General features: G+C 41.9%; 2 protein-coding genes and 1 long non-coding RNA gene across 6 annotated transcripts; 1 reads left to right on the top strand and 2 right to left on the bottom strand.

Moving 5' to 3' along the window:
* The first annotated feature begins 27167 nt into the window (after window positions 1-27167).
* On the top strand, window positions 27168-29257 carry LOC112253729. Its single transcript, XR_002954066.2, has 2 exons — window positions 27168-28280; window positions 28395-29257. It is a non-coding gene; the product is annotated as an uncharacterized LOC112253729 (long non-coding RNA).
* Window positions 29258-34987: 5730 nt separating this feature from the next.
* LOC112258062 (voltage-dependent anion-selective channel protein 2) lies at window positions 34988-57617 on the bottom strand. 2 transcript variants are annotated; one of them, XM_024432147.2, is made up of 9 exons: window positions 57432-57617; window positions 54579-54650; window positions 39128-39177; window positions 38865-39017; window positions 38733-38785; window positions 38277-38504; window positions 37862-38012; window positions 36055-36112; window positions 34988-35963 (listed from the first exon to the last, which is right to left on the bottom strand). In XM_024432147.2, exons 2-9 carry the CDS (start codon window positions 54643-54645, stop codon window positions 35872-35874), a joined length of 852 nt encoding a protein of 283 aa, XP_024287915.1. In that variant the 5' UTR covers window positions 54646-54650; window positions 57432-57617; the 3' UTR covers window positions 34988-35871. The 2 variants fall into 2 exon arrangements, with proteins under 2 accessions (XP_024287915.1, XP_024287925.1); XM_024432157.2 differs by lacking the exon at window positions 57432-57617 and adding an exon at window positions 57194-57395.
* Window positions 57618-60777: 3160 nt separating this feature from the next.
* samd8 (sterile alpha motif domain containing 8) lies at window positions 60778-70946 on the bottom strand. 3 transcript variants are annotated; one of them, XM_024432117.2, is made up of 6 exons: window positions 70762-70946; window positions 67493-68080; window positions 66064-66159; window positions 65578-65695; window positions 65039-65189; window positions 60778-63818 (listed from the first exon to the last, which is right to left on the bottom strand). In XM_024432117.2, the coding sequence occupies exons 2-6, from the start codon at window positions 68059-68061 to the stop codon at window positions 63511-63513; spliced, it is 1242 nt and encodes a 413-aa protein (XP_024287885.1). In that variant the 5' UTR covers window positions 68062-68080; window positions 70762-70946; the 3' UTR covers window positions 60778-63510. The 3 variants fall into 3 exon arrangements, with proteins under 3 accessions (XP_024287885.1, XP_024287893.1, XP_024287901.1); XM_024432125.2 differs by lacking the exon at window positions 70762-70946 and adding an exon at window positions 68670-68855; XM_024432133.2 differs by lacking the exon at window positions 70762-70946 and adding an exon at window positions 68697-68855.
* Between the last annotated feature and the right edge of the window lie 1143 nt (window positions 70947-72089).

The raw sequence follows: 72089 nt of genomic DNA, 5'->3' as shown, positions 1-72089 counted from the left end.
GCCTCCCCCTTTTTCCTCCAAACATAATGATGGTCATTATGGTCGAACAGTTCTATTTTTGTTTCATCAGACGAGAGGACATTTCTCCAAAAAGTATGATCTTTGTCCCCATGTGCAGTTGCAAACCGTAGTCTGGCTTTTTATGGCGATTTTGGAGCAGTGGCTTCTTCCTTGCTGAGCGACCTTTCAGGTTATGTCGAAATAGGACTCGTTTTACTGTGGCTATAGATACTTTGTACCTGTTTCCTCCAGCATCTTCACAAGGTCCTTTGCTGTTGTTCTGGGATTGATTTGCACTTTTCGCACCAAAGTACGTTCATCTCTAGGAGACAGAACACGTCTCCTTCCTGAGTGGTATGACGGCTGCGTGGTCCCATGGTGTTTATACTTGCGTACTATTGTTTGTACAGATGAACGCAGTACCTTCGGGCGTTTGGAAATTGCTCACAAGGATGAAACAGACTTGTGGAGGTCTACACATTTTTTTCTGAGGTCTTGGCTGATTTCTTTTGATTTTCCCATGATGTCAAGCAAAGAGCCATTGAGTTTGAAGGTAGGCCTTGAAATACATCCACAGGTACACCACCAATTGACTCAAATGATGTCAATTAGCCTATCAGAAGCTTCTAAAGCCATGACATCATTTTCTGGAATTTTCCAAGCTGTTTAAAGGCACAGTCAACTTTAATCTGTCTGTAAACAATTGTTGGAAAAATTACTTGTGTCATGCACAAAGTAGATGTCCTAACCGACTTGCCAAAACTATAGTTTGTTAACAAGTAATTTGTGGAGTGTTTGAAAAACAAGTTTTAATGACTCCAACCTAAGTGTATGTAAATGTCCGTCTTCAACTGCATCTAATCCTTGACTAAACAGAACTCGAAACACCAAAATAGTGTTTTCAACCTAATCCAGTACGGCTCTTGATTAAGTGGTGTTACAACACATCATGTCATGTTTCATCTTAAGGTTTTGTCTCTTTCATGTTGGTGGCAGCTCAGTTGCCACTAGTTTTGGTGTTACAAAGTGTAACTTTTCAGTTTTGTTGGCCTATAAGTTAAAAGTGTAGGCCTACCGCACTGTAAAAAAAAAATGTTTTAAAATGTAAGGCAACCAATCTCCAGTAGGGTAGTGAGTAGTGAGTTTGCTCAAGTTTTGGGCATATAGCTGAACCAACATACAGTGTTGCCTTCCAAAGCCAGACATTCATTTGTAATCTTACTTATTAAGCTTTATCAATTTCAGCTCTCTTCGAGCAGTTTGTTGAGTAAACAAACTTTAACACACTAGCTAAAATTCTTGTCCATTTGAAGTCCAGTCAACTCACATAAAAATGCTATTTAAGCTATTTGTTAAGTTGGCTTTTTTAGTGTGTATGTATGAAAGTCCACATCAAATATTCTGATCTCAGGTATCAGCAAGTATCAGCAGGGATATTGTCCCATTATCCAAAATCGAAAGAGATATGACATCAACCAACCTCAAGAAACTAGTCAACAGATGTTTTATTTAATTTAATTAGGCAAGTCAGTTAAGAATCAATTATTCACAATGATGGCCTACTGGGGAACAGTGGGTTAACTGCCTTGTTCAGGGGCAGAACGACAGATTTTTACCTTGTGCAGCTTGTGATTCAACCCTGCAACCTTTCGGTTACTGGCTCAACGCTTTAACCACTAGGCTACCTACCGCCCCAGGTACATGTGACCACGTGAACATGAACAATAATCCTGTATGACACTGATGAATGTCCTAATGCACATATTGGATTTCTACACCCAAACACCTCCACTGATTTCTCCTGTGAGGCCTTTTATTAATCCTTAACCAGTAAATAGTATGGCGCACCCTCTCACTTTAGTATATGATTACTTATCTATTTATTTCCCCTAAGTATATGTCATAAGTTATGTACTTTCGGTTACCGGCTCAACGATATTATGGAGGGCATAAAAACACTCTATAACACAGTATTGTGTAATAATAGCGTCTAGTATTGCCACTTAAGGGTAAGTCTAAGTAAGCTTGATGTATGCCATTGTAAACTCAATATTCTGAATGTCCATTAGCTGTAACTGAACATGAGATAGAGGGCCTGTCATGCCAAATAATGTCCCCCCCATTGGTCGAAATTCTGACTGGCTTACGTAATGAACCAAACCCTCAAGTATCAGGCACAAAACAATACATAGTAATCTACTGTTGTAATGGTATATCATTGTCATTCATTTGATCTTCAGAAGTTTGCGAGAGGCGTCTCTTTTCAGCAAAAGTATGTTACGACTCAAATATTTATCTTTGACAGCCTCCCTATAGAATCCATTACAGTACAACCTCTCAAACTTATTGAAACTTAGAACTTGGCAACCAGGCAAGGCAGTGCCCGAGGATAGGTATACTGTAAGCAATCTGATAGTTGAAGCTAAAATGGACACCAAGTATATAGTAGTTTAGTGTCCCAGTATCATCGCAGCTTTGTTCTGGTACGTACAGGATTGAAGTAGGTCTAAGAACACAGGGATTACCACAGTTCACATACATGGAGATCTACTGTTGTAATGGTATATCATAGTCATTCATTTGATCTTCAGAAGTTTGCGCGAGGCGTCTCTTTCAGCAAAAATATGTTCTATTACGACTCAAATATTTACACCTCAATGTGAGCAAGACAAAGGAGCTGATCGTGGACTACAGGAAAAGGTGGGCCGAACAGGCCCCCCACCTTCGTACACTGCTGCTACTCGCTGTTTGTTTGTTACCTATGCATAGTCACTTCACCACCACCAACATGTACAGATTACCTCAGCTGGCCTGTACCCCTGCACACCAACCCGGTACTCGGTGCCCCCTGTATAAGGTCTAGTTATTGTTATTCTTATTGTGTTACTTTTTATTATAACTTTTTATTTTAGCCTACTTGGTAAATATTTTCTTCTTCTTGAACTACACAGTTGGATAAGGGCTTATAAGTAAGCGTTTCACTGTAAAGTCTACACTTGTTGTATTCGGCGCATGTGGCAATAACGTTTGATTCACTTGTATATGGAAACACCTGTATATGGTAGGCTATAAGTGGTCTATGTAATATGAAAGTATACGTGTTTACTTTGCTATTATTTCAGACTGATCAAAGCCTAACAGTAAGGCCTGCCTGGGTGTCATACACCAGATAGCTTTGACGCACGCACACACACACACACACACACACACACACACACACACACACACACACACACACACACACACACACACACACACACACACACACACACACACACACACACACACACACACACACACACACACACACACACACACACACACACACACACACACACACACACACACACACACACACACACACACACACACACACACACACACACACCTCCCATTCACGCTGTGTCTTCTCCTCACATCTCACATGCACTCCCTCATCACAAGTCCACAACAGAGAAAGATGCCGAAGTTATCATCCATCAAACCAAGCCTTTTAAGGCTCATCAAAGGACAATGCACTGTCAAAGACAGAGCAGTGTATCAGACATGATATGACAGAAAGTACTCCAGATGAGGAGAATAAACTGCCTGCTGAAATGAAAGGGCTGCATGGTGTTTGGGTAATTTGAAAAAATGAGTCAATATTATCTGTCTTTATGATGAACGGGGGTCTGGGATATGAACACAGCAGGAGTTCCCTCCCTTGTTCCTGATCACAGTTTGATCCTTTGGCTTGAAGAATATGCTAAGCTTCTGATCCACCATGGATTTAAGAGTTGAATATTTAAATTGTTGACAAATGCCAGCAGTGTCCTTCAGTTCTGTGGTGCATGTTGGGGGAAAAAAGCAGCATTCCGAAATAATATATAATTAAATGACATCCAACTTTACTGTGTTCTAACTGAACATAGTGTAAGACAGGGAACGAGATCAAGAGAACCATCGTTGGCTACTGGCACTGAAGAATGCTGATCATTGTATAGTGCAGAATGCATGGGCGGAAGACTAGCACACTTAAACAAGCAAGCATGGTTTTGTGTATTTTTCTCCCATGACTTGTCTTTCTCAAATCAACCATCAAACATGACAGCTATTACGGTGCATTGCATGCACAGCTGGGTTGAGGAGTGTGCCCCATCGCGCAATGGGTTTTACAGACCATTATGTGGTGAAGAGAGCGAGAAACAGGATCCCTGTATGATTACACTGTATTCGGCGTGTCACTGATTTATTGTGACAGCAGAAACTCCCTGCAGAACCAAGTCATCAGGCGATGCTTTGACTAGCGCCAGACCTGGCTTCAAACAGCATTTGTTTTCTTTCAAACACTTTATCTGCATTTGATTGAGCTTGCCTGGTGCAATGGAAACAATGCAGTTGCCCCAAAACTACAAACCCCACCGATCTGGCACTCCAGGCAGGCAGACTCAATCAAATGCTTGATAGATAGAATGCTAGTTGAAAGAAAATGAAAACTATTTGAACCCAGGTCTGACTAGTGTTATAGTAGGTGCTATGATGCATAGTTTCAGTCCTGACCTTCAGAGCTATCCCTTTAAGACATTAATTCCAGTGAGAAAACATGAGGGCTAGCACGAGTGGAAAGCAGGCCATCCCATCTGTAATCATTATTGTAATAGTGGTCTCGTATTGCCATACCTCCAAAATCACGTCGTTGTCATGCCTCCCTTTGAAGTGAAGTGTTTAAACTTGTTTTAATTGTTAAACTATTACTCAAAATGAACTAGTGTCAATGTTGATTAATCATTTATCACAATCCTGCAATAAAGAGGGGAAGGGTTTCTGTCTCTAATGTATCTGTGCTTCTGTCTCTAACGTATCTGTGTTTCTGTGTTGTATTCTCAAATTAACATTTCATTTTTGTGTACAGTAGTTGTAATATCCCCAATCTGTTTTATTTGATTGTCACTCTCTCTCAGTATATTTTGCAGCTTATCATATAGCATGTATCTCCCAAGGGAATTCTCAACAGTTATTGTCACAGCTGTGTATATCCCCACTCAAGCAGATACCACGATGGCCCTCAAAGAACTTCCCTGGACTCTATGTAAACAAGAAACCCTATATCCTGAGGCTGCATCTATTGTAGCTGGGGATTTTAATAAGGCAAATTTGAGAACAAGGCTACCTAAATTCTATCAGCGCATTGATTGCAGCACTCACGCGGGCAATATACTGGACCACTGCTACTCTAACTTCCACGATGCATACAAGGCCCTCCCCCACTCTCTCTTCAGCAAATCCGACGTTGACTCCATTTTGCTCCTACCGTCCTATAGGCAGAAACTCACAGGATGTAGCCGTGATTAGAACCATTTGACGCTGGTCTGACCAATCAGAATCCATGCGTCAAGATTGTTTTGATCACGTGGACTGGGAAATGTTCCGGGCAGCCTCAGGGAATAATATAGATTTATACAGTGACTCGGTGAGTGAGTTTATAAGGAAGTGCATTGGAGATGTTGTACCCACTGTGACTATTAAAACCTATCCCAACCAGAAACCGTGGATAGATGGAGGCATTCGCTCTAAAATGAAAGTGCGATCCACCACATTTAACCATGGAAAGATAACTGGGAATATGGCCGAATATAAACAGTGTAGTTATTCTCTCCGCAAGGCAACTTGTTGGGGATAGGGGGCAGTATTTTCCCTTTGGATGAATTGCGTGCCCATAGTGAACTGCATCCTACTCTGTCCTAGATTGCTAATATATGCATATTATTATTACTATTGGATAGAAAACACTCTGAAGTTTCTAAAACTGTTTGAATTATGTCTGTGAGTATAGCAGAACTCATAGGGCAGGCAATCTTCCAAACAGGAAGTGAAATTCTGAATACATGTCTAATTTCAAGTCATCGCCTATCCACTTCCAAATAAGATATGGATCTGGTAGCACTTCCTACGCCTTCCACTAGATGTCCTCATTCAGTAGAACGTGGAATGGAGCTTCTGGTGTGAACTTTGACCGAAAAGGAGGGGAAATAGTCACTGTCCCGACAGAATGCCTTTTTCCTGTGGCGCATTTGTCTGTGGGTGTCACCATCGTTCCATTTGGCTGCAGATGAAAACGTATGCTCCGGTTGGAACGTTATTGGATATATATGAAAACAACATCCTGAAGATTGATTCTCTACTTAGTTTGACCAGTATATTCGACCTGGAATATATATTTTTGAAGTTTTCGTCCGAGTTCTCCTGGACCAGCGTCAGCTTTTGGGCACGTGAGCTAAAAGTGCTAGCAAATGCAGCTAATTGGACACTAGTATTGGACATTATGGAACAAAACAACGATTTATTGTGGAACTAGGACTCCTTGCACTGCATTCTGATGAAAGATCATCAAAGGTAAGGGAATATTTATGATGGAATTTCGTATTTCTGTTGACACCAACATGGCGGAGAAATATATTTACGTCTGAGCGCTGTCTCAGATTATTGCATGGTTGGCTTTTTCGTGACGTTTAAATAAAAATCTGACACAGCGGTTGCATTAAGAACCAGTGTATCTTTAATTATATGTAGAACATGTATCTTTAGTCAAAGTTTATGATGAGTATTTCTGTTATCTGGCGTAGCTTTCTATAATTCCTCCGGATATTTTGGAGGCATTTCTGAACATGGCGTCAATGTAAACCGAGATTTGTGGATATAAATATGCATATTATCGAACAAAACATAAATGTATTGTGTAACATGTCATATGAGTGTCATCTGATGAAGATTTTCAAAAGGTTAGTGATTCATTTTATCTCTAATCCTGCTTCTGTGACTCTATCTTTGGCTGGGAAAAATGCTGTGTTTTTTTGGTCTAACATAAATATAACATAAATATAAATATATGTTGTGTTTTCGCTGTAAAACATTTTAAAAATCGGACTTGATGGGTAGATGAACAAGATGTTTATCTTTCAATTGCTGTATTGGACTTGTTAATGTGTGAAAGTTAAATATTTCTAAAGAATATTTTTGAAATCCCTGCGCCACCTTTTCAACTGAATGGGGGGTTCCCCTAGGGGATCGCCTTGCCATAACAGGTTTTAAACAAGCAAAATGTCGGTATAGGGACAAAGTGGAGTCGCAATTCAAAGGCTCAGACACGAGATGTACAGTATGTGGCAGGGTCTACAGGCAATTACGGACTACAAAAAGAAAACCAGCCACGTCACAGACAGCGACGTCTTGCTTCCAGAAAACTTTGCCCGCTTGAGGATAATACAGTGCCACCGACGTGGCCCACTACCAAGACTGCGGGCCCTCCCTCTCCTTGTCTGTGGCGGACGTGAATAAGACATTTAAACGTGTTAACTCTCGCAAGGTTGCAGGCCCAGACACAACATCCCTAGCCGTATCCTCAGAGCATACGCAGACCAGCTGGCTGGTGTGTTTACGGACATATTCAATCGCTCCCTATCCCAGTCTGATGTTCCCACATGCTTCAAGATGGCCACCATTGTTCCTGTACCCAAGAAGGTAAAGATAACTGAACTAAATGACTATCACCCCGTAACACTCACTTCTGTCATCATTAAGTGCTTTGAGAGGCTAGTTAAGGATCATATGCCCTCTACCTTACCTGACACCCTAGCCCCACTTCAGTTTACATACCGTCCCAACAGGTCCACAGACGACGCAATCGCCATCACACTGCACATACCCTATCCCATCTGGACAAGAGGAATACCAATGTAAGAATGCTGTTCATTGACAACAGCTCAGCATTCAACACCACAGTACCCTCCAAGCTCATCATTAAGCTTGAGGTCCTGGGTCTCAACCCCGCACTGTGCAATTTGGTCCTGGACTTTCTGACGGGCCGGCCCCAGGTGGTGAAGGTAGGAAACAACATCTCCACTTTGCTGCCCCACAAGGGTGCATGCTCAGCCCCCTCCTGTACTCCCTGTTCACCCATGACTGCGTGGCCATGTACACCTCCAACTCAATCATCAAGTTTGCAGACAACACAACAGTAGTGGGCTTGATTACAAACAATAAGAAGACAGCCTACAGGGAGGAGGTGAGGGCACTCGGAGTGTGGTGTCAGGAAAACAACCTCTCACTCAATGTCAACAAAACAAAGGAGATGATAGTGGACTTCTGGGAACAGCAGAGGGAACACCTCCCTATCCACATCGACGGGACAGTAGTGGAGAAGGTGGAAAGTTCCTCAGCGTACAAATCACAGATAAACTGAAATGGTCGACCCACACAGACAGGTGGTGAAGAAGGCGCAACAGAGCCTCTTCGACCTCAGGAGGCTGAAGAAATTTGGCTTGTCACCTAAAACCCTAACAAATTTTACAGATGCACAATTGAGAGCATCACCTGGTATCACCACCTGGTATGGCAACAGCACCGCCCTCAACCGCAAGGCTCTCCAGAGGGTGGTGAGGTCTGCACAATGGATCACCAGGGGAAAACTACCTGCCCTCCAGGACACCTACAGCACCCGATGTCACAGGAAGGCCAAAAAGATCATCAAGGACAACAACCACCCGAGCCACTGCCTGTTCACCCCGCTACCATCCAGAAGTTGAGGTCAGTACAGGTGCATCAAAGCTGAGACCGAGAGGCCATCAGACTGTTAAATAGCAATCACTAACTCAGAGAGGCTGCTGCCTACATACAGACTCAAATCATTGGCCACTTTAATTAATGGATCACTAGTCACTTTAAATGTATATACTGTATCTTATACCATCTACTGCATCTTGCCTATGCCGCTCGGCCACCGCTCATCTATATATTTATATGTACATATTCTTAGTCCATCCCTTTAGATTTGTGTGTATTAAGTAGTTGTTGTGGAATTGTTAGATTACTTGTTAGATATTACTGCACTGTCAGAACAAGCATTTCGCAACACTCACATTATCATTTGCTAGCCACGTCTATGTGACCAATAGAATTTGATTTGATTTGAGGCCTAGCATGATTTGAGGCCTTAGGATGATGGCATTACATAAGGTCAGTCCACCTGACAACCTGCCAGCTCGAACCCATCCCCTCCTCCCTTCTCCAGACCATCTCTGTAGACCTTCTCCCATTCCTCACTTCCCTCATTAACTCATCCCTGACCACTGGCTGAATCCCCTCTGACTTCAAAATGGCCTGAGTTGCTCCTACAAGGTGATGTGTAGAGGATCTGTGTCTGCACTGCGAACTCTCACTACTAGTGTCCCCCAGGGCTCAGTTTTAGGCCCTTTCCTCTTCTCTTTATACACCAAGTCACTCGGCTCCGTCATACTAGCACTGACTTTGCTGATAGCTACTTTATTGAGGAAAAATGTACTTACTATGCCTGTGATATGTGGTTGTCCCATCTAGCTATCTTAAGATGAATGCACTAAGTGTAAGTCACTCTGGATAAGAGTGTCTGATAAAGGACTAAAATGTCAAAGTAACTACTGGCCTTATGGGCATCTGTCATCTGAAGCAGAGAATAGCTAAACTCACACATTGTTTACATGCTGAGCTTTATGTTCTCAATTTAAAATGATACCAGTAGAAAATGTATATGACGCAAACCATATACCAGATTTTGTACATGCCTTTTATGTGCTGACATATAAAATATTTTAGTGCAAATCCAACCCTTGTAATTTAGGTACAGTATGACAATAGATGATGCAATCTCTATTGCACTCCACACTGCCCTTTCACACCTGGAAAAAGGAACATCTACTGTGAGAATGCTATTCATTGACTACAGCTCAGCATTCAACACCATAAGTACCCTCAAAGCTCATCACTAAGCTAAGGACCCTGGGACTAAACACCTCCGTCTGCAACTGGATCCTGGCCTTCCTGACGGTCCGCCACCAGGTGGTAAGGGTAGGTAACAACACATCAGCCACACTGATCCTCAGCACAGGGGCCCCTCAGGGGTGCATGCTCAGCCCTCTCCTGTACTCCCTGTTCACTCATGACTGCACGGCCAGGCACGACTCCAACTCCATCATTAAGTTTGCTGATGACACTGCACCATCGAGACCACCAGCTGCACCATCGAGAGCATCCTGACGGGTTGCATCACTGTCTGGTATGGCAACTGCTCGGCCTCCGACCGCAAGGCACTACAGAGGGTAGTAAGTTCGGCCCGGGGCCAAGCTTCCTGCCATCCAGGACCTCTATACCAGACGGTGTAAGAGGAAGTCCCTAAAAATGGTCAGAGACTCCAGCCCCCCTAGTCATGGACTGTTCTCTCTGCTACCGCACGACAAGCGGTACCGGAGCACCAAGTCTAGGTCCAAGAGGCTCCTAAATAGCTTCTACTCCCAAGCCATAAGACTCCTGAACAGCTAATCAAATGGTTACCCCCCGGAACGCTGCTGCTACTCTCCTTTATTATCTATGCATAGTCACTTTAATAACTCTACCTACATGTACATATTACCTCAATTACCTCAACACAGTCTGTCCGTCTGCCCAGCGCCGCCTGAGCTGCCCGTCTGTCCAGAGCTGCTGGAGTCTCCCGTCTGTCCAGAGCTGCTGGAGTCTCCCGTCTGTCCAGAGCTGCTAGAGTCTCCCACCTGTCCAGCGCTGCCGGAGTCTCCCGCCTGTCCGGCGCTGCCAGAGCCTTCCTCCTTTTAACGGACCTCTGAGACTATCACAGTGCAGGTGCATTTATACGGAGACTTGATTACACACAGGTGGATTGTATTTATCATCATTAGTCATGTAGGTCAACATTGGATCATTCAGAGATCCTCACTGAACTTCTGGAGAGAGTTTGCTGCACTGAAAGTAAAGGGGCTGAATAATTTTGCACGCCCAATTTTTCAGTTTTTGATTTGTTAAAAAAGTTTGAAATATCCAATAAATGTCGTTCCACTTCATGATTGTGTCCCACTTGTTGTTGATTCTTCACAAAAAAATACAGTTTTATATCTTTATGTTTGAAGCCTGAAATGTGGCAAAAGGTTGCAAAGTTCAAGGGGGCCGAATACTTTCGCAAGGCACTGTATATACTAATCTAAAGCGGGAAGCCTGGCTAGTAACAAGATTATTGTAATAGCTACTAATCTTATGTGTTATGTTTTGTGTATTATAACACAGTATTTTTTCAGAAAACTGGAAGATAAACAACACAGTCCTATGTCAGTAAAGACTTTATGTCAATTCGAATGGGGATATCCCTATTCCTGTGTGTGTTTTCTAGTAGAGTACTGTGTCAGTAAAGACTGTCAATTCGAATGGGGATATCCCTATTCCTGTGTGTGTTTTCTAGTAGAGTACTGTGTCAAACAGGGATATTCCTCTCTGTGTGTTTTGGCTTCAGTTCAAGTCCTCCAGTAAACCCTATCACACACTTAATCAGTGAGCTGAGCTCTGAGTGTCAACATCATTTGTCATCAAAGAGTCTCAGCAGTCACTCTTAAAGTGATGCTCGGGAACATTAGTATAATTTCAGACAGTATAAAAATAAAATAAACTCATTCATATGATATGTTATGAATCCAATTTGTACAATATGTAACAAATTTGCTTTGCTTAAGATCCCACCATTTTCTGGTAGTTCTCCTAATTTCAGTGGATGTGACAAAATAAGCAAGTGTAGAAAATCATTGTACCATCTAAACCGCTCTGAAATATATTTTCCATTAACAAAAAAAAAAAGAAGTATTTTCAGCCGTTTGAAGCTGGTGTACAAAACTGAAAGTAAAAGAAGCAAAAACAAAACTTAAGAACGGGAAGCATATAAATAGTGCACATAGAACAAATCTAGTGCTTCTTAGACTTGCTTTCAATGAGAATGGCAGATCTATAACACACATTTCTATGTGAATTTGGTCTGGTCGTCCAAAACGTTACATATTGCAGGAGTGCTAGGATGCTGCTGATAGAACTGCCTTAAAACCTGTCAGAACATTCATGGCTGCAAAAAAATACATTTTGACCTTCCCTATCACTATCAGTGAGCTCAGGACTCAGTCAGGAGCCCTTTCAGATTGACTAGACAGGGGGGGGAAGCTAATCCACAAGGCCCTGCCGCTCTGACATTCCTTCCTGGTTCTCAGGACCCTTGTCAACATCCCAGAGGTGCAGATGCTCGGCTATCAGAGCCACTTTAGGAGGACTGGAGAGAAGGCATATGTCCCAGGGCACCCTTGTCCCTATTTAGTGCACTACTTTTGATCAGTGCCCCATAGGCCCCCCTCTGGTCAAAAGTAGTGCACTATACAGGGAATAGGGTGCCATTTGGGACTAGGACGCAGACAAAGCAGATAGTAGGATAGAGGGCTGAGGCTCTACAGCCTCTGCATATGATTTGTGATGTCAACTGTGTGTATTACAATGGAAAACATAGTCACCGCTTATCGTTTCATGTCCCACATGCTCATGATCTTATGCACCACTACCACAGCATCTTGGCTATTTTAGGGCGATGACGTCACGTGTAGAGGTTGTGGTGTTGTCAAATTAACCACAAATTCTTGTAGGAAACTACTGTTTTAATACAATATAAACTGTACCAATGCACATTGATTTAAATAATAATAATACAATATACAGTTCAAAATGTACATAATTAATTGTCCTACAAAGTTGTTCTTATATATATTTAATGCATGGTTGGATGTGATCCACAGTAGGAGAGGCAACTGAGATGTTGTGTAGAACTTACCATTTGCAGTGTTGACTGTATTATCTCTTGGACTCAGCGTTTTGGCAGCAGGGCATTATTCAGAATAAATGCATTATCAGGGAGTGGACACAAATGACTAAATAAAACCGTTAAGCAGGCAACCCAATGGTCGCCCAACAAGATTAATAGCAGGCATTCCTGCTTCAGGATTGGATTTATTTGAACTTTTATTTCTCCTTTAATGACTAGCTGTGAACACCACTGTTAATATATCGCCCATGCCTCCAGATTGCCAATGAAACCCAATGACTAATGAGAATTCAAAATGGCCATTATCTACATTAATGTCTTTTCATTTGGAAAGTCAATACTGTGTCTGAGTTGGTGTGTGAGAGAAATGTATTCTAAGGTCGAGCAATCTGGAGTAAAGCAGTAATCCGTTATCTACCATCCAATTAAAAGTGTTTTTTTAAAGTGCCCCTGCCGAACACATAATGAAAAGGTATTTTTGCTTCTATGTAAAAGTACAGTAGGGTATAACCATTACATTTGTATTAATGAATTTCCAGCACTGTTCGTGTTACTCTTTTAGATAAGTGCAAGGTTTTCCAATCGCATTTAACAGCTACTACGCCCACTTAACTTTCATCAGTATATTTATTATCACACCAACTAGATTTAAATTATTAAAAGCTTAATGATGTAGACTCTGAGAATGTGTTGTCCCCTATTTTCACCACAGAGTTATAAATGTTATACATTAGTGGGATAAATTAAGTAATACTTCACCCGGGTGCATTGCTGCCTTTAATGTGTTTCTCTCTGTAGGATGTATATTCTTCCTATACGGCTCCCAGAGGCAGAAGATACAGCTCATTTTAATGAAAGAGTCCAGCTTAGTAATGACTTCTACTGTGATTCATAATGAAATAGTCCAGCTTAGTAATGACTTCTCTTGTGATTTATATATTAGTAATGGAAATCGACTTCACATAAGCTAACAGGGGAGAAGGCATCTTTTGTAGTCCTTTAAATCCAAGCATTAGGAAAGACACATTGCCACATGCAGTTACATTAAAACCTGCTATTTTTCATTGATGTACAGAACAAAGTCTGATGGATTTCATTCTGGAAGCAAAAACAGTGTACACAGATAAAATATGGCCCACAATAACTCCTTTTTAGCATGTTGCGCAACTCATGCCTCATGCAATGCTCAGGCCATGGCTTAGGCATTGTTTTACCATCTCATTCAATCTTGAATATTGTTATTTTCATCTGTGATTTAGCATAGGGAACCATGAGATAGATGACACCCTTGAGAGGACTTGATTTTCATGTCTGCCAGTCCTCTTTTATACGTATCCACAATGGTCATAAATACACTTTAATATCTCCCAGAGAAATTATTAAAGAAACTGTTTACCCACATCCTGCATGCAACACCACGGCAAAATTGTTGATTAATGGCAAATGCAAAGCTTTGAAAAGACGCTCCTGAGAATTTCGCAATAATATAATCTGCTTTGTTATTCTACATCTGAAAATAATCTCTTCTTTCCTGTCTCTATTTGAACCTGGACATTGGGTTCTTCTGTTGAGACCACACATTGATGAGAGCTGGTTCAGAGAGCTGACCTAACAATACACTGTAATCTAGCCAGGATCACTGTGAAATTCACATTGCTACCACCACGTGAGATGAAGAAGCTAAGAACTACATGGAATGAAGTATGAACACTGTCCACATTTGTAAAATAGAGTAACAGAGTCATTCATAAAGTGAGAGCAAGGAGAGTTGTAGGGGAGAGTGGGGTAAATTGAGCCAAATAAAAATAAATGTATTGTGTTAGAGGTTTCATAATGCTTGTATTTAAAATAAAGTAGATCATTTTAAGATTGTTCTATACATCAGTTGGGGTCTCTATAAGCTTCCATATGAGGTCCTAAACCTAGTATTAAAGTACATCCTTGTAGCTGTGTGGGCTAATATAGTCAAAAGGTTTGCCTTGGGGTAAGTTGAGCCAATGGCAAGTTGAGCAAATTGAAGTGTTTTCTTCCCAGGCATAATGCAAGCCATTATCGCTTGGATATGAGGTAACAACAGGGCTGGCCTATGTTAAATGTGTTTTAAAAAGTACAAAGTTTGTGTTAGGTGTTAAGGCCGTGTTAAAATATGCTTAAAATTATAAAAAGACAAAAAGTGATTATGATTATGTTGAATTGTGTTTGGGAAATAATGATAGACGTGGTTTAAAAAAGTTATTGCTAATATATAATTCAGTACAGACATTCGTAGGTGATAAATGGTGCCAAGAGACCACTTGTTTTTGGACAACCTATGTTTTCAAAACTGTTGTTTACATTAATTGTGATTATGTCCAGGGATACACCACATCCTGAAATATATGTAGATATCTTTGTTAGAAAGGATACTATATTTCCTATACTATATTTTGACGGAGTGATGCTGAATGTAAAAAAAATAATAATCGCAATTTACCCCACTTTCCCCTATACAGTGATAGGTATTAATAACAACAACATACCACCTGCTTAAGCCACTCTAGGTACATTATACCATATATGTCTGCAAGATGGATACCCAAAATAAATCCCAAGTATAGGTCCCAAATGGAACTCTATTGCCTATATAGTGCAGTACTACATAGGGAATAGGGTGCCATTTGGGACATAGCCCATCAGAGTTAAACATAGAGCAAGAAGTGAGTGGTATGCGGCCTCTTCCTGTTTGGTTGTTGTGTGACAGGAGAGGGGGCACCAGTTAAGCTCCTAAACTGGCAAATCCCCTAAACTACCAGCCCGGCCCGCCATAACCTCTTCTTATAAGAGATGCAGTGTTGTGCTATGAAGGAGGACCATGTCGATACAGTAGTAGGCTACGCATAATTATTTTTACCATAGACTGGTATTTCATGAATGGCATTTGATAATAATAATTTAAATTCACACCTTCATCAAAGCCATTTTTTCAAAGTAGTGTGCAGTCAGTGCACCGACCACACACATTTTTCTTAGCGCCCGTTGTCAACGTGATCTGTGTCACTAGTTTACTCATTGTAATCATGTGAGTATTAATGATGAGTTGATATGGTTTCTGACAGAAGTTCCTGGATGTATATTTTTGTACACAGCATCAAATTTACAAGAGCTGTCGTCACAACAATCTAGCTAGTATATACTGACTATAGTATTTTCTTCTCAAAAGGGACAAAATGAACGTCTTCCAGGCAGCAATATTTCAATCAATATGAGTTGTTACTTTGGGGGGCCGTATGCTTTGTCAGTCAGCAACGAGACGATGGGTAGGTTGGCAGTGGCATGTCTTATTAACAGGACAATGTTGTGGGTGACATTTATCATATAGCTGTGGGGTCGTGATCTTCAAGCAAAATGCCACTGTGTCACACATACACATACGCATACGCACACACATACACATACGCATACGCACACATACACACACGCATACACATACACATACGCATACGCACACACATACACACACGCATACGCACACGCATACACACACATACACACAAGCATACACACACACGCATACGCACACACATACACGCGCACGCATATACGCACACGCATACGCACACGCATACACATACGCATGCGCAAGCACACACACCCATACTGATCTTCAAGCAAACGTCACAGAGTCATTAAATGTGATGTGGGGCTTCTGCTTTGTTCTCTCTCATGCATCAACACTAGTGATTTCACGCTGAAGTGAGTGACTAACTTACGCTAAGCCACACACATCTTTGCCTAAACTGGGACATGCTATGTGTAGAAAGGAATATTCCTGAGGGTGTAGGCAACAAAACAATGAGTGCTTTAACAAGCCGATTAGGGGCTCTATTCAATCCGTATCTCGGAAGTTCAGCGTTACAGAATGATTGAAATTTAAAGGAAATGTTCCCTCGATTGGCAGAGACTGCATCACAGTAAATGCCGAGTATGTCAGCACAATCAAAAATTACCTTTTCGGTGATACAGATTGAAGAGAACCATAGGCCTATTAGTTGGTACATTTAATGTAGATCTCACTGACTATTTTAGAGAGATATGTTTCAATAATGTTTTAGTTTTATCATGGGAGGTTAAATCCACAGGACAGACTGTTTCCTTTAGGAATATGATGAATCCAAGACAGCCATATCTACAGTGCATTTGGAAAGTATTCGGACCCCTTGTCTTTTTCCACATTTTGTTACGTTACAGCCTTATTTTAAAATGGATCAAATGTATTGTTTTACTCATCAAGCTACACACAATACCCCATAAGGACAAAGCGAAAACAGCTTTTTAGACTTGAGAAATTATACTTTAAAAAAAAATCCATTTTAGAATAAGTCTGTAATGTAACAAAATGTGGAAAAAGTTGAGGGGTCTGAATACTTTCTGAATGCGCTGTACTATCCAGCTATCTAAAGTAAGCCTACTGTAATGTTATTAGCATCCAGCATTTGTGGTAATGATGAGTGGTGACTTGGAAACAATAGCTGATACTAACGCCTTGACTTGAAATGTGCACATTCAGAATGTTTTAGCAAACATTTTTTTATTGGGTTTATTTGTTTAAGGCACTGCGTATTTGTGCACATACCATTTTGTGTCTACTCTGAATCAAAGAGCAAGCAGTGTACCAATTTCACTTCAGGTAAACTGAAAGCAAATGGGGTGCTCAATAAAAACATTGCTGCCTGTGGGCCTCTGTTAGAAAAATCAATAGCCAGAGGACAAAGAACCTATAGTCATCACTTAATTCTCTTATCGCTGTGATTTAGGGGACAAGGGGGATGTTAAATAACTGTAAATCCTTATCTTTGACTTTGTGGGTGGTTTATGGCAGTTTCAACAGCAGCTCAGAGACAAAAAGTCTATATCTGCAGCAGGATATACGATTTATAGCTTTATTACTCTTTGTCTAAAAGAGCAGAGAAACATATAATTGAAAGGAAGAGATAGTGGCTAGCTGGCGGCTCAGGGAGCTAGTGGGGGCTGGAGGGGGAGAGGGGGATTAAGTATAATCATTGCGAGAGGCATATCTCAGTGACAGGTTTATGGGCGTACGGAGCTAGCCCTCTATTTTTGGAACTGCCCCTCTTTATAAAAATCAAAATTTTTGATTAATCTGCAAACTGTCCAAATTGAGTTTTAGCATTTATTTGCTAGACACACACACACACACACACACACACACACACACACACACACACACACACACACACACACACACACACACACACACACACACACACACACACACACACACACACAAGCCTAGAGGTCACCAGGAGGACTAGGCAGGGGGAAACACATCCTCCCCAACAACCCTCCACTAGACTCTCCTCACACACCGTCTTCTCCCTCCTCATATTTTCACCCTCAGTGACACAAGGCTTATTGTTCCCACTGATGAGACCACAATGTAATGGGAATTAGGGGAGGTGTAATTCACAGAGAAATTGGGTGACACCGGATCAATAGATAGTCACAGCTTTCTCATGAACCCTGAGGGGCCATTAGTGGAGAGGACTCCTTTGTTTGTCTAATGGTGAAAGGCTTGGGCTGCATCCCAAATGGCTCCCTATTCCCTATATAGTGCACTACTTTTGACCAGAGCTCAGCACTTTGGTCAAAAGTAGTATACACTATATATGAAATAGGAACCAGAGAGGGAAAAATGAGCAAAGACAAATAAAGGTGATTGAGATTGTTAAAGCAGTCATTTCTGTTTTCCTAAAGATGCACGCTATTTCCTGTATAGTACACTACTTTTGGCTAGAAATGTGCACTATAAAGGGAATAGGGTACCATAAGGTATAAACCTTTGGGAAATGACATTTCTACATTAGAAGTCGAGCAGTTTCAGAAATCCAAGCCAATGCAAAATTCGGAATAATCATAAGATCTAATGTTGTGAATTACTCTGAAAATTACATTATAGAAACCATTTTTTGCTGCCACTGTGTATCCTTGTTAATCAAAGACCATACACGTTTCGTACAGGAAGTAGATTCCTCATGTGTTCAGTGGTCTATGGGAAAGGTCTTCGTCCCCATCATCAGAGCAGCCCTCTGGCTCTAGCTCTGCGCTGTAGCCTAGCCAGAGAATGGAAATGCATTAGCCCTAATCTTATACAGTGTTCAAGCTGATGACCCCTAGCATGTGACAAGTTCAATTCACAATTAAGTTCTTAAGGCAAATGCAAATTGCGGCCATCACTATGATGCAAGCTTCTCTGCCCCACCTCCCACCTAAATGCACAGATCATTATAGCATTTCTCCTACTCAGGGAGCAGCTCCAACTACAGCCCATGAAAACCATGTGCCAATGAAAACCAAAGATATTCATTTGTGTATTATGATGGCGGCACATGCATTTTCAGAATTAATCAATTCCACCCCATCGAGTTGTGATTTAATTATGAATTATGTAAATGGTATGCCATGCATCATTTATGGATTTTATTTGCTAAATGGGGGAATGGGGATGTAGGCGTATCACAATGATTTAAATGAACACTCTCCAAGTGTAGACAGCAGAAGTAAGAGAATACTTAGCGACCGATCAAAACTGCACTCAGGGCGCGTTGCTAATGGCAAAACACATTTCAGATTACAGATGAATAATTGACAAATAAGGCTTGAATGGCTTTTAAAGGGCTGGATTTACTTCATATTTATCTGGTCTTCTACCCGGTTAAACAGCACTATTACATTTACACATTTTGTAGAATAGATCATATGTATGGATTTGCCCCTGTAGAAAGAATGAACCAGTGATATACTATCAACCTCCTCAACACAAGGTTTTTTTTTCTCTCTCACTTCACTCTCTTGTCAAGATGATGCATTGCCTAGAACAAGGACTATATTTAGTTTCAAGAGGGCTGTCAAATCGAACTGTCAGACTGCACATTTTGATGAAGCCTTATCACTCGTTCATCCGTCAATCAAGGAGAAAGTGCTCCCAAAGTCAAATTCAAGAGTTGAGAGAAACAGAGTTGTCTGACAAGCTAACATTTCACAGTCAGGGCCAGGTGATAGAGAGGTATTTGAAGGGTATTGTTATTTTCTTAATGGGCCCTCAGGAACAGAACTGCATCTCAAATGGCACCCTATTCCATTGCAATACTTTGTACCAGGTCCCACTATGTAGGGAACAGGGTGCCATTTGGGACGTATCCAGGATGTTCAGGTAGCAGATGATAGGGTATAGCCTCTCTGGTATGAATTAGGAGTATTATCACACCACACGCATAGATGCAGAGAATTTCAACAAATAACACTTGATTTGCCACTGGAAAAAAAGGAAAATGAAATGTTCAACGTACAATTGTAAGGCAACCAGCTGCAATAGGATTGTGAGTTTGCTCAACATTTCGGCATAAAGCTGAACCAACATACATTCCCAAGTTGAATTGTATGTTCACTCAACTTTGACTTTTAGGTTGAGGGAACATACAATTCAACTTGAGATTTACATATTTCCCAGTGTGCCTTGCCTTTCGAGTGAATTGTAGTTACCACCTATGACTGTATTTTTTAGCGACAGAGACATGCTTGTTGTATTCAATGGATTTCAGTCCTGTAGCCTTCACCAAGTGAGTGACTAATTGAATATGTTATCTTTATAATTAGGATCTTTATACGTTACATACAGTGGGGAGAACAAGTATTTGATACACTGCCGATTTTGCAGGTTTTCCAACTTACAAAGCATGTAGAGGTCTGTAATTTTTATCATAGGTACACTTCAAATGTGAGAGACGGAATCTAAAACAAAAATCCAGAAAATCACATTGTATGATTTTTAAGTAATTAATTTGCATTTTATTGCATGACATAAGTATTTGATACATCAAAAAAACAGAACTTAATATTTGGTACAGAAAACTGTTTGCAATTACAGAGATCATACGTTTCCTGTAGTTCTTGACCAGGTTTGCACACACTGCAGCAGGGATTTTGGCTCATTCCTCCATACAGACCTTCTCCAGATCCTTCAGGTTTCGGGGCTGTCGCTAGGCAATACGGACTTTCAGCTCCCTCCAAAGATGTTCTATTGGGTTCAGGTCTGGAGACTGGCTAGGCCACTCCAGGACCTTGAGATGCTTCTTACGGAGCCACTCCTTAGTTGCCCTGGCTGTGTGTTTCGGGTCATTGTCATGCTGGAAGACCCAGCCACGACCCATCTTCAATGCTCTTACTGAGGGAAGGAGGTTGATGGCCAAGATCTCGCGATACATGGCCACATCCATCCTCCCCTCAATACGGTTTAGTCGTCCTGTCCCCATTGCAGAAAAGCATCCCCAAAGAATGATGTTTCCACCTCCATGCTTCACGGTTGGGATGGTGTTCTTGGGGTTGTACTCATCCTTCTTCTTCCTCCAAACACGGCAAGTGGAGTTTAGACCAAAAAGCTCTATTTTTGTCTCATCAGACCACATGACCTTCTCCCATTCCTCCTCTGGATCATCCAGATGGTCATTGGCAAACTTCAGATGGGCCTGGACATGCGCTGGCTTGAGCAGGGGGACCTTGCGTGCGCTGCAGGATTTTAATCCATGACGGCGTAGTGTGTTACTGATCCCAGCCTTGTGCAGGTCTACAATTTTATCCCTGATGTCCTTACACAGCTCCCTGGTCTTGGCCATTGTGGAGAGGTTGGAGTCTGTTTGATTGAGTGTGTGGACAGGTGTCTTTTATACAGGTAACGAGTTCAAACATGTGTAGTTAATACAGGTAATGAGTGGAGAACAGGGGGGCTTCTTAAAGAAAAACTAACAGGTCTGTGAGAGCCGGCATTCTTACTGGTTGGTAGGTGATCAAATACTTATGTCATGCAAATTAATAAAATGCTAATTAATTACTTAAAATCATACAATGTGATTTTCTGGATTTTTGTTTTAGATTCCGTCTCTCACAGTTGAAGTGTACCTATGATAAAAATGACATGCTTTATAAGTAGGAAAACCTGCAAAATCATCAGTGTATCAAATACTTGTTCTCCCCACTGTACATCATAAGGTCTTTCTTTGAGGGCTTAGTTACACCCTAACACAGTCGTCGGAAACTCCTGATTTACAGGCCACATGAAGCCTGCAAGTCACATTACGCTGGCTTGCAAAGTGATGTGTAATTCCTATAAGAATCCAGTCAGAGTGAGGATATCCAACAATTATACATTTTTATCACCCACAACATGCATTGAGAATGACTGCCGGAGTACGGAAGATTGTTTATTGAGACTACCTAAATCATCTAAACTGAAACAACCCTCTCACCAACAGATTGCATTAGTTTAAAAAAAGTATGTTATTTATATTTGTGTAGCATAAGATTAATCAACCAATCAATGCACATGCAAAAACACAGGTATTAAAACAAGCAATTCGGAAAATCAACCTGCAGTAGAGCATTCTGGGAAATATGATAATGATGAACGTGGTTTTGAGCAAACATGAATTAGTAATTTTACTCAACAAGCTTGTTCAAATTCAGCTCACTTTTTGCAGAGTTTGTTGAGTAAATAGATTAACACATTAGCTCAAATTCTTGTCCTGTTGAAGTCCACTCAACTCGCAGAATAATGCTGATTAAGCCAGTGGTGAAGTTGGCTTTTTCTACAGGTAATGACTTAGGCATGTCGCAGAATACAACATAGCTACAGTACATAGCCAGTCAGTATGGTCTTCCTGGATGTACTTGTAACTATCATAACATATCACAGTAAGTTCGCTGGAGATGCACCATTGAGGCCCTTTGCTCTGCTAGGAGATGAAATGACTAAATCCAAGTCAAGTAAGTCATAACAGCAGCAAGCAGAAGCTTAAGAGCTCACAGAAATAGAATGCCATTCATAAAGATATCCTTCACATCACAGAAAGTCCCCAGACATGTGAAGGAGTAATGCATCCCCTGTGGATGTTGTGTTATGGTGGGATATTGTCTTTAGCCACTTAAGAGTGTTCCCCCATGGCAGACTCCCTCAGATTCCTCCTCACCTCAGTGGGCTAGCTCTGGCTGTGAGCTCCCCTGTCTGCCCCCCTGGAGAAACTCTCTCTCTATCCTTCCCTGCTGTTCGGAGTCTTTCTGTGTTCCAAATAGCACCCTATTCCCTAATAATGCACTACAATACCATATGGGCCCTGGTCAAAATGGACCAGGTTTGGGCCAAGGTTAGTCTCTGCCTGTGGGGACTGCTCAACTCAACAGAATGGAACCAACAGACACTCACATTGTGTGACTTGTATTTTATATTGGTCTTTGGGAAAATACCCTGCTATTCACAATGCACGCCACTGAGGTCCCAAAATCGTATACTCTAGTATATTTACACTCTCTCTAAATTAACTGGTGCTCTTTTGCCACCTTTTGTGGTAACACCTGGTGGCTGCTTGCCCTATCCTTTCTCCTGAGGACGAGAAATAATAACATTGGTTAGTCACTGTGTTATCCTGAGTTTATTCTGCCCTGTGCTTGTCAAAACTGAGGCATATCATTAACTAAAGCCCCTAAAACGGATACATATCATCAACTATAGCAGTGAATAATGATTTTACACCTTGACTTCCTGATGGGCTGACCCCAAGTGATGATGATGGGCAACAACACCTCCGCCATGCTGATTCTCAACACTGGGGCCCCACAGGGGTGCGTGCTCAGCCTCCTCCTGTACTCCCTGTTTACCTATGACTGCATGGCCACGCGTCTCCAACTCAATCATCAAGTTCTCTGACAACACAACAGTGGTAAGCCTGATTATTAACAACAATGAGACAGCCTACAGAGTCCTGGCGGAGTGGTGCCAGGAAAATAACCTCTCCCTCAACGCTAACAAAATGAAGGAGCTGATCGTGAACTACAGGAGACAGTAGAGAGAGCACATCCCCATGCACATCGATGGGGCGCAGTGGAGAGTGTCAAAAGCTTCAAATTCCTTGGCATGCTGTGACATCTCTCCCACTCTCTATGTCTGCTGAGATCTCCTGTTTGGTAGTCTGCTTGTTGCAGGAGGCCAATTGGCAGCTGATGTGGCGCACCTGGGCAGGCTTGGCCTGCAGGCTATAAAGGGTGGCCACATCAGCCAACACTCGCTCGCTTCCCTGACTGGCAGGCTGGCTTCCACCACTTTTAGTTTTGTTGGTCTGTTTTCACCAGACAACACCCTCTCCACACAGCCACACACTGCATACACTACTGATTCTACAGACGTCCACAGCTTATGTTACATTTGTGTATTTATTATTATTATTTAGTTTAATACATTTATTTCTTTTTAAATTGAAGTAATGCGTGGTCTACCTTTGTTACGAACTATGAGCCAGGTCATAACACAGTGGGGGCTCATCCAATTGGATTGTTTTGGTAATATGGTAGTATGTTATTTGTACATTTGGCTAATTTGTTTGGTTGGATTTTGGTTTGGACTCCATTGTTTGTGCATGGTCAGGCTGGAGCACCGTGTAGGGGTAGTAATTGGGTTCCACTGTGTTGCCATTTTGTTTTGGTTGTCCTTCACATTATCAATGTACACTAGGTACCAACACTATTTGTGTAAGCATTTGTTTTTTGTTTGTCTAAATTGGTCATTTAGTTGAGTTTATCATGGGTAGTAATGTAGAGAAGTTGGAGTGCCCGAATGAAGAACTTCTGGAGTAGTGCACTAAAGAACAGATACCACAGATTGGTGAGCACTAAAATATCCAATTGGATCCTAAGCATTTTAAAGATCTTATGAAGGTTAGTGTAAAAGCGGAACTAGTTGAGGAATGATTCCTAACTGTTTGAAAGCCCAAGTTTGTTACTACAGTTCAGTCACCAGGTGTCGCTAGGTTCAAGTTTTGAGCAAGAAAGAAAATTGCACATCACTGACATACTGAAATGGTCTCTTCACACAGACAGTGTGGTGAAGAAGGCGCAAAACAGCACCTCTTCAACCTAAGGAGGCTGAACAAATTTGTCTTGGCCCCTAAGACCCACACAAACTTCTACAGATGTACCATTGAGAGCACCCTGTCGGGCTGTATCGTCTGCAACCGCAGAGATTTCAGAGCCGTTCTCCCCTCATAAGCCTCCACTGATGGACGTGACCCAGTCGTTCGTTCTAAATGTTCCTTTGACATACTGGCTGGCAATGTTCGTATTCCTTGCTTGCTAGCAAGCCATCTACGGCTAACTTACAGTCATGTCAAAAAGTGCAGCCAGAATAATAGCAAAGTAACTGCATTTGTTTAAACTGTTTTATAGTGACATTTATTTGGATACATCCTTAACAATGATTTAATGAGGCATGATTTCACCCGGTATGAAAATGTGCTCAATCGTCAGGACACTTGTTCAGAGGAGCTAGCCAACAACACAGCTAACACAATCACTTCAAACTGAAGCTGGAAAGACCGCAAACTACAGTAGCTGCACTTCGTTTCATTTGACCTTTTTTCAATTGACATTTCTTTGTATATATATCCATAAAAATGATGCCAGCTGATTCATGATTTCGACTGGCTGAGAAACGCTGCCTGTCTGTCTCCTCCCGACACCTGACTCGTTCATTGCTATGGGACAGCTGGAGATCGAATTTGAATATTGAAACAATGTTGGAAATGTCGGAGAGACAGACAGCAATGTTAATACAAATCTCCTCTGTTGAAAACTAAAGGTTAATCTAAAAGAAATGTGAGATAATGTCTAGATGCTTTTTATAGTGGAGATCAAGTTTATAAATGACCTGGCTGGACTGATGAGACAGTCAAGTGGAACAGAGTAAATAGGCGTTTTAACGTCATAGATTTAGCTGGTGGTAACTTGTGGAATAGACACCGGCTGGAAAGCGATTTTAGCCCATCAGCATTCAGGATTAGACCCACCCGTTGAATAATAACGTTTACTGTTTCACCAACTTTATATGTCGTATGCTAGTCATGGCTCCTCCTATGTAATTTATTATTGCATTTTTCTGGATTATGTGTGTATTGCTAGGTATTGCTGCACTGTTGGAGATAGATAAGCATTTCACTGCACCTGTGATAACATCTGCAAACCTGTGTACGCGACTAATAAACTTTGATTTGATTTGACATAGTCATAGATGTTTTAGACCTTTTCAGAGTGATAGGCATACTACTCATTTAGAAAAGACATTTCACAATGATCATCTGGTTGCCTGGCTGGCTATATACCTCCCTATCTGCTCTCTTCCCTCCTCTCTTATTCCCTCTCTCACCCTTTCATCCCTCTCTCCCTTGAAGTCAATTACACCACTTGTCTCTGACATTACGGCTAATAACGTGAGCTGCTCTTGACCTTATGCTCATGTGTCTCAGAGCAGCAGATGAAAGGGAGACGTCCCCTCGTGAATGGATTAACCTCTGATATGGGATGAGTCCCACATAGTACCCTATTCCCTACATACTGATTTACTTTTGGGCTCTGGTCAAAAGTAGTACATTAAATAGGGAATAGGATGTCATTTAGGACCCAGAAATGGTGTGTGTCTGGGAGTATTAGGCTCCTGCACCGAGCACTGTGATGGAGCCCCCATTCCCCACCCATCTCCGCACCTTCTTGCTATCACACGGCATGGTTGTGGTACTAAACAGGCCTTTGGAGAAGACTGCTTTTTCACTTTAGTTACAAATCAGAGATCAGCTCCCATGGGCCTTCTGACCAAGACACTAACACATATAGAACAGGGTCAAAATGCCATGGGGCAGAGCGTTGGTCTAAGTTACATTGTTGTCAGAGCTTGAATTGTTTAGGCTAGTGCAAATCATACTGCTTTTTAATATGATAAAATGAAATCAGTCGACATGTAAGAATATATTGTAGATACCATTATGAGCTGAAAGTTGGGGACCAATAGTAGGTCTATCCATCTCCAATATTACTGTATATTGAGCATTGCTATGACAATACTGCCCCTCTCTGCACAAAAGTATACATCACATGTTGGTCATCCCCACCTATGAATGATAATATTACATGCATTTTGAATGTTCCTAAAGGTATTTCAGACAGTCACAAACTGCCCAGATCTATGACAGTAGAATCAACTGGATGATTAGCGTACTATATCATTACCATCACAAAGTATCTAAAATGACATCAAAAATGTAAATAACATCAGTCCATGATTTCTGACACGGTACATACTTAATTTCAAAGCATGATTTCTCCATCAAATACACTGTAGCCTACTTACAGAAATGGCAATATAAAAGTAATCTAGAATTTCATGAATTTTAGGTATATCATTGCAAATATGCTATAGGCTAATGTTCTGAATCTGGCCTAGTAAAATATTCCCACAAACTATTTTCAGACACATTTTCTCATTAAGTTAAAAATAACACTGTTCAAACAGACTGTCCTGTTGGCCTCTGTGTGTGATGACTGACAACCAATGATCCACATCATGTAACTGTTCACCTGGGATCTTGTGTGAAAACTAACCACCAGTCCTGGGATTCATCATTACACACACCTGGCATCAATCATTCCGCGCACCTGTAAGTCAACATGATACTCACCTGGACTCCATCACCTTCCTGATTACCTCCCCTATATCTGCCACTCCCTTTGGTTCTTTCCTCAGTATTGCTCCTGTGTAGAAACTACTGTTATGTTGTCTCGGTTCATGGTTGTTGTTTTAGTAAATGTTTCACCTGCTTCTCTACTCTCAGAGTCTCGGTTACAGACTACTGACTCCAACAATGGAAGTAGCAAGAAAACAGAATATCTCCCAGAAGGTTGACCTTCTAAGTCAACACCATGACCAGCTGGCACAACTGGGGACGGCTATGGAAGAGGTTTTTCGCCATGTGCAAAGTCACGAACACACCCGGGAGGCGTTGTCTTCAACTAGCAGAGGATACTCTACAACCAGTCGACCCAGTGAGTCAGCCCATTCATCAACCTGCTCAGGTCAGCGATGCCCGTTTGTCCCTCCCAGATAAATATGATGGCACTCCATCTAAATGCCCTGGCTTCCTTCTTCAGTGCTCCTTCGACTTTACACACCAGATGGGAGCTCCCACGGTCCAAGGTTGCCACAGTTATTTCTCTGCTGACTGGGAGGGTGTTGGAATGGGCCACGGCCATCTGGGAGAGGAGCTAGAATCTTATGAGTGGTTCATGGCTCGGTTTAAATGTGTCTTCGATCTTCCCCCGGAGGGCAGAGAGGGGGGTGAGCACCTACTCCAATTATGGCAGGGGGACTAGACGGCTGCCGAGTACGCGCTCACCTTCCAGACGGTACCAACATCCAGCAGATGGAACTAGCCGGCACTTCGTACGCTATTTAGGTCTGCGCGAAATGGTCCAGATGGAACTGGCCTGTCGAGACAAGCTTTCCTTGGACACACTCATTGCGATGGCCATCCGTCTGGATAACCTACTTCAGGAGTGCAGGTACTCTCATTGCGTCTCTCCCTCCCTCAGTGAACACTCGATTAGAGCCTGAACCCATGGAGGTAGGGGTCACACGCCTCCCTATGGCGGAGTGATGGGGCTCTGTCTGTATTGTGGTCAAGGAGTGCTCCAGCGGTATCCGGCACTTCCTAATCTGGGATACACAAGAGTAGATGAACAATCACGTGATCTTCCACCTCCTGGGGCAGGAGTGAGTATTCCATCTTTATCACTCTTTGGTGTCCATCACACTAATTGACTGACCCTCATGTACTGTGTCCTTGCCTCTCAATATCTCATACCCGCTCTCTTTTCCCGGTTCAAGCCCTTGATAGTCAGCCACTAGGATCTAGAACCATCCCCTTCATTACCAGTTCACAAGATCATCCTCGAACTCAACGCCATAACCCCACCATCTCATGGTCGAGAATAAGCATCAGACTGGTCACCCGAATGCCGGACGACCTGCTTCCCCATCCCCTGTGGTTCCACGTCAATTGAGTCCTGTGGTTGCCCTTCAGCCCAACATCCCGGAAGTATACCAGGACCTGCGGGAGGTATTCTCCAAGACCTGCGCCACCGGTCTTTCTCCTCATCACCCCTTGGACTGTGCCATCGACCTGCTTGCCGGTTCCACAGACGCATCTACCCTCTGTTGGTGGCTGAGACCCAGGCTGTGGAGGATTACATTCAAGAGGCGTTCCATCAAGGTTTCATCCGCACGTCCACTTCTCCTGCATCGGCTGATTTGTTCTTCATGGCCAAGAAGGATGGCGGGTTACGTCCATGTATTGATTATTGACTGGAGTCCGGCCTATGCCGTCAGATCCCTACTGGACTCGTGCCGTTGTGGGGGTCGGCTCCAGTATCTGGTGGACTGGGAGGGGTATGGCCCAGAGGAGCGGTGTTGGGTTCCGGTGGACATTCTGGTGGGGGGGTGGTACTGTCAAATCTTCTCTCGCTCCTTCCCTCCGGCATTCGACATCTAACAGCCGGTCCTGGGATTCATCATTACGCACCTGCATATCCACATGATACCCACCTGGACTCCATCACCTTCCTGATTTCCTCACCTATATCGGTCACTCCCTTTGGTTCTTTCCTCAGTCAGTATTGTTCCTGTGTTTATGCGTAGACGTTACTGTGATGTTGTCTCGCTTCATGTTTGTTTTAAACGTTTCACCTGCTTCTCGACTCTCAGCGTCTCTGTTACGTTAGGATTTGTGTTGCTTCTGTAAGTGCAAGGGGCCATGTACAGTATGCTGTACAAACCAGAATAGTAGAGGATGGGGGAAATGTATAAATAGACTCAAAGTTTCAGAGACAAAAAAATGCAGATCGAAACTACTACGGTCTGATTTCACAAAATTTAACCAAGTGTAGGAATTGGAAGGGGATGTGAATGAGCACAAGCCACACTCTGCATTGCAGGTCTTCATGTAAAACTCATAATTACATGATAGGAAACGCCATTATCTAGGTTTCGTGAACCAAGTGTTAAATTGATTAGTCACAAATCAGACCTCTATCCCTCCTCCTGTCCTCAGAGATAATTTTATGCAGTGCACCACAGACATAGCACCGTGCAGATTCATCTTATGCGGTAAGTAGGTTATTCTGCATGACCTTTGGTGCTGTAAGTGCCAAATATATTTTTTGCAAATCTTCATTTCACTTATTTAATGCAGGGTTCCCCAATTATTATTTTTAACAGCTTGTCAGGGGACCCGGAACATAACTATAAATAGTACATGGCAAATTGACCACAAGAATCCCAAACAGTATGACCAAACCTTAATTACAATCACATACAGTAGGCCTATGCCTCTTAACCAATTACAGTCTGGAGTGGATGAATGCAACAACCATGTCTCTAACAAATAGTTATTGGTGGTACCTCTACAATTCACTTGAAAGGCACTCTGGTAAATATGCAAATAAGGCTTTACAATAAGCAGTGTTAATTTAACACTGAAAAGTGTGGACCTCCACACACAGGACCCACGGTCAGTGTTGATTTAACACATTTGCTATGCATTGTAACAAAAAATTTGAGAAGCCTTTGACGCATGCCCTCAAATAATGAGAAAGCATCAGGCCCCAAAGAAGGTCCTGATTTAGAGGTTTTCAAAACATTTGCTCAGATTTGCATTCCTGCACTACAAATGGTCCAGTCTGTCATAGCTGTCATATACAGTAGTAGTGCCACAAGAGGGCACCATTTACAATGTTTCACAAGTATGACTAGATATTTACACATACTCATAGCCCACATATAATCATATCAACTCTTCTCGTCTGGAAAAAAAAAAGAAATTAACATTTTGGCTTTGAGGACCATGGTCATGGCTGATTCCTGGAACTCAAGGGTTGACGCTGAGTAGTCACATCTCCTCGCTAACTTGGCCATGAAAGCTATAGAAATCGGTAAGCATAATTCATCACATAGTCTATCACATTAAAATCTCACTTGTTGCCTACCATTTAAATTTGTTTCCACCACCAATAACAGTGTAATGCTTTTCCATATACTGTAGGTTTGCACAAATAAACTGTCAAATCAAAGTGTGTCACATGCAGAATAAATGTAAATTATCAATATACAAAGTAGATGAATTAGCCCACAAATCAAGAACATTCAAATGCATATTCCCATGAAACTGATTGAGATCAAATGATTGGTATGCAGATGCAGTTTGGACGTTTCACTGGTAAAATGTGAAGAATTATCATTCACAATTGACAGTGATGATGGCCTATTATGAAATTAGGTATGCCTAAGGCTGTGTTTACACAGGCAAACCATTTTATTTTTTTACCAATCAGTGTTTTAACCATCAGATCAGCTCAAAAATGTCAGAGACCAATTAGTGTAAGAAAATAATCAGAAACGCAGCCTGTGTGGGCAGATGTAGGATTTGGAGGATGCATTTTATGCATATTCTAAAATTATATTCAATAGGTTATACATCTGTCAGCAAAACTTTGAAAATTATTATTACATTTTTATTTTATTTTAAATGATAATAATAACCCCCCCCAAAAAAAAAAGAAACCACCAAACCACTGCTACAATCAGACTGCACCTTGATTCAATGTGCAGTCTTATCATGGGTACAGCATTGTTGATAAAGATACCAAACACACAGCATCATCTATGGAATGAAAACATAGCTCAAATCACATTTCATTGGTCACTTGAGCCGAATATAACAGGTGTAGACTCCACAGTGAAATGCTTTCGTATGAGCCCAAACCTAACAGTGCAGAGTAAAATAATTAAAACAATAACACTAATATTTGCTAAAGGAAATTGTTACTATATACAAGGAGTACCAAGTGTGTCTGTGGCGTCATGTTGCATGTGTTTTGTGAGCATATGTAGTGGACATGTTTGAATATTATTATGGGGACCAGAAGTCTCAAGGGCAAATGCTATTTCTAGGGGGTTTAGGATTAAGGTTAGAATTATGATTTTGGGTTAAGGTAAGGGAAAAATTGGATTTTGAATGGGACGAAATTGTCCCCCCCCCCCCACCACCACCACAAGGTTAGCTGTATAAGACCCTCTGTGTGTGTGTATATATAGAGCCAGTGCAAAACCATTAAGATTGATAAATACATAATAAAGGGGGTCAATGTAAATGATCCAGGTAGCCATTTGATGAACTGTTCAGCAGTCTTATGGGTTGGGGGTAGAAGCTGGTTATCATTTGTGAACCTTTAGATTTACAAGACGCTGCCTATGTACTGCACTTTATAAAGTGATGAACTCAGACTTCTGATTGCTTTTCACAGTCCCTCAAAATCAATACAAGCTTTGAGAGACTGGCTGCGTGATAGATTGATGATGTGATGTAAAAAAAATCTCCTGATCTATCACAGAGAGCCTGGGCGTATTCCACATTGCAGCAGACAAAAAGACGAGTCGAGACCAACTGTTCTGCAAATCACCTTGCATCGTGAACAACTACTCAATATTACTTGTAGATCAGTCAGTCACAATTTACCCATGATACATCACGGTTTTTATGCTCTTAAGCACAGCCCTTGTCAAAGCATCCATTACCAACGGTCTCCCCTGATAACATAAGTTCTTCCCAAAACTATTTTAACACCTTCAAGAAAAACCCTTGTCAGCTGTTTACAGAATTGTTATCAGAAAAAGCAATGTGTAACCATGGACTTTATTATACAACTTCCTGACCAAGCAATGGTCCTATTTAATTATGTATATATACACTGCTCAAAAAAATAAAGGGAACACTTAAACAACACAATGTAACTCCAAGTCAATCACACTTCTGTGAAATCAAACGGTCCACTTAGGAAGCAACACTGATTGACAATAAGTTTCACATGCTGTTGTGCAAATGGAATAGACAACAGGTGGAAATTATAGGCAGGTGATGATCACAGACCACTTCTCAGTTCCTATGCTTCCTGGCTGATGTTTTGGTCACTTTTGAATGCTGGCGGTGCTTTCACTCTAGTGGTAGCATGAGACGGAGTCTACAACCCACACAAGTGGCTCAGGTAGTGCAGCTCATCCAGGATGGCACATCAATGCGAGCTGTGGCAAGGTTTGCTGTGTCTGTCAGCGTAGTGTCCAGAGAATGGAGGCGCTACCAGGAGACAGGCCAGTACATCAGGAGACGTGGAGGCGGCCAACAACCCAGCAGCAGGACCGCTACCTCCGCTTTTGTGCAAGGAGGAGCAGGAGGAGCACTGCCAGAGCCCTGCAAAATGACCTCCAGCAGGCCACAAATGTGCATGTGTCTGCTCAAATGGTCAGACACAGACTCCATGAGGGTGGTATGAGGGCCCGACGTCCACAGGTGGGGGTTGTGCTTACAGCCCAACACCATGCAGGACGTTTGGCATTTACCAGAGAACACCAAGATTGGCAAATTCGCCACTGGCGCCCTGTGCTCTTCACAGATGAAAGCAAGTTCACACTGAGCACATGTGACAGACGTGACAGAGTCTGGAGACGCCGTGGAGAACGTTCTGCTGCCTGCAACATCCTCCAGCATGACCGGTTTGGCAGTGGGTCAGTCATGGTGTGGGGTGGCATATCTTTGGGGGGCCTCCATGTGCTCGCCAGAGGTAGCCTGACTGCCATTAGGTACCGAGATGAGATCCTCAGACCCCTTGTGAGACCATATGCTGATGCGGTTGGCCCTGGGTTCCTCCTAATGCAAGACAATGCTAGACCTCGCGTGGCTGGAGTGTGTCAGCAGTTCCTGCAAGAGGAAGGCATTGATGCTATGGACTGGCCCGCCGTTCCTCAGAACTGAATCCAATTGAGCACATCTGGAACATCATGTCTCGCTCCATCCACCAACGCCACGTTGCACCACAGACTGTCCAGGAGTTGGCAGATGCTTTAGTCCAGGTCTGGGAGGAGATCCCTTAGGAGACCATCCGCCACCTCATCAGGAGCATGCCCAGGCGTTGTAGGGAGGTCATATAGGCACGTGGAGGCCACACACACTACTGAGCCTAATTTTGACTTGTTTTACGGGCATTACGTCAAAGTTGGATCAGCCTATAGTGTGGTTTTCCACTTTAATTTTGAGTGACTCCAAATCCAGACCTCCATGGGTTGATAAATTTGATTTCCATTGATAATGTGATTTTGTTGTCAGTACATTCAACTATGTAAATAAAAAAGTAATTAATAAGAATATTTCATTCAGATCTAGGATGTGTTATTTTAGTGTTCTTTATTTTTTTGAGCAGTGTATATATTTATTTTTTACAGAGTAGACCATAAAATAGATCTATGCATTCAGCAGGCATTGAAATTTCAATGTACACTAATAAGTTATAACAGAGATCCATTAATTCAGCATGGATACAGAAAAGACAATGAACAAATGTATTCACTCACACATTTCCCTCTCCTCCTCTGAGGACCTCACTACTATGAAAAATCCTTTCAGCTATTGCGGAAAGGAGGCATTTTTGCCATTGATAATGTGAGTATTTCAATATAGCTCAGTCACGTAGGATGTTGGCCATAATTCAACAAAGTATCTATTCAATTTTGGCATTCAGAACCAAATTAACATTAACTGTTCTGGTAGTCTTTGACTAATCTCAAATCACATGAAGGGCAGGCGTAAGCGACTAAGAAAAAAATTATTACAGTGCTCAGTGCTTTAGTTCTGTGGATTGGGAAGGTAGTGAACCCTGCAGCTGATGTGGACACACAGGCCATGTGGCAGATGGGCTAACACTGGCCTTCAAACTGTAACTATGTAGGAGACCGGCATTTAAACTGAAAAGTGTAAGACACTGGCCTATGCTGTAATAAACTGCAGTACCTTGGCTTGGATAAAATCCGTAGTGCTGAAGACCCGCGCTATTGGGCAATTGAAATTTAAAGGCAATGTTCCTGTGTTCAAGGAGACTGCATTCAAGGTAATGCACAGGTTGCACATGAGGGCCCAACCTTCACATTTCAAATCGCGCTATAACGCATTGTCTCGTGTCAGATGGCATCACTTCTCCGTGACGTGCTAATGTAAGACAATGGATATAACGCAGATCTTCCTCGCTATGGCTTGAATCTAGCCTTTAGTGAACTTTTTATGATGATAATCAGCTGGTACTTGCTATCTTTTTAGACAAGCACTGACTTTTCAATTGTCATTAATTCAATTAGTGTTATGCTGACTTGAATAACTGTCATGAAATGGTTTAAATGAAAGGACCAAAGTAACAAAGGTAATGTTTACAGTTCTACACATTTTGTACACAGGTGAGTCATACTTTCACTATATACTTGTTTGTTTCAAATGTTCATTATGGTTGAGCTGTACATTCAATTGTAAATCTAGTGACTTGTATATTTTCATTTTGTCCAACTGTATGAAGAGGTGCCATGATATATGAAGGAAGAAGAAAGGATTGACTTGTTTAAAGACTTTATTGTAAAGTTAGACACACGAGTGGACTTGGTTTCTGACCAATGTCCCAGTCATATCATTTATACACAGCTATGGGAAGGGGAGGTGGAGGATACACTCAATGGTTTCGCTTTTCAAATCCCATTTGGCATTGTCGTGCAAATTTACCATGTTCAACTAGGAAGCAGGTTAGTTAATCAAGATAGTACAAGTCTGCTAATGACCGCAGAGCGGGTAAGCAATAAGCATCGTTAACAAATCCTCAAGAATATTAGCTAAATAGATCAACGTTTAAGGTCTCTGGAAATTGATGATAAGCATAGTAGGAGCCGTCCCAACAATAGGCAAAGCATTGCTAACCGAATGCTACTATATGGGCAACTGAAACAGGGAAAGATGGGACATAAATATAGTTGGGGAAAAAAAGGTATAATATAAATTTGACTGTGTGCAAAACAGTTCAGGATTATCGTCATATGATATAATAACATTATTAGACATATTTAAATCAAAGCATACATCTTCATACAACCCCCCTCGGACTGTACAATCCAATGAGCCAAACCAATAAAGCAAAACACTTTAGGATGTATTTCACTAGTGGTACAGCACAGTATAGAAACAAACACATGACTTGATAAATAGCAGACCTAGTAGTACCAGCCTTCAAACCATATGAAAGGAAATAAGTGGCTGATAGTGTTGGGGATCCATCTAACTGACAGTACTGAGGGCTGTTGGGCAGGGGGTGTTGTTGCTTTAGAATAGATTAATCCCTTTGAGACATCACTTAATGGTGGTTGGGCTGGAAATACATAAGGCCAAATTATTCTGCGATTCCCTAAATTAAATTAAACAACTTCACTACACAGGATGGCTAGATACTTATGCTTCCAGCTCCAGTCCCAGTCCCAGTTTGTGGCCACCGGAGTTGATGCTTTTTCCATCAACCAGTGCAGACAGGACGAGTTTCATACCTGCAGAAAAATAAATAACAACTTGGCTACAACAGCCCACTTTGGAGATGGTTGGCAACGCTTTTGTAAAGTAGTGAGAGCCAGTTCTTACCTGGCCGCAGTGTCTGGGTATAGCCAACTCCCACCAAGCTGGCATTGTTAACTTTAGCCTGGAAAATATAGCAACAAAATACACAATTAAAAGGTTGTATCCTCCGGAACTTCGGCGACTACTATGTATTGTTTTTATCTCCCGCTTTGGGCTGGATGGGTCAATGTGTAGTTCATACATGCATAATCTATGAGCAGAATTACTGTCTTACCTCAATTAGCCATGAAATCCCTAGCTTAAAAGCAAAATAAATTCTGGAACCTGTGCTATATATATATATATATATATATATATAATATTTTCCCAGACCTGCCAACCCTGTCCAACTTTTTAGAGTAACAGACGCACGCAGCAAATAGGAGATTCAACCAAGTTTAGTCTCTATAGTAGAGAAATGCTTGTCACCTCTCAAAACAGGGCCAATCACTAGGCCAACTCACAAGCAAAATCATTTTAAAAACATAAAAACAAATGATGGCATCGACACAGACTGCAAACTGGTTAGGTGAAGCTTAAGTAGGCTACCGCAAAGAGAATCTGAACGCTGCTCGCTAGAAGAGTCCGCTGTTTCAGCCTATATAAAAAGGTGCCTATTCTATTTCTTTGCGGCACATACACCATTTCAGATTTTCGAAATTGATAAAATTTCCAATCTAGTGCAAAGGCATTTTAGAAGCATTGTCTCTATAGCTAATGCCGGACACTCATTCATTCTTCATCACGCAGTCTTCTAAACTCCCGACTCGATTTAATGCCAAGATGTTTTTAATGATTTATTATACTTTTGTAATGCTTTTTTTGGACATGGATCATAATTACAGTCTCAGGTTGAGTGATCCTCGTAATGTTACGTGGAAAGTACAACTAATGGGATGCAGAATTAAATGTATATCACACTCGCACAAATGCAACCAGTTATTTTTCGTATTTGCATTTAATTTCTTTCACTAGCAAACGCAAGTGAACTGCTGGCACTTTAGAGCCCACTGAATGTCCATCTTATGCTCGCTAACGTTAGCTTGAAACAATTAGTGTTTACTTTTCCACAACACACGGAGTCGAAAAGTGATTTGTCCATGTGTTTACGTACAGCTGGCAGTCGGCAAACTCAGCATCACAACAAACAGGAGGGCAGACAGGGGGTAGCCGGATGTCGAATAATAGCTATGTCGAATAATGATGTATTAAGTCTCCATGTCCGTTGACACAAATGCCGTACATGTCTGTGTGCTGCAGCTCGATTTCCCCCCCTCCCCCATCAGGCCCTATTAATTTCTGCATACCTTTAACTCGGATCTCGTACATGGACAGAGAATTGCGTAGTTGGTATGCAAAATGCGTGCACGTTGGCAGGTCTGTTTTCCTTACATTTTGCCTTGTGGGCCAGCCCTCTGGCAATTCTAGTTCAACCAGTAAGCTTCAGCCCCTCGCCATATGAGTGACAGCTAGCAAGAAGCACCCACAGCAGAGAGAGAGCAATGATGTGGTGCACATATGTGATGTAGTACACCATTTTCGGGGACCACTTTTGGCTTGTGAGCACTACTTTCAGAACTACTGATTAAAAACTATACAAAAGTACCGGATAATTCCTTTAAATACTGGAATACAAAGGGTGATATGATAATTATTGTCACGGTATAAAACTAAATTTAAAACAATTTTAAACTCTAGTTACTTCCTAAAATAGCCATTCGCATTTAACAAAATACTAACTCACAGAACCAGAGTTTCTGAATATTGAACACAGCTGTAAAGTCTGGCATACAAAACGTATAAACAAGACAAGCAAAAGAGCAGCACTCACAGATATGGAGGTACTGGAGTCCAGCTGGTACTTGGCAGCGATGCCAAAGCGGGTGCTGTTGCTGCCTGCTGTCCAGGCTAGGTTCACAGCAGTCTCCAGTTGGTCATTCACTTTCTGGTAGATGGACCCTCCAAACTCTGTTCCATCATTACTGGGATATATGAAATAAGCAGACATACATTATGTTATCCTTGTCTGATTAACTGCTCTTTTTGTTTGATAACTCAATTAAAAGATTAACTGAAATGCTCAAATCCACCTACAATTTATCAAAATCAATTGCTAAAACATTTCAGTTCACCTTTAAGCACAAAGGAGACTCCTCTTTCTAACCATGGTAGAAAAATTCACCCTTGTCACTTTAGTGCCGAGACATACAGTAAGTTCTCCAAAGTACAATCGATATGAAGCTTACACATTGGTGTGCAGCTGGAAATCTCCTGTCTTATAGCCAACAGCGAAGTTGCTCTGGGTCATTTTGGACTTGGCCGTGTCGAAGGTCATCTGATAGCCAGCCAGCCATCCCTCGTATCCGGCCACCGCTGCCCCATGGATGGCCGGGCCGGCAAAGTCAAAGTCTACGTCCACACCCAGGTTGACGTATTCACGCTTATAGGCAGTCTTCACCTTCCCACTCTTCTTGCTGTTAGAAAAAAAAAAGTATAGAGAGGGGGGTAAAAAGAGGATTAATAAACATCTGATATCTCGGTTGTTCTTGTTCAGTCTTCCCTGGTTATTTTCAATAAAGAAAGTCTGGTGGATTATGCAGCGCCGAACATGCACAATAAATGTTATCGATTTCAGGGTCTCAAAAGACTGGTGAGAAACATACATTTATGCTTGAAACTAAAAAAAAAGGCACAAACTTTACCCAGAATTTGGTGAGAATTGGGTGTCGAATGTAAGTTTCAGTCCTTTGGTGATCTATGGAAGAAGAAAAAAACTAAGCACAACCAAATAGAAAGCTCACAAATCACTTGAGTTAGACTGGTTTCTCCTCTACCTGGTCTTCAACAGTGATCTCAGTCCCCAGAGTATTGTCTGTGGTCCACTTCTCTGTAAAAGTCAGGCCGTATTCACCCCATTTGTACTTGGTCTCCAAGTTCCCGTTGACTTTGCTGGTGTCAGTGTTGGAGGAGCCAGAGGTTTTGAATTCCTAAAGGACAATTACAAGAGTTAGTTAGGAGTTGTAGGCTATCCTATCCTGTGTTATACAAGAGCATAATGCACAGTAATTCCCTGGCAGGATGGAATAGCCAAACTCACCACTCCACTTGAAGACTTGGTCTTGACATCAAGTTTCACCAATCCAAAACCTTATGAAGAACAAATCGTAACATTCAGACCACCACATGTTCCTTTGTATGGTAAGGTTCCTTTGCATTTCAATATTTGACATACGGACCACTACATGGAGAATACTGATCCATACGGTTCAACTGTGACATGGCTTGAACAAATTGAATGTCATCATGTTTCCTTCCTGTGAAATGCCCTGTCAGTGTGAAATATGTTCTGTGGATTGATGTAAACATTCCCTTTTAGGCTACTGGCAAGTCCTTCAAATGATTTTTTAGATATACCTTGTGTAGGGGTAACAAAACACAACCATGTTTTTCCACATCTCTAAAGGACTCCCATATATGAAATGGACGGTTGTGTAAAAATACTTTACTGCAAAAGTGGTTTAATTGATAGATATTGTGACACACCCACTTAACTCAAACAGTGCCTTGGAGGGGGAAGGGAGGGGGGCACATAAGCTCATGCAACCCAGTATTGCAAGCGCTGATATTGCGAAAATGTCGAAGACAAGTAGTAAAGTGTCTGCCTTTTATACAATTTGGGATATCTTAAAGCATTTTGGAAATATATACCTGTAAACACAAATATAATTGGCAGAAATATCAACTGTGAATATTAATAATGAATGTTAACTTCACTTCTTGGTAGCTGTTCAAAATAACTTTCAAAGTCAGATTTGCTCGCATTCAGTGCTGTATGGTCCTGCCTGACCCCCCCAAAAAAAAAATACTAGTTGTGTTAGAATACCCATACTAACATACTGTATACTACATTAAATATGAATTTTTTAAAAACTTTATCTAGGCAAGTGAGTTAAGAACAAATTCTTATTTACAATGACGGCCTAGGAACAGTGGGTTAACTGCCTTGTTCAGGGGCAGAACAACAGATTTACCTTGGCAGCTCAGGGACTCGATCTAGCAACCTTTCAGTTACTGCCCCCACGCTTTAACCACTAGGCTACCTGCCGCCCCATATATACTTAAAATGAGTACACACAACTATTTGTTTATTTTAGTATACTGTAAACGACCGGTATGCTTTCAGTTGAGTGTACTAGCGCTTCGCCTGTCTACTGGAAGTTGATGATGTTGCTGTGCAACCTCTTGCTAGCATAAATTACTAGCTAGACATTTTACGGCTTCGGGTGAGTTCTTAAATTCAGAACGTTGCCAGATTGTCCGTTTGTAAATTCAGAGCGTTACGCTCTCGGAGCGCACACTGGACGCTCTGGTCCAGGAATAGGGTTGATTCTGACCTTACAACGGCAGTCAAGTGCCCAAGCTAACGTTGGCTAGCTACTTCCAGACAAGTGAGAGAACCTCACTGACCATTTTACTCGCCCTAGCAGAGCTGGTTAGGCTGTATTCATGTTATCCAGAGCGTTGGTAACCAACTGTGCTGCTAGCACCTCTTTAATTACGTTTTTTTGCCGACGTTTACGGACACCGGCCATATTCAACGGGTGTTGAGCGTTCATAAATTAAATACATTTTTCTGTGCTCTGAGTCTGGTACACTCAGACGAGAGTACTCCGAAATCGTAGTAGATAGCCAGAGCAAATTTACGGAAGCACACAAATGTCCATTGAGAACTCAACTATAGCACTTAGCTAAGCGAAGAATGACAGGAATAATCAAGTCAAAAAACACTGGGTTGTTAGATAGCGTTAATATACTGGCAAGTTTGATGTATTATTAGCCAACTAACGTTAGGTAGCTACCTAACATTGTGATAATGTTGCTGCTGTAATGATATGCTATGTGGTTCATAAGGACAGCGTAGCTAACAAATTGTTCGCCAACATAACGTAACTTATTTGAAAAGTCATTACTTTATTACATTGCTCAACATTAGTTAAAGCAATGAATTTGTTTCCGCTCTCGTTGGACTTCGGCTGCATATTTTCCGCCACTTTCTTCAAATCTGAAAACGATGTGAAGCCACGCTAATTTTCTGAAGAATTCCATTACGGGCCCCAAAAGCACTGAAATAGTGTTCACTGCTTATATAACTCGTATTTTGGCGAAAGTAGTACAACATCCGGGAAATTCTGGCATACTAACTATATCCATATTATGACCTAAATTACTATATACTAAATTAACGTCACAAATAGTACCATTAGTATGAGTATTCAAACACAGCTACAGTTACACATTTCTTTAGCTTGTGGCTATTGTAATCTGCTCAAAGGAAAACACACGCTACCCTCAGAAAGTGTTTTCCATTAGCGCCAGCTGTCGGCTAATAAACCGGTTACAGACTAGTGATGGGTCGTTCGCGAACGAGCCGGGTCTTGTAGGTGAACGTTGGGAGCCGGCTCGCATATCAGAAGAGCCAAATTGATTTATAAAAAATAAAAAAAATGTATATGAATAATCAAAAGATTTAAATGAATAGAACTAATTCAAAAAAAGAAATAAAATATGCCTAAATGCACAACACACACATTTGTTCTGACTGTCTGCTCAGACTAACAGCCTCACCTGTTGTTCCTGTCAGACAAGCAGTGTCAACCAATGAGCCAAAGACGCGTGAGGGAAGGCCGAGCCAACTCACTCACAGTCGCACACTTAGCAGCCGTGGGGAGAGGGGAAGGACAGCTGTGAAAAACAGCTGGAAAATAAGTCGGAAGCACAGTAGCATTTGGATGCATTTTAATAATGCAGACAATGTTCGAGCACAGTGTAGAATTTGCCAAATCAAAAATCTCAAAGCCGGTTTCGATGCACAACCTACACGGCATATGCGAACTGTGCACCCAATTGTAAAGCTAGCTGTAGCGGAGCTAGGAGAAACTAGCGGGAATGCTAGTGAAAGAGTCAGCATCTCCACTGTAGCAAAACAAGGCCAAATTGATATTGCATTGGCTAAAATGATTGCCACCGATTTCCAGCCATTTCCATTTCCAAGGGTTTTCCATTTCCATTTTTCGTGGAGGACAGAGGTTTTAGATATCATAGCAATAGTCTAAATCCAATGTAGACCATTCCAAGCAGGAAAACCCTTTCAAAAATCACTTATGCCACAACTGTATGAGAGCACACAGGCTTCAGTGCGGGAAAGAGTCCAAAAAGCTACTGCAGTTTGCCTGACCACTAACTGCTGGACATCAAGGGTAACCACTTCTTACATGTCGGTTACATGTCACTTCATTGAAAAATCTTCAATGTCTAGCGGTCTTCTGGACTGCTTTGAGTTCAGCGACAGACACACCACAAAGAACTTGGTAGAGGAACTGTTGAGTGGCCAGAGAATGGCAAATAGATGGAAAAGTGGTCTGTTGTGTTCATGATAATGCAGCTAATATAACCAAAGCCATGAAAATGTTAAAATGGAACCATCATCCAGGTCTTGCCCACACAATCAACCTGATTGTAAGAGATGCTCTGAAGGTGATGAAGCCCACTGAGGACAAAGTGAAAGCAGCTGTGGAATACTTTCACAGGAGCACAGTAGGTCCTGAAAAACTGAAGTCTACACAAAGCCAGGTGGGGATGCCTGAGCTGAGGCCTAAACAAGACTGTACTACAAGGTGGAATTCAACATTTATATGTTGAAGCGGTTTCTTGAGTCAAAGGATGCCATCCTCTCTACCCTGGCCATTGTCAATGCACCTGTTGAGGCTCTGACCCAAGAGGAATGGGAGGTGGTATGCAGAGTCCTGGAACCCTTTGAGCAGGTCACTGGAGATCAGTGGAGAGGGGTACAGTAATCAGTTATTACTACATCATTATTTAATCCAGTATTATATATGTATATGAGCATGTAGTATCACAAGACAAAACATGAACCTGAACTAATAAGTTACTGTTCTCTCTTTTCAGCTATGTGACAGCCTCAAAAATGATACTCCTGTGTAAGGGTCTGCAACCATAACATGGCAATAAAGGAGAGAAAAGAGTGACCAGTTTAATGATTTAAGTGGGATGCTGCAGATTTGCACATTGTTATTCATTTTCTTTGATATGGTGCAATATTCTATTATGCTGTTCAGATTGTATTCGTTTTGAATGGTTAGATTTATATGCACTTTGTTAATACACATTAATTTTTTTTACTTAAATGCAAATGTTTAATTGCATTATTTTTCATAACAAACCATTGCATTTTTAAATACATTGCGGTTATGGTAGAGTATGAATTCATTGAATAATTTACTTAGAATGATTTTAAAAACCAAATCATAAACTATAGCAAACTGTTTGACTTGAAAAAAATACAAAACATTTTTTTAAAGAGCCGTTTGGGAGACAAAAGAGCCGACTTTGATGAGCCGAGCCGGACGAGCCAGCCCATCACTACTAACGTGTTATGCTAACTAGCTAGCAAGAGGTTGCATAGCAACAGATTCAACATCCGGTGGACCGGCGAAGAGCTAGTACGCTCATCTGAAAGGATACTGTTCGTTTACAGAATACTAAAATGAACTAATAGTATATACACTCATTAAATATGTAGTATACATTATGTCAGTATGGGTATTCGAACACAGCTCATGTCTCAATTGGCTCAACAACAAAAAATTCTTTAACCTTTCTCCTCCACTGATTGAAGAGGATTTAACAAGTGACATCGATAAGGGATCACAGTTTTCACCTGGTCAGTCGGTAATGGAAAAAGCAGGTGTTCCTAACGTTACATTTTCTCTTTCAATAAATAAGACCACATCATCGTCAAAAGTCTTGTGAATTAACTATTGCATTTGCCTGAGCCGAGTATGGAAGTTAATTTATAATAAGCTCTACAGGTCACAAAATATTTTCACCTCAATAATTGTAGTATCTGTTAACTACCTCACTTTCCAATTTATTTAATATAGTAAAAAAATAAATAATTTATGATTTGTGAGCGGTTGGGTTCTTGAGGTTCCAGAGCTTGACGACGGTCCAGAATGAGTATATAGCAAAATTGACTGATTATATTGTTGATTGTATTAACGCTAACAGTTAATGATAACTACCAATAGAGTTAATTCAAGGGTTTCTCTATAGCAGTAAATGGCGCCGGAACAAATGGCAGCAGTTTTACAGGCGTCTAACCAATTCTGCCATTAGGTGTTTTTTCCCCGCATTATTTGTAACTTATTTTGTACATAATGTTTCTGCCACCATATCTTACGGCAAAAAATAAAATGGATATCAGAACAGCGATCACTCACCTCGGATTAGACAAATATATTTTATTCAACAAGCAGGAAGCACAGGATGTACTGTGAACACCCGACAAGGCCGACATCCCTGTTATTGGCAGGAGAAAGAGACGCAGGTACAGAGGACACAGAGCGGGGTGCCTCGTAAGAATCCGGAGAAGGCAAGTGGGAAAGCTACAGTCAATATTACTCGCCAACGTACAATCATTGGACGAGGCACAATCACGAATATCCTACCAACGGGACATCAAACTGTACATCTTATGTTTCACGGGAATCGTGGCTGAATGACGACATGGACATTCAGCTAGCGGGATATATGCTGCCCTGGCAAGATAGAATAGCACACTATGGGAAGACGAGGGGGGGGGGGTCCTGTGCATATTTGTAAACAGCTGGTGCACGATATCTAAGGAAGTCTCTGGATTTTGCTTGCCTGAAGTGTAGTATCTTATGATACGATGTAGACCACACTATTTCCCAAGAGAGTTTATCTATACTTCTCGTGGCTGTTTATTTACCACCACAGATCGGTAACTGGCACTAAGACCACACTCAGTCAGCTGTATAAGGAAATGAGTAAACCGCTCACCCAGAGGCTGCGCTCCTAGTGTTCGGGGACTTTAATACAGGGAAACTCAAATCAGTTTAACCTAATTTCTATCAACATGTTAAATGTGCGACCAGAGGGAAATAAATTCTAGATGAACAGTACTCCACACACAGAGACACGTACAAAGCTCTCCCACGCCCTCCATTTGGTAAATCCGACCACAACTCTATCCTCCGGATTCCTGCTTACAAGCGAAAATTAAAGCAGGGAGCACCAGTGACTGTCTATAAAAAAAGTGGTCAGATGAAGCAGATGCTAAAATAAAAGACTGTTTTGCTAGCACATACTGGAATATGTTCCAGGATTCTTCCGATTGCATTGAGGAGTACACCACAACTGGCTTTATCAATAAGAGCATCGAGGACGTCGTCCCCACAGTGACTGTATGTACAAAAAGGGTAGAACTGTCACTTTCAAGGTGCGGGACTCTAACCCGGAAGCTTATAAAGAAAATCCTGCTATGTCCTCTGACGAACCATCAAACGGGCAAAGCGCCAATACAGGGCTAAGATTGCACCGTACTACACCAGCTCCGACGCTCGTCTTATGTGGCAGGGCTTGCAAACTATTACAGACTACAAGGGGAAGCACAGCCGTGAGCTACCCAGTGACACGAGCCTACCAGACAAGCAAGCTAAATCACTTACATACTCGCTTCGAGGCAACCAACACTGACGCATGCATGAGAGCATCAGCGTTAAAAACAAGTGTTGGCATTCAATCATTTCTGATTAAGTTCAAATTAAATACCATGCCCACATACAGGTTCATCATTGAGGCATACTGGCAGAGCAAAAGGCCTCATTACATGGACCACAGGTGTGACAAAATAATGACACTCAAAATTCCAGCCGACTGTGTGATCAAGATCTCCGCAGCCGATGTGAGTAAGACCTTTAAACAGGTCAACATTCACAAGGCCGCAGGGCCAGACGGATTACCAGGATGTGTGCTCCGGGCATGTGCTGACCAACATCTTCACTGACATTTTCAACATGTCCCTGATTGAGTCTAATACCAACGTGTTTCAAGCAGACCACAATAGTCCCTGTACCCAAGAACGCAAAGGCAACCTGCCTAAATGACTACAGACCCGTAGCACTCACATCCGTTGCCATGAAGTGCTTTGAAAGGTTGGTAATGGCTCACACCATTATCCCAGAAACCCTAAACCCACTTCAATTTGCATACCGCCCAAGCATATAATGTAATCTCTATTGCACTCCACACTGCCCTTTCCCACCTGGACAAAAGGAACACCTACGTGAGAACGCTATTCATTGACTACAGCTCAGCGTTCAACACCATAGTGCCCTCAAAGCTCATCACTAAGATAAGGACCCTGGGACTAAACACCTCCCACTGAAACTGGATCATGGACTTCCCGACGGCCCGCCCCCAGGTGGTGAGGATAGTTAGCAACACATCTGCCACGCTGAACACTGGAGCCCCTCAGGGGTGCGTGATCAGTCCCCTCATGTTCCCCCTGTTCACCCATGACTGGGTGGCCAGGTATGACTCCAACACCATCATTAAGTTTGCAGACGTCACAACAGTGGTAGGCCTGATCATAGACAATGACGAGACAGCCTATAGGGAGGAGGTTTGAGACCTGGCCGGGTGGTGCCAGAATAACAACCCATCCCTCAACGTAACCAAGGCTAACACGGAACTGAAACCAGCTGCGCGTGTGCGCCATCATGCATAAATGTAATATGTCCCCCCACACCAAATGTGATTACGACACAGGTTAAAATATCAAAACAAACTCTGAACCAATTACATTAAATTTGGTGACAGGTCAAAAAGCATTAAACATTTATGGCAATTTAGCTATCTTGCTGTTGCTAGCTAATTTGTCCTGGGATATAAACATTGAGTTGTTATTTTACCCGAAATGCACAAGGTCCTCTCCTCCGACAATTAAGCCACACATAAAACGGTCAACCGAAACGTTTCTAGTCATCTCTCCTCCTTCCAGGCCTTTTCTTCTCTGGACTTTAAATTGCGATTGTCAACTTTCATAAATTTGGTGCATTACCGCCACTGACCTTGTTTGTCTTTCAGTCACCCACGTAGGTATAACCAATGAGGAGATGGGAGAGGCAGGACTTGCAGCACACGATCTGCGTCACAAATAGAACTGACTTCTATTTTAGCCCTTGCCAACGCAGACGATCGTTGGCGCGTGCAAGCAGTGTGGGTGCAATAATTGAATATAGACTTAAGACTTTATTTTGTGTAGTCAGCCTGTAAGGAGATGATCGTAGACTACAGGAAAAGGAGGACAAAGCACGCCCCCATTCTCATCGACGGGCTGTAGTTGAGCAAGTTGAGAGCTTCAAGTTCCTTGGTGTCCACATCACCAACAAACTAGAATGGTCCAAACACACCAAGACAGTCATGAAGAGGGCACGACAAAGCCTATTCCCCCTCAGGAAACTAAAAGGTTTTGGCAAGGGTACTCAGATCCTCAAAAGGTTCTACAGCTGCAACGTCGAGAGCATCCTGACTGGTTGCATAACTGCCCGGGCTCCGACCGCAAGGCACGACAGAGGGTAGTGCGTACCGCCCAGTACATCACTGGGGCAAAGCCGGTGTCAGAGGAAGGCGTCAGAGGAAGGCCCTAAAAATTGTCAAAGACCCCACCCACCACAGTCATAGACTGTTCCCTCTACTACCGCATGGCAAGCGGTACCGGAGTGCCAAGTCTAGGACCAAAAGGCTTCTCAACAGCTTTTACCCCCCAAGCCATAGGACTCCTGAACAGGTAATCAATTGGCTACCTGGACTATTTGCATTGTGTGTGTCAGTTGATCGTCCTCGCAGTGGCAGACCACGTGTAAACACCACCTGCCCTGGATCCGAACATCACACCTACGGGACAGGTAGAGGATGGCAACAGCAGCTGCCCGAGTCCCACCAGGAACGCACAATCCCTCCATCAGTGCTCAGACTATCAGCAATAGGCTGAGAGAGGCTGGACTGAGGGCTTGTAGACCTGTGGTAAGGCAGGTCTTCACCAGACATCACTGGCAACAACGCCGCCTATGGGCACAAATCCACTGTCGCTGGACAAGACAGGACTGGCAAAAAGTGCTCTTCACTGACGAGTCGTGGTTTTGTCTCACCAGGAGTGATGATAGGATTCGTGTTCATTGTCGAAGGAATGAGCGTTACACAGAGGCCTGTAATCTGGAGCGGGATGGATTTGGAGGTGGGAGGGTCCGTCATGGTCTGGGGCGGTGTGTCACAGCATCATCGGACTGAGCTTGTTGTCAATGCAGGCAATGTCAATGCTGTGCATAGAGGGAAGACATCCACCTCCCTCATATGGTACCCTTCCTGCAGGCTCATCCTGACATGACCCTCCAGCATGACAATGACACCATCCATACTGCTCATTCTGTGTGATTTCCTGCAAGACAGGAATGTCAGTGTTCTGCCATGGCCAGCAAAGAGCCCGGATCTCAATCCCATTGAGCACGTCTGGGACGTGTTGGATCGGAGGGTGAGGGCTAGGGCCATTCCCCCCAGAAATGTCCGGGAACTTGCAGGTGCCTTGGTGGAAGAACGGGGTAACATCTTACAGCAAGAACAGGCAAATCTGGGGCAGTCTATGAGGAGGAGATGCACTGCAGTAGTAAATGCAGCTGGTGGTCACACCAGATAATGACTGTTACTTTTGATTTTGACACCCCCCTTTGTTCAGGGAAACATTATTCCATTTCTGTTAGTCACGTCTGTGGAACTTGTTCAGTTTGTGTCTCAGTTGTTGAATCTTGTTATGTTCATGCAACTATTTACACATGTTAAGTTTGCTGAAAATAAATGCAGTTGACAGCGAGGGGATGTTGTTTTTTTGCTGAGTTTACATACTACCTCAATTATACAGGCACCGCTTGCTCGGGCTATATAGCCTCGCTACTCTTTGTACTGTTGTTTTTTTATTTCCTTGTTTATCTATTGTTCACCTAATACCTAATTTTTACTTAAAAATTGCACTGTTGGTTACGGCCTGTAAGTAAGCATTTCACTGTAAGGTCTACACCAGTTGTATTTGGCACACATGACAAATAAACTTTTACTTGATATCCAACCCTTGAAGATGCCCCACAGGATAAATAAATGTATCAAATAAAATCTGATTAATTGCTGTAATAATTCATCAGTAAATTATCTAGAATATTAATTAGCCAAGTCACAACAGCTTGGAGGGCATTAGGCTGAGCTGTAGTCGATGAACAGCATTCTGACAGATATTCCTTTTGTCAATATGGGCTAGGACAGTGTGCATTGCCATGTCGATTGCGCTATCAATAAATCTGTTGGGGCGGTATTCAAAATGTAGCGGGACTAGGGTGTCGGCTGTTCAGATACGATAACTTTCTTAGGTACAAGAACACTGGTAGACTGATCTTTTGAAGCAAGTGAGAGACTTGGATAGGGAGAGATTGAATATGTCCGTTAACACTCCAGCCAGCTGGTTTGCATATGCTCGGAGGACACTGCTTTGGATGCCATCTAGACCGAAAGTCTTCAGGGTTAACATGCTTAAATATCTTACTCACGTCGGCCACGGAGAACGAGAGCTTACAGTCCTCGTGAGCAGTGGTGTCCCTGCGTCGGTAGCTCAGTGTTTTCCTCGAAGCGGGCAAAGGTGTTTAGCTAGTCCGTGAGAAAGCTGCCGGTGTCCGCAACGTGGCTGGCTTTCCCTTTTTAATCCGTGATTGTCTTAAATCCCTGCCACATACTTGGTTTGGATAAATTCTAAATCGTCATAGAGGAAACAACATCCTCAATGCACTTCCTGATGAACCCAGTCCGAGTGAGTGTATACTTCAACACTTGTCAAAGAGGCAACCCGGAACACCTCCCAGTCCGCATGATCAAAACAATCTTCAAGCGTAGATTCTGATTGGTCAGACCAACGTTAAAACAGTCCTTAACACAGGTACTTCCTGTTTAAGGTTTTGCATAGGATGGGAGGACAATTCTTGGAGAGGTGCAATTCCTATGACATGTGATGGTCCACTAAGTTGATGGCGTTTCGTGACGAGTCACAACCTGACAATGAGTGTCAGGTTGTGTTGGTTCATTGTAGTGAACACCTGCCATAGTCACTTAGGATAGGAGAAAATTGTCTTAAGACAGTAGACACACATTACTGCTGTATACAAAATAAACACTGTACATTACACACAATATAAATTGCACATTTCCCTGATCATACACTTCTCATATAGCCACATACATAATACTTCGCACATTCCCTTATTCTGTCAGTATTGTACTAAGCAAGCTCATAATTTTACCTATTATTGTTTAGGTATTTGATGGACATGAGGGAGTGCTTATACCTGTTCCAGCTTACATGTAGGGACCCTATTGTGTCTGCTTGATACTCAGAGTGAAGTACATGGGAGGGATCTGAAATAATTTTCTGCGCTGGTCTGGTAACGGTCAGTTCAGAAATAGTCTGCAGGGAAGGATGTTGCCTCACGCCCATTACATTCATGGCAGTTTGTATCAGGTGGGATTTCAGTTGGACTGATAAATTGCCAAACCAGACTGACGCCATATATCAGGATACTCTATGACTGCATGGTAGAACAGGAGCATTCTTTTCTGGTCAACTCCAAAAACCCTGTGTCACCGTAGGAAATAGAGGCGTTGTTGTACTCTACAGCAGACACTACTTGAACCTTCCAGCTCAGCACATTGTCCATGTGTACACCCAGGTACTTGTACGAACTAACCTGTGCAATGTTGGCTTTGTAGACAACCACAGGCACGTGGTCACAGACAAGATTTGGGGTCAAACACCAGCTCCTCTGTTTTCTTTACATTGAGGATGAGGTGGTGCTCATCACACCACTTGACAAAACTTTGAAACTCAGACCTGTAAACATGGTTGTAGCTTGTCTGGTTGCATCCAGGGTGAGAAATGAACTTTGTCCAATAGTTACGGTGGCAAGTAGATAAAATAAAAATCTACCAGCCACTCAGAAATTAAGACAAAATATTTTTCCGCCATTGTTACAGCTAAAAACACAAATAACAAATGAGCATGCTTTGTAAAATGTTTCTAAAACAAGAAATGTATTACTAGTAAGATGTAATGTGGTATATTGCTCAATTCAATTTCATGTTTGTGACCAGAGTCTTTTAACTGTGTACAAAACATTAGGAACACCTTCCTAATATTGAGTTGCACCCCTTTTTCCCTTAGAACAGTCTCAATTCGTCGAAAGCATTCCACAGGAATGCTGGCCAATGTTCCTTCGAAAGAAATTCCGCACTGAGCAAATTTCAGGTCTGCTAATCGCAAACTTGAAAGCTGTGAAAATTCAGGGCTACTTCCAGCTCATGTTTACTGTGAATACTGAGGCTGTACCCTGTTAAGATATTTTATCAAGGTTTAAGATAAATTATTCAATAATTCTACCCAGAAACGTAACCTCTAATCCCTAATGGTTATGTAGCATGAACAAGGAGTAATTAAAAATAATAAAACACAACTCCAACTAGGTTGGAGGGCGAAGAGAGGAATGCATGCATGTGCCTTACGAAAACAAAGAGGATCCTTAACCTATGTTTGAACCGACCCGGCTATAACTCTGTGGATATAAGACAGCGAGAGCCCCTTCAGGTTTTCCATATCTGGGGGGGACTGGAACTGTCTGCTAAGTGGTAATAAACTGTGGTGAGACTTCAGGAGATAATCCAGATATAGTGTGTCATGTATGTGTGCTAATGGGTTGGAATGGTCTTTAGTAGCAGCTTTGTCCTTGTCGGAGAGAAGGAGGAGCATTCAAGACGCTATGACGAAATGTGATGTATATAAACCAATGTACATGGTACTACGAGCAGCACTCTCAAGAATAAATGCTATTGGCTAATTTTGGTAGACTGGTCTCTGTCTATTTTATGCAAAAAAACAAATTCTTATAAAACCGATAGTGTTTTAAATTGGTTAATGAACACATAAGAACCAAAATCATATAACATACCCATTTTAAGTTACTGTTTCAGATAGTGGTCAAGTAGGCTTCTGTGGCTATTTGATCATAACATAGGCCTACCAGAGTGGCAATGGAGAACGGAGAAAATGCTTCACATAAAATGTTAACATGAAACTAGCTGTTCTATCATTCAGCCTACAGTAGCAGACAATGTTAAATTCTTACTTTCAATGACAGCCTAGGAACAGTGGGTTAAAAATAAAATGCTGAGAATCCTTGTTCAGGGGCAGAATGACAGTTTTTATTGGACCTTATCAGCTTGGGGAAAAATTCGATCTTTTTTATTTTATCTTTATTTAACTAGGCAACAAATTCTTACTTTCAATGACAGCCTTACTAGTCCAATGCTCTAACCACTAGGCTACCTGCCACCCCGATTAAACCATCATTTAATGGTGTTGTGGCAGTCATATTGGATTTAGAGTAAAAATTTAAAGGGCCCCCTAACATAATTGCAAGAGTAAGGGCTGAACAAATTAAATAGAATTTTATTTAAAAAAATATATATACACTGCTCAAAAAAATAACGGGAACACTAAAATAACACATCCTAGATCTGAATGAAGGAAATATTCTTATTAAATACTTTTTTCTTTACATAGTTGAATGTGCTGACCACAAAAATCACGCAAAAATTATCAATGGAAATCAAATTTAAAGTGGAAAACCACACTACAGGCTGATCCAACTTCGATGTAATGTCCTTAAAACAAGTCAAAATGAGGCTCAGTAGAGTGTGTGGCCTCCACGTGCCTGTATGACCTCCCTAGAACGCCTGGGCATGCTCCTGATGAGGTGGTGGATGGTCTCCTGAGGGATCTCCTCCCAGACCAAAGCATCCGCCAACTCCTGGACAGTCTGTGGTGCAACGTGGCTTTGATGGATGGAGCGAGACATGATGTCCCAGATGTGCTCAATTGGATTCAGGTCTGGGGAACGGGCGGGCCAGTCCATAGCATCAATGCCTTCCTCTTGCAGGAACTGCTGACACACTCCAGCCACGTGAGGTCTAGCATTGTCTTGCATTAGGAGGAACCCAGGGCCAACCGCACCAGCATATGGTCTCACAAGGGGTCTGAGGATCTCATCTCGGTACCCAATGGCAGTCAGGCTACCTCTGGCGAGCACATGAGGGCTGTGCGGCCCCCCAAAGAAATGCCACCCCACACCATGACTGACCCACCGCCAAACCGGTCATACTGGAGGATGTTGCAGGCAGCAGAACGTTCTCCACGGCATCTCCAGACTCTGTCACATGTGCTCAGTGTGAACCTGCTTTCATCTGTGAAGAGCACAGGGCGCCAGTGGCGAATTTGCCAATCTTGGTGTTCTCTGGCAAATGCCAAACATTCTGCATGGTGTTGGGCTGTAAGCACAACCCCCACCTGTGGACGTTGGGCCCTCATGTAGTCGGTTTCTGACCATTTGAGCAGACACATGCACATTTGTGGCCTCCTGGAGGTCATTTTGCAGGGCTCTGGCAGTGCTCCTCCTTGCACAAAGGCGGAGGTAGCGGTCCTGCTGCTGGGTTGTTGCCCTCCTACGGCCTCCTCCACGTCTCCTGATGTACTGGCCTGTCTCCTGGTAGCGCCTCAATGCTCTGGACACTACGCTGACAGACACAGCAAACCTTCTTGCCACAGCTCGCATTGATGTGCCATCCTGGATGAGCTGCACTACCTGAGCCACTTGTGTGGGTTGTAGACTCCGTCTCATGCTACCACTAGAGTGAAAGCACCGCCAGCATTCAAAAGTGACCAAAACTTCAGCCAGGAAGCATAGGAACTGAGAAGTGGTCTGTGGTTATCACCTGCAGAACCACTCCTTTATTGGGGGTGTCTTGCTATAATTGCCTATAATTTCTACCTGTTGTCTATTCCATTTACACAACAGCATGTGAAATTTATTGTCAATCAGTGTTGCTTCCTAAGTGGACAGTTTGATTTCACAGAAGTGTGATTGACTTAGAGTTACATTGTGTTGTTTGTGTTCCCTTTATTTTTTTGAGCAGTGTATATATTGTATCTGACCCCACTTGCCTTAGAGCAGATTACAATAACTACAACATATACATTTATTTTTAACTGTATGCATTTTTGTCACGCAGTACCTTACAGCACTGAATGAGAACAACTTTGGAAAGTCCTCTATTGAACAGCTACCAAAAAGCAAAGTTTACATTCATCATAAATATTCATAGTTGATATTTCTGCTTATTGCATCTGTGGGTTTATATTTCCAAAATGCTTTAACATATCCTAATGCTGTTTGTAGGTGTACTGTATAAAGGGCAGATAATTTACTATTTGTATCACCCCTGCACTGTTTGTGTTAAGGGGGTGTCACAATATCTATACATTTAACCACTTTCGCAGTAAAATATTTTTACACAACCACCCATTTCATATATGGGAGACCTTAGAGATATGCTTTGTTATACCTCGGTTAGGTATGTCAAAAACTAAAGCCCTTTTTAAGGAACGGCCACTAGCCTATTAGGGCGTAAGAGAGGCCAAAGTGATGCTACATGTTCAAGCCGTCACAAGAGGTCCCTGTTACATATATGTTTGTCACTCTCGTCATTTCTACAGGGGTAAACCAACCAGTTAAGACATTTACCATATCCTTTGTTGAAGATGTCCTTTGCAGATTTGCCAAGGTCACCATATGATGGAGGCACTGCCATTACACCTGTGGCAAGAAAAATGGAAGATGAGAAATCTAGCTATTGTAGTACTACTGACTGAGTTCAGCATGTAGCCTATAGAGTGAAATAGTAATGGAGCCTTTTTGTAGGCACCAACTCCGCCATGGATCTTTGGACAAAGCCTATGGGGAAATGAATGCCTTTTTTGTATAAACACCAAAAATAAGGTCTGTGGTAAACAGACTTAGGAGATCTTATATGTTTTGTTCTATGAGATAGCTGATGAAGATGAATGTCACTTTGTACATTTTAAAGCATTTATGTAACAAAGGAAGTACAAAGGCTTCATAATTCATAAGTCATGTTAACTGACTGACAGTAGCATATCTACTAGAAAAAAAACAAAAGCTCCGGTCTGTAAAGTACAGACCTTGACTGGAAACCTTGACGTTGAATTGCATTGAATTCTATTTGAATCAGGAAAGTTTCCTCTCGTGACCTCTACATACTACAATGCTGAATAAAATTATATTTTAAAGTACTTTTACCGGTTGTCTGTGCAGTTGGTCTTTTTGGGGGTAATAATGTGGGTCGATATATCCACAGGAAAGTATAATTACATCAACTTTTCAAAGCGCTGGTAGTACTTGATCATTTGTATCACCTGAAGCATGTGCAGAACCATGTAAAACACATGCAAGAGCTTGGCAAGTATGCATGTATTTGTATGTTGTGTGCAGGCTTCAGGTAATAGAAATCTGAACACACTACCAGCGCTTTGAAAAGTTGATGTAATCCTACTTTCCTGTGGATATATTGGCTCACATTCCTACCACCAAAATACACAGACAACCGGTAAATTACATTAAAATGTCATTTTATTCAACATTCTGGCTTGTAGAGGTAAATTCTGCCCAACATAGAATTCAATGTAATTCAATGTTGGGTTTCCAGGCAACAGCAGGCATTATTTCAGCATTTATCCCAAAACCCTATTCTTTCCCCATAGGGATTGCTGAACCAACCAGATAACTAATTTCTGGGTTTTAGGACAACAAGCTGGAGAGCTCTATTGCAGCAAGTATATGACAAAGATGGTATTGCCACAACATGCATGTTGCTGTTTGCTTGTCATCACTGATTGACTAGTGGCAGTATAATCCACCACCCAGTAAATGATTAGATAGGGAATTTATGATCATCTCAGCATAGGACCTTGCAAACAATTGAAGGGATATTGCCGGGCCTACAACCACACAACCTCCAGACGAGCTTCAATGCCATACAACTCTCCTTCCGTGGCCTCCAATTGCTCTTAAATGCAAGTAAAACTAAGTGCATGCTCTTCAACTGATCACCGCCCGCCCGTCCAGCATCACCACTCTGGACAGCTCTGACTTAGAATATTTTGACAACTACCTAGGTGTCTGGTTAGACTGTAAACTCTCCTTCCAGACTCACATTAAGCATCTCCAATCCAAAATTAAATCTAGAAATCGGCTTCCTATTTCACAACAAAGCCTCCTTCACTCATGCAGCCAAACATACCCTCGTAAAACTGCCCATCCTACTAATCCTCGACTTTGGCGATGTCATCTATAAAATAGCCTCCAACACTCTACTCAACAAATTGGAGCAGTTTCACAGTGCCATCCGTTTTGTCACCAAAGCCACATATTACCCACCACTGCGACCTGTACGCTCTCGTTGGCTGGCCATCGCTCCATACTCGTCGCCAAACCCACTGGCTCCAGGTCATCTACAAGTCTCTGCTAGGTAAAGCCCAGCCTTATCTCAGCTCACTGGTCACCATAGCAGCACGTGCTCCAGCAGGTATATCTCACTGGTCACCCCCAAAGCCAATTCCTCGTTTGGCCGCCTCTCCTTCCAGTTCCCTGCTGCCAATGACTGGAACGAACTGCAAAAATCTCTGAAGCTGGAGACTCTTACCTCCCCCACTAGCTTTAAGCCCAGCTGTTAGAGCAGCTCATCCAATCTACCTCATCCCCATACTGTATTTATCTTGCTCCGTCGCACCCCAGTATCTCTACTTGCACATTCATCTTCTGTACATCCTACCATTCCAGTGTTTAATTGCTATATTGTAATTACTTCACCACTATGGCCTATTTATTGCAGTACCTCTCTTATCCTACCTCATTTGCACATGCTGTATATAGATTTATCTACTGTAATTTTGATTGTTTATTCCATGTGTAACTCTGCGTTGTTGTATGTGTCGAACTGCTTTGCTTTATCTTGGCCAGGTCGCAGTTGCAAATGAGAACTTGTTCTCAACTAGCCTACCTGGTTAAATAAAGGTGAGAAAAAAAATCTACACAGGTGAAGCTTTGAAGAACATGGTTATCCACAAGCAGCAGCCATCTTGACATCGATATTAGCACTCCTACTCCTCTGCACTGTCTTGCCTAGATCATTCCAATGACTGACAGTGGCGGCTTGTTCAATGAAAGTCAAGCTAACGTTAGCTAACTAACAAACTATCACATCACAGACAGGGATAAAAATGTTGAATTTTTTTTATTTTAAAAGCACATTTACAGTGTCGTCAACGACCATGACTTGCCTTTATCCTTGACAAGGGACCAAACTTAAGCTAGCTGGCTACACGTTTCTCTTCGCTGGATACTGGCTGGCCATGTCCCCGTCTTGACTTTAGCTAATGGCTCTTTGGCTAGCTCGCTAACGTTAGCCCAAAAAGACACCGAACGTTAGCTACTGTAACTAGAAAAAATGGCTGACATTTAGGCCTAACGTTACTTAGCTACTGTAGCTAAATTTTTGCAGGAATATTATAACTTCACCTCAGTTGCTTGGAGCTTTGCGTTGGTGCAGATAGTTGGTTTGACTTGTTTTCAAGCTGTTTCTGACACCGCGTCGCGATACAGTCCTGTCCAGCTGGAGGGCGATGAAGGAGAAACCCATAGAGATAGATAGAGGTCTCTAGAAGAGGTAGGGAGACATCCCACTCCTTCAATTTCTGTTTCAATGGAAGTCAATTAACTAAATAGACCAGACCCAGCTGTTATCGTATTGGTGGTGTCTTTGGGAGAGCCAACCCCTCCTTAAGTAGACAGGAACTGACCATTTTTTCCCGTGCTAAACAGCCTGAGTGAACTGTCTTAATTCATCCACCATCTTTGACTCTAGTGCCCAAAAACCCATTTTAGCATGGGCAGCACTATTGAGGACTTTCACCATGTTGAAGTAGTCAACTTGGTGGAACGTCATATAGGTTATGGAAGGTTCACATAATTACTTCCATGTCAACAGGAGGGATCAGCCAATGAATTATACTTGTGGCAGTAAATCGCCAACCTTGACTTTATACCTGTTCAAATACACTCCAGGTGGCAGTATGCACCCTTTCAGTTTGTTTGCCAACTCATAGAAGTAGTAGAAGAAAATGGGACTACTTCAAAATGGAGATGGGCTCAATGGCACTGCCAAAGACAGTACAGTATGAAGATAGGCTAAAACTGCTTCTCCAATAGAAATCCCACTCACACTTGGCTAGCTAAGCTCATACATAGAAACACGGCATCGAGTCTAACGACGCAGAACTGTGCATAAGCAGGCCGTCAAATCAAAGGCACTCTTTCGATATAAAGTTGTCTTTGACTTAAATTAAAATGTGTTAGTTTGTCACTTTCACAAGGCTGGAGTAATAACATGTTGAACTACTTAAGAAATTGGCTCAAATCTAGGTTGCCTTTAGATTTCGAGAAAATTAACAACGAAGGAAGAATTTCTCACTTCTCTCATTGACTTTTCAAACCCCAGCCTGGTCTGTTTCGCAAGTCTCACGATGTTGCGCCTCTGGATTTAGAAACTCTGTGGCACTGCTCATACTCCCACAGACGCAACAATGAGACAGATACAATGTTGCGTCCTCTAACTATCTTTATGGAGAAACCGCAACAACAAAACAACCCTCAGGTACCTGTAAATGTAGCTGCTCGTTTCTTTGCCTGTCTAGAACAAAGTAGGATGACCGGAGTTATGCGTTAATTTGATTATTTTTAAGTCCATATTTGAGCATTAAGTTAATACAAGACCAAAACACTTGCAAATTAATGTATTTATTAAGTTAATGCAATTGTCTTCACGAATAATTTATCTGGCAACTGGAAGCAGTCTTTATCCTCACCATAGCAACCATGGCGCTTGGCTTAATATGTAGCCCCAGAACCGTATTGTAATGAAACAGCAGGCGCTATCGACTGTGCCACAAGGCATGGTCGTGCGGCAGAGTCGATTTCCGCGCTTATAAACCCATGGTCGTTACAATATATTTAAGCCATGTTTCCATTGCCAGTGTAACGGATGTGAAATGGCTAGCTAGTTAGCGGTGGTGCCAAACATACCCTTGTAAAACTGACCATCCTACCAATCTTCGACTTCGGCGATGTCATTTACAAAATAGCCTCCAATACCCTACTCAACAAATTGGATGCAGTCTATCACAGTGCCATCCGTTTTGTCACCAAAGCCCCATATACTACCCACCATTGCGACCTGTACGCTCTCGTTGGCTGGTCCTCGATTCGTACTCATCGCCAAACCCACTGGCTCTATGTCATCTACAAGACCCTGCTAGGTAAAGTCCCCCCTTATCTCAGCTCGCTGGTCACCATAGCATCACCCACCTGTAACACGCGCTCCAGCAGGTATATCTCTCTGGTCATCCCCAAAACAAATTATTTCTTTGGCCGCCTCTCCTTCCAGTTCTCTGCTGCCAATGACTGGAACGAACTACAAAAATCTCTGGAACTGGAAACATTTATCTCCTCACTAGCTGTAAGCACCAGCTGTCAGATCAGCTCACAGATTACTGCACCTGTACATCGCCGACCTATAATTTAGCCCAAACAACTACCTCTTTCCCTACTGTATTTATTTTATTTATTTAGCTCCTTTGCACCCCATTATTTTTATTTCTACTTTACACATTCTTCCACTGCAAATCTACCATTCCAGTGTTTTACTTGCTATATTGTATTTACTTTGCCACCATGGCCTTTTTTTTGTTGCCTTTATCTCCCTTATCTCACCTCATTTGCTCACATCGTATATAGACTTGTTTCTACTGTATTATTGACTGTATGTTTGTTTTACTCCATGTGTAACTCTGTGTAGTTGTATGTGTCGAACTGCTTTGCTTTATCTTGGCCAGGTCGCAATTGTAAATGAGAACTTGTTCTCAACTTGCCTACCTGGTTAAATAAAGGTGAAATAAATCAAAAAGAAACACTTCAAGAAACCTGAACTAATGTTAGGTATCTAGCTAAACTACCAGCATTCTGCAAGGCAAGGAATTAGAGTAGATGTGAGATCCAAATTAAACTTTTTTTTTTGAGAATGACAACTGTGCTAGTGTGGCCGATGTGAAATGGCTAGCTAGTTAGCGGTGGTGCGCGCTAATAGTGTTTGTCGGTGACGTCACTCGCTCTGAGACCTAGAAGTAGTTGCTCTGCAAGGGCCAGCGGCTTTTGTGGCATGGGTAAGATGCTTTGTGAGTGACTGTGGTTGATGTGTGCAGAGGGTTGGGACGAGGAGAGGGACGGAAGCTATACTGTTACAGTAGCAAACTATCTTGATGAGTGTTGTTGGAAAACTCTTCTAGTGGTCAAAAAAGAAACAGGTGTTGTAGCTAACTAAACACTGCACAGTGTTACACTGAATCAGCACTTTGACCGTCAGAGATGTAAGAGAACTTGACCTGAAGTGACGAAGTCATGTTAGTATGTTAAATCCATGCTTAGACTCTGGACCCCAGTCACAATAGGAACCGTGACCATCAACTGGGAGGGATTTCCAAAATGTAAACTGCTCAGAATAGCTCTGAGCGAATTCCCAGAACCCGCTTTAATCCACTGCACTCTGACTATCTCGTGCAGATAATGTGTCACCATGTCTTCTAATCGTGTAGCTAACTGAGTTACTGCCTTGCACACACACATAGAGGGCCCCGGGGTGACTTTTCACTAAGTACAGCTCTTGGATCATCTTCCCCTTCCCAATACTAACCTTAATCATTAGTGGGGGAAATGAGAAACTGATCCAAGATCAGTATCTAGGGGCAATTTCACCCTACTCTCACTCACAAACCCATCTCGATTGAAGAATCACATCCAAGACGACAGACCCTTGATTTCTACTGTTTAATGATGGTAAAGACACTTGTCATTTGCAGGACATTATTGATTAACCCAATACAACCACACTGGCTGTTATTGCTACATTTTCATTACATTGGTAGTCAATTACTGTATCTTGAAGATAAGTAACATACCGCTATAACCACACCGGTGATAAGGATTAGTAACATTTTATTAGAGGGGTTAAAAGTGACAACTAAGAACAAATTCAAGAGAGAAAAGCCATCATTCATAAGTATGTATCTAACATCTTAGCAGAAAACTATGAATTTGCAGCTAGCTACCTAGCTAGCATGCAGACGAGCTGGCATTACTCAAACCAAAAGATTTATGCATTAGGAACTAGTTGGAATTATAAGAAAGGTGGGGGGGAAAGGTAAAGACTCAACTAGTAATGGGTTTCGATCTAGGCCTTGTAGTACAAGTAACTATTCCACAGCTGAAATTCAAAATAAAACATGATGGGATGGATATAGGACAAAACCCACTGGACTCAAACTGATTGATACAACATTGTTTCTATGCCATTTCAATAAAAACATTCAAATGTGATGACGTTGAATCACCGTGGAAAACTGATTGGATTTGCAAAATGTTATCAAACGTGAAGGAATTTCAGGAATTGTATAATTTCATGTTAGTCGACGACACAATCAAATGTAAATCATAACTAGATGTTGAACTCGCGTTTGTGCCCAGTGGGAAGTAATACTTCATCGTTTTACAAATATGTACTAAGCGGGTTGTAACCAATACCATCAATGGCAGTTTCAGACCTGATTTGAGTTACTGTGGGGGACTTTGTGATGCTTTGCATTTGTTTTCAATGATTTGGGTGAAAGGGTGATTCTGAAATAAATCCTATACATAAAAGCACATTGTGTTTCAAACAAATATAGTTCCGCACAACTGTAAACATATTCCTGCTTAAGTGCATGTTGCAATAACCTTTTAGTACATCAAATACCTATTAATAAAAATGGTATTTACATATACCAAATGAAATAAATTAAGATGCAGTCAAAAGTAAGTCCAAGGGATCTATGGAAGAAGTAAAAATACATTTTTCCCCCCAATTACTTTGTAGATATCCTTGTATGTTATTCTTATCGTGAATCTTGGTCAATTACAAGCTAGTACAAAACTCAAAAAAATGCAATATTTGAGATATGCATTACCTACACAGACAATGTTACTATAACAACTAAAGCTATTGGCAAATGGAATGGTATTTAAAACAATTGTTCACCATTTTCCATTCCATAGTTTTGGCTGCTTTTTGCGATCTCCTAAGTAACGACCCTGGTTACAGTAAAGGTCTATTTAGGACAAGGCAGGATAATAACTGAACAATACAAATATTATAAAGGAAACCAAAACAGTCAATCAGCATTCTAGTAATACTGTCAAAACCACAGTAGTGTCTTAAGGAATGCAGAAGCTTTACACACTACCTAAAGAAACAATGGCAAACAAGTAACAAGACCGGTCACAACATCTTGAACTATGATATTGCTATACATAAATTCAGCAACAGTATCATCTGTGACGTTTTGATATTGTCTTTAAGGTGGTCCATACTTGTATTAGAACTAGAATCCAGATAAAACATTGAAAGAAACATGTCAATAATATTATGAAAAGTGCCCTAACTTCTCAGGATATCTAGTGAACACACAATAGCCTATTTCACTAACGCTGTTGAATTTTAGATTTCAACAAACTTTACTGACTTAAAATAATGTGTTTGGTTACAATAGACTGCCTGAGAATTCTGCTTTTATGTTTCCCCAAACCTATAGCTTGCTGTTCCCCCCATTATCTAACAGACTGCAAGAGCTTTTAAGGCTCACACACATTGCAACACATGTGCATCTAGCGTTAGTCTGCAGATCATTCACATTTTTCAAGCAATTCTACACGTAAAATGAGTGTGCACTTGGTTTGCAAATTATGTTCAGAGGTGCTAACTACTCCCGACCAGCAAACCCTATTGGTGTGTCTGAGCCCTTAAGCATTGAAATGGTAGCCTGGTAGTAGCAGATCAGTTTGTGCTTTAGTCAACTCCTCTGTTGAGTTTGTCGTCATGCCATAATCAGAGTGTATACCATAACAACAGAAGAGGAATTGACTAACTCCTCTGTCGAGTTTGTCGTCATGCCATAAACAGAATGTATACCATAACAACAGAAGAGGCACTGACTAAAGCACATACATATCTGTAACCAGATTATTGATCTTGTGGCAAAAGTTGTGGGACATTCATTTTTTAAAAACTTATCCCTTTTCAAATGAAGAGAGAAAATTGATGAAAGGATGAGTCCCAAATGGCACCCTATTCCCTATGTAGTGCACCACTTTTGATCAGAGCCTTATGTGCCCTGGTCAAAAGTAGTGCATTACATGAGGAATAGGTTGTCAATTTAGACACAAGCCTTACTTTAATCCCTTTTAACAGGCTGACATGGGACAGAATATGAGGAGTCACATCTCTGTCTGTACCCGGTCACACCATGGCACCAATAGGATCCCACAAGCCATCTCAGTTAGCAATCTCTTGTAGATATTGGAATATAAAGTTGATATCACATAACCACAGTTAGCAACTTCTTTCAGAGGGCAGTAGCAAAAATAGCACGACAGGGCTCAAAGTCACCAGTAGTGTCTATTAGATGAGATCAATGTCCTTCTGGCTGCGTCGCAGACAGGTGTCCTCTACCACCTAGTACCCAATCATCCTCCTGATCATGGCAGGTTTAGAGAAGGGCCAGCCGTACTCGTTGGGCACAGGGCCGTTGACGTTGCATTCGAAGAAGGAGAACATGGGGAACCAGATGCGGGCCCTGCGACTCTGCTGGTAGGCCCTGGTGTTAGCCAGCGTGTGGTAGTACAGGAAAAGCCTGGTTGTGATGTAGAAAGCTATGAAGACGTCGATGGAGTAGTGTTCATGGGCCGCCAGGATAAAGAAGATCCCAAACAAGTTTAGGACCCACGATAAGGTGTGGATGAAGTTCCAACCCCTTGGTGTGTCTGTTGATGTACACATAAAAGCAGCAAATTGATGAGTTAGAAAGTTGAATTTCAGTCATGTTAAAACTCAGGTTGTGCACCAAATGACACCCTATTCCCTTACATAGTGCACTACTTTGGACCAGAGTCCTATTGCCTCAAGAGTGCATTGAATGACATCTTTATTGATTCTGGTCTCAGTGTAGACCCATTATCTGTATGCGATTTTCAAATCAGTCAAACTTAATTTATATCAAATTTATTTATATAGCCCTTCATACACCAGCTGATATCTCAAAGTTCTGTACAGAAACCCAACCTAAAACCCCAAACAGCAAGCAATGCAGGTGTTGAACACCTTTGGAGAACATTTCTCACAGAGGATGCATTTCAAAGTGCTTAACAAATAAAACAAAAAAGGTGAGAACATTAAAAACCTAATACATTTTCTAAAATGAGAAATCCAAAAGAATAGTAAAACAATAATAAATTAACAGTGGACATGAGACGAATGAATTAAAATAAATTGAAATAAATAAGATGTATAGAATGTGATCAAATACTATGGCTAAAAGCACAAAGTAAAAGCATGGCTAAAAATATTATAAAGTCAAAAAAGTTACAGTTTCTGAGGCCCCTCCCCTCCGGTAGGCTGTTCTAAAGGCCAGGACCATAATGGCTAATGGCAGCCTGAACTTTGGAACAACTAAAAGGCCAGACCGACTGGACACATATGTTAAAAGGATATCATACACGTATTCGGGTGCAAGGCCAAGTAGTGCTTTGAAAAGCTTTAAAAACATTTTAAAATTAACTATAAAACTAGCAGGCAACAAATTCAGGGACTTTAAAATAGTTGGTATGTGTGCTCTCCTTCTGGACTTCGTTAGCACACATGCTGCTATAAAACAGTTTAAAATCTGTCAGTGGCTCAGTTGGTAGAGCATGGTGCTTGCAACAACAGGATCGTGGATCTGATTCCCACTGGGGTCACCCATACAGAAAATGTATGCATGCATGACTAAGTCGCTTTGGACAAAAGCATCAGGTAAATTGGCATATATTACTATATAAGTGGTCTGGTCTTGATGCCCTTCATGCAGTTACAGCTAATGGACACATGATGGCAGCAAAGGGACAACACATGATGTACATAAGTTCTTCCCACTTACAGTCAATTACAATTATTGTCTGCAACAGGTGACAGTGAAAGTAACAGTAAAATGATATGGAACACTTACATTCTGTCACAAAGAAGTTGAGCATGGTGATGACCACTGTGTGACCGCTGAACATGTAGTCACCACATGTGTGGACACCTGTGAGAGACATTCCAAATCCACTCCAGATGGCCAGAGCTCGATGCAGTTTTGCCCACATGTCACCATAAATCTCAGGGAAAGAGAAGTTAAGTGTCACTATTGAGATTTTACCCTCTCGTGAGAAGAAAGAAAATTGCTACCCATAGTGTTTGTACAGTGCGGCCAGATTGTATCTATAAAAAGCTACACGTGTGTGTGTTATGATGAGATCATCCTCAACCTGGAGGAAATGCTGATGTGTGTGTAATGATGAGATCATCCTCAACCTGGAGGAAATGCTGATGTGTGTGTAATGATGAGATCATCCTCAACCTGGAGGAAATGCTGATGTGTGTGTAATGATGAGATCATCCTCAACCTGGAGGAAATGCTGATGTGTGTGTAATGATGAGATCATCCTCAACCTGGAGGAAATGCTGATGTGTGTGTGTGCGCGCATGTGCATGGAGCTGTAGTACCTTTCCTGAGCACTGCAGGTGCTGTCCTGGCACTGACAGAGAGGTGACGAACATGGTGATGCAACGCAGCATGAACACTGTCCCCATGAGGCTGCACAGGCGCCGCAGCAGAACTGACCTTCAGCAGAGCAGACGTTACACATGAACTAGACCAGTGGTTTTCAAACCTCTCCTCTGGGACCCCCCGCAAGTTTCACAACTTTGTTGTAACCCTGAACTAACTCACTGATTCAAGTAGTCAAAAGGCATAATAATTAGTTGATCATTTTAATGTGGTGTGCTAGCTCTGGAATAGTTCAAATAAATGGAACGGGTGGGTGTCCCTAAGGAGAAGTAAAAACTTTTTCTTTTAACCCTGGACGAGTTAAACATTTTACAATTCTATTCATTTCATGGTGAAATTCGAGATACTAGTTTAAATAATGTCTAGGCTATAGGTGTGACGAACATATTTTCCTATGGACCAGTCAGTAGCCAGTACTCTACCTGTGCTTGTGCAGCAGCAGAACTAGCAGCCAGATATTACACAGGATCACTCCACATGCCTCTGCCATGGCAAAGGCCCATGGTATTCTAGGTACACTGTTAAGAGAAAGAAATGTTTATTGGCTAATCTACTTAAATGCAAGCTGCCTGGTATTGAGCATTTTGATTATTTTCCCAGGCTTGGCTTATGTTTATGAAGTATCACAACCATTAACAGATAATAGCCAATAATAATAATAATAATATGATGATGATGAAGAATATTATGCTATCAACATTCAATATGACTTCATTGGAAAAACAAAACAGCCTAGTAGATGCAAACTGCAAGCCTAATCCAGTGCAACTGGAAAAACACACCTGACAAACCTGCATGAGGTTAAGGCAAACAGCAAGCCACCTCTCGATTGCATTAAGATAAGCCTCTATGTCAGGTATGACAACCTGCCAGTCAGATGATAAACGCAGGGAACCTAGGGCTAGTTGCTGCTTTCTCATTTAATTGTTTATTTTATGTAACCTTTATCAACTAGGTAAGCCAGTTAAGAATAAATTCTTATTTACAATGACAGCCTACCCTGGCCAAATCCTAACCTGGACAACACTGGGCCATTTGTGTGCCGCCCTATGGGACTCCCAATCACGGCCGGTTGTGATACAGCCTGGAATCAAACCAGGGTATGTGGTGACGCCTCTAGCACTGAGAACATTTTACATTTGGCTCAAAATTTAAAAAATAAATGATCTTAACAGAGAAAAATGTCCTCCTGTGTGCTACATATATTCCCAGCCCACTGACACTCCTATCAGATCACAGCAAAATCACAGTCTACTTGAACAGAGCAATACTCAATCATGAGGCATCAAAGCCAAAAGGCACTGAATAATATTAAGAAATGCTATAGCTGGAAGGAATGTAGTGTGGAAACCTACCAAAAAACAAGCCCACTCATCTTGCCAACAGTAATCTGAAACATTATCACACCATGAGCAAGTCCAACTACACTCTCAGTTAGAACAAGCTGGACATTCAAGTCCTGTGTGGCTCAGTTGGTTGAGCATGATGCTTGCAAAGCTAGGGTTGTGGGTTCGATTCCTACGAGGGACCAGTATGAAAATGTATGCACTCAGTACTATCAGTTGCTCTGGTTAAGAGTGTCTGCTAAATTACTAAAATTGTCAAGTGCAATGTGAGTCATCATGAACAAAAGGTCAAGCAAGCAATCTACTCAAAGTAGGAGAAGTCAAGAAAACTGTTAATGGCAGGGCATGCTATTTAGTTTCAGAATAGGTTATGGTTGTGTCCCAAATGGCACCCTATGCCTGTATAGATGAAACACTGGACACCGTTGCAAAAACAAGCAAGAGTTCAAATTGAAAAAATTCAAGTAGCGTAAGTTCAGTTTGGTAAGTTCAGGTGGCAACCCACCTGTCTAAGAAAATGTCTGGCAAGGGCGGGTAGGTGCGCATGTCCGGCACCCTCTCGTGCACGATCACCATGACGAAGGAGGTAAATCCAAAAACGAACACAACATAGATGGCACTAAGCGCCGTCTTCCAGTACTCAGGGTCCAGCCTCCTGCTCCCTCCCTGCTTGTACTTCCCATTTGTATACTGAAGATACTGCTCCCCAACCGGTGCAGTGTCTGTGTTAGAGTTATCACACTCTCTACTGGAGTCTCCATTGCAGTGCCAGTCCCCACCGCCACCCTGAGGGGAGTGTCCGTCGAACGGGACCCCCAGCTCCTCCAGGATGTCCAGGTTTTGTTTCTGCAGCTTGCGGAGGGACACCATCAGCCTCTTGATGTCCCCCAGCACCTTGAGCTCAAGCGGGGGAGAGCGTAGGTCGTACTCGCTGAGGGTGAGTAAGGACATGCCATCCAGACGGTGCTTGTTGCACAGCAGGTCTACATAGTGGCAGAAGCCCTCGTCCTTCAGCCATTTGGCTACATGCTTGGTGGTCCACTGTCGGATGTTCAACTGGGTGCTGCTAGACATCTCCAGTTCACTCTGAAAACTGTAAAAAACAAACAAAAGATTAACCTCGACTCCAAGAACCAAATCTCACATGTGCCCTTATGTATTTATCCCATGACAGATTTAATATCACGTGAAGAGATATGAGGAATAAAAAAGGAAGTCCCCAAATATATTGTAGCAGTCAGTACCCGGTACTTTTATGTAAGAGAAAACACTGCAACACTGTGTCATTATATAGAGAACTAGTCATCCACCATTTCCACTGAATCAGCATTTCAGAAATATTGTTGGTTCCCTATTAAGCCAAGAAAGACTTCAACATGAGTCAAATCAAATGTTGTCACATGCAGTGAATACAACAGGTGTGGACCTTAACGTGAAATACTTACTTACAAGCCCTTAACCAACAATACTGTTGAAAAAATAATTAAGAAAATATTTACTAAATAAAAAGTTAAACGAACACAATAAAATAACGAGGCTATATACAGGGGATACCAGTACCGAGTCAATGTGCGGGGGTACAGGTTAGTCGAGGTAATAAAGTGACTATCCCAAGATAAGTGACTATCCCAAGATAATAAACAGTGAGTAGCAGCAATATCACTGACAAAAGAGGCACATACTATCCACTGCTTCAAGACAAACTTCACCTTCTCCTCCCATCTGGTTGTTAAATTGTGGTCACTAAAAACAGTTTTCCACTGAAACATATGTGCTCCTAAGAAAGGACTTAGCCTAGCCTACAGTACATATTGTCAGACTTCAACTTATGTACTTATCTACCTATATCCCTCAAGTACAGAAACTGTGTGCCAAGCTGATATTGACGACAGACAAAGGAACAGAAACTGTTGCTTAATCTTGAGAGCCACACCCTCCATTATTCCATTGTGGAATTCCAGAGTAGTTACATATAGGGTAAAGAGCAACTTGAACTAGACTGCTTGCTTCTGTTTAGAGAACAGAGCAACCATCCATTACATTCTTTCAGGTGGGGCTGTGTGTCACAAGGACACATTTTTAAAAACTTCATAAAAAGACAGCCCAACAATGCAGCAGCCCATCGATGCTGAACAAAAAAATCAAAGCAACATGCAACAATTTCAAAGATTTTGCTGAGTTACAGTTCATATAAGGAAATCAGTCAATTGAAATGAATTCATTTGGCCCTAATCTATGGATTTCACATGACTGGGCCAAGGCTCAGCCACGGGTGGGCATAGGCCCACCCACTGGGGAGCCAGGCCCAGCCAATCAGAATGAGTTCTTCCCCTACAAAAGGCCTTGGCGCACTTACTACGTGTAAATGCTAAAAGACAGGAATGAGGTTGGTAGATAACTAAGTGCATTATTGTAGCAAAGTATTTATAAACAAAAAAACTTCTCTCTTAAACGTTTCGTTCATTTTTGTTCTATTATCTATACAATACAGGCATAAATGATTTTGGCCCAATAGGCCTGGCATATTCCCATGTTCAAGGAACTTTGTTTTGATTGGGTTATTTTGCCTAAAAACCTTTAGGCCTACCTGTAGTTGTTGCTTTAGTACAGTTGTGAGCATTTAGAGGTTTTTAGCGGAGCAGTTGGTAAGAGACTGGAGCGCCTGAGTGGGGCTCAATCACCACTCCATGAGCGGGATTTCCAACTGCTCAACTCCATCATAAATCATGGAGTTGAACTTAATCGGCTAACTTGGCAGATGACAGTGTTCTAGTGACAGGAAGTACAATTATTTTTACTAACTCGGATTTTTTTCGACTCCTTAATTTAAAATAACTAATCTTTCGACTCAGTTCGTTCATTTGGGTCAGAAGAACTGAAAAGTATAAATAGTAATGATTCTACAATTCTCTCGTTCACAATAAGGGGTTTATTGGAGCTGTTATTTGTGACAGACTTGTAAAACCGTGTTTTAAACAATGTACCGGTACATTTGTTGATTGCTAGGCATACAAATAAGATAATTTCTTGGAACATTTGAAACGAGGTCTAGTTGTGGCCGCAACCGGACTAAATCGTGAACGATTTGACAGAACGCATTACCTCTCTACAGTGAGGGTGATATGAACACAATATCGTTCGCGGGCTGCAGCAGCACCCCAAACGATTCGAGTTCGTTGAACAGAGGATGTGTATGTTTTAATTCTACAAAGCTGTGTCCATCATAACAATCATTAATCAATTCATTGCATTAATTCTTGCACCATGTGATCAATGATCAGTTCTAAACATGTATTTGTATTCTCTGCCTGCACATCACTACTGTGTACAGTGTCCCTGGCAATACAAACTGTCGCCATGTGATGGTATTTCCACACTTAATTGCACCCATTAAAACGCAATACAGATCACTTGTGGGCTTTTAACTAATATCAAATACACAATACACAGAGAATGATGGTGACATCTCTGGCAACAGCCTAGTCTTTAGCAGGCCAGGCAGGGATGACGGTGGCTACAGTAGTTAGCTGATACAGCTGAGGACTTTAGTTAACTGACATTAGCTAACTAGATAGTTAACTAACTACACGACTGACTGATATACCGCCAAGCCCAGTAAGCTTGCTGTGTAGCTTCCTAAAAATATGCAGAACACATTTCATTTCCATGCTCAGAATACATTAGCTAGCAACAAAGCGTACATTCAGGCATAGTGTACCAGTTGGCTAGCATGCTAACGTTAGGTTAGCTAGTAATCTAGCAGTAAATACTCACCAGAATTCAGATTAAACTTTTAGCTGCCGCGGCGAGTAATATGACTAGCTATATGGCATCTCACTTGAATCTGACGAAGCTATAGTTACGTTTAGTGCAATAAGAGGATTGAGGCAAATCATTTCGCCCGGCTGCTGATTATAGTATCTGCCTTGCTGTTGACATTACCAAAAAGGAGCGACGACCGTAAATACTAGAAGAGCCGCGCACAGGCGGGCTAGTCAGTTTTGTTGTACTATGACCTCTACTGGTGAAATTACAGTATCGGTATGCAAAGCACAGTAAGTAGTTCAATGCATTGTTCATGACCCATAAAATAACCTATAACATAATGTAGAATATATACAAATTTGGTGAGTCACTCACTGTAGCCGACCTTAGATTTATGTAAAGTTGCAAGACATGTAAGATTTAAGACATAGGTCTAAGTTTAACTACACAAACAGACATAAATCAGGCCATTTTAATTTTAGACTGAGGGGAAGGAAGGACACCTGTTCCTGTCACTATAAACAGGCCTATCTAAAGCCTCAACTAGGCTAATTACCACCCTACAACATCAGAAAATGAAGAGGAAAGATAGCTAATATCTCATAGGAGCCCATTCTACCACAGTGTTGTAATTGTGCCTTTTAAATTTTTTTCTATTGAATCTTATTTAAAGCTCTCACAATGTCTGAAAGGGGCATTTCATTTTACTGTTTGCACTACACTGTGTCCTGTGCATGACAAATAAACATTGATTTATATGTTGATTGTGTGGTACCAGTATCGCACATTGACTCGGTACTGGTACCCCCGGTATATAGCCTCGTTATTGTTATTTTATTGTTGCTCTTTTATTTTTTACTTTAGTTAATTTAGTAAATACTTTTCTTAAAACTGCATTGTTGGTTAATTAAGGGCTTGACAGTAAGGTCTACACCTGTTGTATTCGGTGCATGGGACAAATACAATTTGATTGGAAGTAGTCCAATTGACGAGAAAATACACATTTCCCCATGTACACTAACATAATCTATCGGGCACACCTGCAGCAGGTCATTTACATCTGCAACATCACCCTGCAAGAACAGAGATCACAGAATGACAGCAAAGATGATGGATGACTACGATCATTTTAGATAATGGCATTGGCAGGGACACACATTGCCACCAACATCTTTGTGTGTTGTTTTCTCCATGTTGTTTTATGTCAGGAGAAACAGTCATCAACATTTGTTTACTTATAAAATTACAAACTTCAGCCAACTTTAACTAAAACTCAACAGCAGTGATGAGGCAACAGTACAATTAATAAAACAACATGGTCAAATCAACTCAAATAG

The sequence above is a fragment of the Oncorhynchus tshawytscha genome, linkage group LG01 (assembly GCF_018296145.1).
Source record: "Oncorhynchus tshawytscha isolate Ot180627B linkage group LG01, Otsh_v2.0, whole genome shotgun sequence".
In the NCBI taxonomy this organism is placed as follows: Eukaryota; Metazoa; Chordata; class Actinopteri; order Salmoniformes; family Salmonidae; genus Oncorhynchus; species Oncorhynchus tshawytscha.
This window is presented reverse-complemented; position numbering and strand designations above follow the sequence as displayed.

Coding starts and splice junctions, on each gene's coding strand:
- LOC112258062 (XM_024432147.2), bottom strand. CDS start 54,645: ATGGCAGTGCCTCCATCATATGGTGACCTTGGCAAATCTGCAAAGGAC. Junction 38,013..38,276: donor TTCCAGCTGCACACCAATGT/GTAAGCTTCATA, acceptor CATATATCCCAG/TAATGATGGAACAGAGTTTG. Junction 36,113..37,861: donor ACTCCAGTACCTCCATATCT/GTGAGTGCTGCT, acceptor TATATTTTCCAG/GCTAAAGTTAACAATGCCAG.
- samd8 (XM_024432117.2), bottom strand. CDS start 68,061: ATGTCTAGCAGCACCCAGTTGAACATCCGACAGTGGACCACCAAGCAT. Junction 65,696..66,063: donor CTGCTGCTGCACAAGCACAG/GTAGAGTACTGG, acceptor GCTCTGCTGAAG/GTCAGTTCTGCTGCGGCGCC. Junction 63,819..65,038: donor CAACTTCTTTGTGACAGAAT/GTAAGTGTTCCA, acceptor GTACATCAACAG/ACACACCAAGGGGTTGGAAC.